Here is a 70,385-nt window from a genome sequence, read left to right on the forward strand (position 1 = left end):
AATGCTGTAAATAATTTCAATCAAACCCTTGTAATTGTCTAACTAGATTAGTAGCCAATAGAGTAATAAAGTCCCATTATCCTTGATATTTTCTTAGCCAAAAACTTAGTAGTACTGCCCAGAATCGAGATTGTTATCTAACTTATCTAATTTACAGAAATCTCATAATGTCATTGAAGAGGGAAAAAGAAGTAAAGAACAATGCAATAGGCATTATATTACTGATATAAAATAAATGAATTGAACCACCCCTGAATGTGTACAGAGAGAAAAGATGCAATCCACCATAATGCATTAATTCTCATAAACATATTACATATTAAAAAAGTTCAAACTTCAAACCCCAAAGTCCATAACTAAAAGTCCATAAACATATTAAAAAAGTTCATAACCAAAAATCCATAAACATATTAAAAAAGTTCAAACCCAAAAGTCCATAAACATATTAAAAAAGTTCATAACCAAAAGTTCTCAGCATGGTCCGGTTTCTGGCTTTTTGTAGCTTTGCCTTTGCTCTCAATCATCTACAACTACAATAGAAGGAAAAAAAAAAAAAAAAAAAAAAAAAAAAAAAAAAAAAAAAAAAAAAAAAAAGGAAGAAGAAGAAAGAAAAAAAGAAAAAAAAAAGAAGAAGAAGAAGAAGAAGAGAAGAGAATTAGTTAAATGAATTAATAATAATGAAAACTAAAATGAATTTATAAACATTTACCATGCTTATCAAACATTTCAATAAAATTCTCATACTCCAAGCCTTCATTGCTCTTTAACCAATCTTGTGTGCAAACCAAGGCCTCAACTGTCAATGGAGATAAAGAACTCCTAAAGGGATCCAATATGCGTCCTCCATTGCTGAATGCAGACTCAGATGCAACTGTAGAAATAGGAATGGCCAATATATCACGGGCTATCTCTGCGAGGATAGGATATTTAGGTGCATTAACCTTCCACAAAAATAAGATGTCAAATTCATTTGTTGATGCTTCACACCCATCCAAAAAATAACGATCCACCTTCAACATACACTCCGAGTTGCTCTCTTCCTCAAGGTGTTTCATGAAAAACTTCATATATTTCGTCTCTGTAAATGCATCATCATCATCATCATCATCATCAACAACACTAACATCTATAGAAGCAACACTTGAACTTTCCACACCCGCATCGAGGTTAGACAAATGCCTCCCATATAACTTATCATATTGCTCCCACAAACGGTTCAAGAGGTCTTTCACATTTATCTCGATTTGTTTCACCCAATCAGAGCCACTACATTTTTCCAAATACTATTTTAACGCCTTCAACTTGGTACACGGGTCAAGAACATGAGCAATATACAACAATAAGTTAATCATTTCCATAGTCCCCCAATACTTTTCATATTTTTTTTTCATATTCCAACTCACTACACTAATGATAGGATTACAACTCATACACCCATCGGCCAATGTCTTTATAATAATACAAAGTTGAATGAAATATGAGTTGGAGGTGACATGAGTTGAACTAGAAAACTTCAATGTGGCTTCATAAAAAGGTTTCAAAAACTTCACAAATTCCCTAGCATTTTTCCACTCATCATAGCTAGGAACAACAAAAGGATTACCATCTTCCTCCCCAAGTCGAGTAAAAGCTTTTTCGTACTTCTCAGCCGCACTTAACATTAAGTACGTAGAATTCCATCTTGTTTGAACATCTAGACACACTGTCTTCGTACTTTGAATTTTTTCACACTTTATGCATTCTTTAAACCTTGTCATTCTCTGCGGTGAAGACCTCACAAATTTCACTACGTTCCTAATATTAGAAACACAATCACCCAATCCTTTCAAGCCTTCATTTACAATAAAATTTAATATATGAGCGGCACACCTCATGTGAATGAATTCACCTCCCAAAATAGAACCTTTCTTGTCCTTCAACTTCCTTTTCATATAATCAATCGCCACATCATTGACTGTCGCATTATCAGCTGTAACAGTGAACACGGATTCAATCTCCCATTCTATCAATGTATTTTCCAACATTCTTCCAATATTTTCACCCCTATGACTTGAAATCAAGTTAAACTTGATTATTTTTTTATGCATTCTCCAACTAGAATCTATGTAGCTAGCGGTGACAACCATGTAGTTCAAATTTTGAAGAGATGTCCATGTATCAGTAGTGATGCAAATTCTTTTACCCCTCAAAGAAGCCTTCAATTTAAGTTTTTCTTCCTCATAAAGTTTCATGCAATCTTTTTGTAGAGTAATGCGACATGGTAAATTGAACCTTGGGCACATGCCTAAAAGGTAATTCCTCCATCATGAAATATTGAACAACCAACTTCCTTATTTTAATCGGATCGTACTTCACAAATCCTATGGCAACTACCGCTCTCTGACATTTTTTTAAATGACTGTTGCAAGAGAGTTTGACCTTTGGGTACACTGGATTTTTCCAAATCTCTAAGTGGAGAGGTTGGACAGTTATAGGTAAGGTGGTTCTTCAAAGCAGTAGTGCCATGTCTCCAGTGACACCCTAACATCTTATGGCAATGATTGCATGCTGCCTTAGGCTTTTCCTTGTCAATTGGTGTCACTTTTGTAAAGTGCAACCATACTTTTAACCGATTCATAGCTTGTGATTTGTTTTTGGAGGGATCCAATTCAGTTTGCAAGGAAGGCGAAGGGGTTTCATCATGTGTAGTTGGAGGCTTGTCATGTGACTCATTGTTGACATTTTCCATAATAGGCCTAGTTGGAGCATAAAAACAATATTACACTTAATAGTACTGACCATCCAATGAAGATCCATAATAATATAAAACAACATTAACAACATAATAATACAAAGTTTATTGCAGTCATATACATTGATAATATGAAAAACACCTATTTCATTTTAGCACCAATATTATCAAAGTATGTCTCATTCATTGTACACAATCTTTGTTGCTATTAAGTGAGTAGTGACATGGATTATGTGAGCACTGGCATGAAATTGTAGTTGTTGCTATTAAGGTTAAGGGAGAAATAAAAAAAAGCGTGACAAAGGAAAAGAGGAAAGAGACCGAGTAAAGTTTAAATTCAATAGCACTTACTTGAGAGTGCAATCAGTGCATAGATGAGAAAACAAATGAAGTGCGCATGATCTTATCATATCAGTGTTGAGCTTTTGATGGATATCAGTTTACTAATAAAGCTCTTGCGTAAGTATCTTGAATAAGAGTTGATGGATAGAGCTACATAGAGTTGTCTATGAATAAGAATTGAATTCTGATTTCAAAAAAAAAATCCAACTATTTACTATTTAGAAGAAAACAGTGGACAGTATGATGATTTGACATAATCACCAAAGAAGGATATTATTAAATTGTTAATCTTGTGGAGGCAAAATAAATATATCTAACAACAATTAGAAACTGCAAACCCAAAATTTTCTTTCAACTTCATTTAGTTGATTCCAGAAAAATATCATATAGAATGTCCCTAACACTGAGTTGATAAATTGTTTCCTGTCTTTAGTGCACGTTTTAATCTTATGGTGGTTTTTAGACAGTATCATCAATGGAAAAGAGACAAAGAGAAGGATTTCCATGGAAAATATCCAAAATGCATATAAAGCATTTTGGTTGTATCAGCTACTTGCTCTGTCTAAAATCTCATTGTAACTGCATTTTTTTTTTTTTTTTTCTTTCCGGGTCACAACATTTTCATTAAGTACGTAGCAAATTTTTTCAATTCCCGTAAAAGGTGGGTGAAATCCCTGATATTACTCCTAGTAATTTTCATTAATTCACTTTTAATTTTCCAACCTATGGAAAAAGAACCTCAAACAACAAGATCATGACTATAATTAAATGGATATCTCCAACGACCATGCTTTGGCCCCATCTATTTTTTTTTTTTTTTTGATGAATAAGCTTTTCATTGCAACTAAACCAATTACACACAAATCAGCATAACAACTGAACTACAAAAAAAACCACAAACAGAATCAGAACACCAAACAACTACTCAAACAAAACCCACCCAAACAAGCAATAAAGCCCTTGTTCTAAAACTGCAGAAAAACCCAGCCAAACTGATTCTATATCAATAAAGCCAAGCTTTGGCCCCATCTATCAACTATATCAATGCACAAAAGAAACTAAGCAAAGACGTCTGGTTACCTGGTAGGCGGTGAGTCGGCGAGGAGTTGGCGACTGTCGGCGAGCAGTCGGCGAGGAGTGGCGAGCGGCTCTGCGGCTGAACAATGTGATGCCGTGAATCAGTGATGCCGTGAGAATCAGTGATGCCGTGATGGAGAATGAAATGGAGAAAGAGATGAGATGAGATGATTTGAAATTTCTGTCTGAAGGTGAAGAGAAATGGAGCGGCGGCAGTGAACAAGAGATGGGTTTTGAATCTTTTGATACTTGATTCACTTGAATTGGATGATAGCCTAGGGCAACAGTGAGTCAACAGAGTAATGACGAAATGCTCCTCCAGTCCTCCCCCTCTTCCTATGCATGTAGTTTTAGGATAAAAGGGCAAGGGGGTAATTTTTTTTTTTTAATTAATTAACCTACCCGGAGCCGGGTACCCGGGTATAACCGGGATTTTTTGAAATAAATACCCGGATCCCAACCGGATTTCCCGGTTTTCCGGAGCCGGTTAATGCCCAGATCCGGTTTCCCGGCCGGTTATATCCGGTCCGGATTTACACCCCTACACTGTACTAGATTCCGATAACTGTCACTGGAATCTGGCCACGAGCCATAATCTGGCCTGGTGTCGCCAGAATCCGATCTGCCAAATTTTGGCAAAACTATTTTTTTTGAAAAATGATTTCATTTAAAATTATTTTGTGACGAAAAATATTTTATGTCGAATCAAACAGAACAAAAGTGTCAAAATTAAAAGCCTAAAAATTAAATTGAAATGGAAAATAAAAAAACTTAGGAACGAAATTTGATTTTTTTTTTTTTTTCCTATTATTTACTAATGAATCTAGTACTGTTTCATTTAAAGAGATTTTTTTAAAAAATTTATGGAAGACAATAATAATAGGGATTATTCTAGATTTATTATTTCAATTTAAAATATAAAATCCATTTTTAGGCAACGTGGAATTGTCCACTCATATACTGGCTTACGCAATGGATCCGAGAGCCACAAGTAAGAATATTCTTATGGGCCCCCTAGGAATCCCAACAACATATACAACGGTTGTTTCTGCAACTTCCAAAACGGACGACATTTTTCATCCGGAAATGGAACCTCTGTGCCGCAACCTGGATCTCAAACCAACCCATTGCTCACCAATCTCAACCAAATTTATGAAACCCACTTCACTACCCCGCCATTCTCATCGGCTTTCGGGCTTAAATCGCCCGAGAAGTAAGAACCGGAGTGTGTTAATGGTGCCATGTGCTTGGTACAAACCAGAGGCAGAGTCCGAGACGCAACGTCTCAGTAGCCAAGAACTGATGAGGTCATTGGGAAAAGGGCTTTTTGGGTTTGCCGCCGCAACCGCTGCTTTTGCTTCTGTCTGCTGTGATTCCCCGGCTCTCGCCGAGTCTCTCACCGTTGCTTTTCCTGCTTCACGAGCTCAAGAGGTGATCTTTTTTTTTTTTTTTTCGTTTTGTTACTATTTTCTTCAATCTGAAGCTGTAATTGGATTTGAACAGTAGTGTAACTAGCGACTTGCGAGTAAATAAGGTTTCTTTGCAGGTGAATACAGTTCAAAGAACACTTGTGGAGACTTGGGGTTTGATTCGGGAAACATTCGTAGACCCAACATATAATCATCAAGGTATATGGGGTGTTCGATTCTCAATTAGTCCAATTGATTTTCGTCTCTCTCTTTTTTTCTTTTTCTTTTTTTTCGTTGTGTTTTTGTTGCCTTTGGTGTTGAAGCAAGTAGATTTTATAATATAAATTAAATGATTAAATTTATTGCTTTCTATTAGTTTAAGTTTTTAGAACAAGTGGTGATTTAATATGGCATAGTGAAGGTTCTGAATCCGAATCTTCTTTTTTTCATTCACCTCTCATTTCAAAATATAATTTTACGTAGTAAAAAAGGTTTGAGCACACACTTGAGGAGAGAGTTAGAATATAAATTAAATGATTAAATTTCTCTCTTCCTATCGGCTTAAGTATTTTGGATAAGTGGTGAATTAACGGTAGATGGGGCAAGGAGCTGATTTTTATAACTATTTCGTTTTGTAGATTGGGATTCAAAGCTGCAGCAAACCATGGTGGAAATGTTTCCCCTTAGATCAGCTGATGCGGCATATAAGAAAATAAGTGGAATGCTTTCTACTCTTGGAGATCCATTTACTCGGATTATCAGTCCAAAGGTCTTATTCTTTTTGTGCTTATATCACTATGCTTTCCTTTTTGTTAGTTGTAGCTCTTAGACCTTAATTAACCATTCAGATACACCAGCATCTTTTAGTTTGAAAAATATGTGTCAAAGATAAGCTTATTGGGATCTATTTAAGATGGATTTTACTGGCAGGAATATGAAAGTTTCAGAATTGGAAGTGATGGAAATTTGCAAGGAGTCGGCCTTTTCATAACTGCCGAACCAAAAACGGGCCATTTGGTTAGTGACGTACAAAAGAATCTTTTCTTTCCTCTCTCTCTCTCTCTCTCTCTCTCTCTCTCTAAAAAATCCCTGGAAAGATCATGTTCATACCAAGTGACCGTTTCTGAAAAAAAATTAATTTAATGGGTCTTCCAAGGATATCGAAAACTTTCTGCTTTAAATATTTCTCTTTCTTTGTCCATTTGATATGAATTTGTAAGTTAACTAATGATAAAAGGTGTTCTTTTACCGTCCCAGACAGAAAATTCATGTTGGTTTCATAGAATTTACTCAAAATTATCTAAAAATATTCTTTGTTAGAATATGGATTTATCCATAAAATAAAGTTAGGAGGGAAAATTAAAAAAAGAAATGACGTGGGGTGTGACTCTAGATGTTTTGCTGATACCACTACTCGTCAGATGTTTCACACACCAAAAATCATTTCATTCTTGTTGACCTTGCAGGTTGTTTTGTCTTGTGTGCAAGGTAGCCCAGCTGCTCGTGCTGGCATACATGAAGGAGATGAGTTGATTGAGATTAATGGTATTCTACCTTCTGAGATTTCCTTTTCAAAGCTAAATATGGAGTCTTTAATTATCCATGTATAGCACTTACTTCCAGGTCTTATCCTTTAAGCTTGCTCAAGGGAAAAACCTCTTTTTAAGTTTATAAAATTGGCATTCCATTAGTCTTTAGATGCCTGAATTTGTTGTTTAAAACACTTGGATTTCTATTTTATTACTGACAATAGAATGGTCCTTGCCCCTTATTGGTGAACAATCAGACTTGAGCTTCTGAAATTGTTGGAGGATTGAAAATCCTAGATATCCAATGCCAAATGTTGATGGCATCAGAGTTCTTGTAGTTTGATGTGAACTAGCGTAGGATGGTTCAGGCAATTCATCTTTCACTTTTGATCATGTTTTCTAAATTTTGTCCTTTTAAGGTGAAATCGACCATATAACTGGTTCCAGGCATTAGATTAGCCCAAAATTGATTCAATTAAAAATCTCTCCATTTGGTAAAATCTGGGACCCATGTGAGTGTATATTTTGTATTCTATAAGTGAAACTTTTGTGTTGTTTTCAGATGGTTTACTTCTCCACAACACATTTGTCTTATGTTTCATGAATGGACACTGATGTGGATAAGCCATCCTGTCCCTAATGAATGATAGCCCTTACAAACCTCATGTACAAGGAAGGCACTGCCAAACTAGTGTCGTTATCCTCGAACAAGTTTTGGGCTCTTCACCTTTCTGAATTAAAGATTGAAGTCTCCCAGCACCTACATCATTCCATGATAAAGATCACTGATGGTGAAATAAAGTCAAAGTTGTACACATTAATTATAATTATTAATGATGTTTTGTCTGTGGAATCTAGTAAAATAAGGCTGGAATGCTTTAGAATAGAATGGAAATCCATGGCATAGTCTCAGATACTGGAATGCATAAGGCTAGAAATAATTGTTCTATAATATACGTTAAATATCATGCATACAACCATTTTTTGCTATATGAAGAAGTTGGAATGGTTTCCTAAGCTTACTAGCACTTTGACACCTTCTGTATGTCTGGAATTTAAACAGTGATCTCTAAAAGAAGTCCACGTGATGAAGCTGTTACTAAATTTTTCGAACTGCAACTAGGATTATTGAATGGCTATTAGTAATTTATATTTCTCTTTGCAGGCCGGTTTATGTCATAGGCTGCTATATCCTTTGCTTGGCAAAAGTACATTTCATTAGTTGTTACGTGGGCATAATTTTTCCACAGTCTAATATTGTTCAATTTGTGTTACCTTAGTTTTAAACTGAGTCTTTGGGCCTTCAGGGGAGAGGGTTGATGGCATTGATGGCGAAGCAGCTGCACAGAAGCTTAGAGGCCGTGCTGGAACAGCTGTTACAGTAAAAGTCCAAAGTGTAATAATCATCCTCTTCCTCTTTTTAGCATAAGTTGACAATTTTGTTTCATTATAATGCATATTGAGTATGACCCTTTCAAAGTGCTCAGGGAAGTCTTCAGTACTTATTTTGCTTGCGTTATTTGCATAATACTGAATTCAAATACACCAAGATTCTAGTTTATAGTGTTTCTCTAGAATAATGAGACCAAGCCCTTTAATTGAAGAGCTGCACAAAAATTTTTCTCTCGATTCTTCATTCCAGAACATTGAAAGAAAATTGCTTCAAAAATTTCCATTCATAGTATGTTACAGATTCTCAACTCCCAGCATCCCAGGATCTGGAGCTTGGACGAGTTTGACTCTTATATACATGCCAGTGCCACACAAGACTTGATGCAACACAGCATCCTCTAAGTGCAGCACACAATTTTTTTCCCTCCATTCTTCACTCCAACTTCAAGGTTTCATATCTGTTAGTGGGTGCCTGTAAGCTGAATATTTTGCAAGGATGATTTACCTCAAGTGGTGGAACAATGAAGACTGGAATTTTATTGGATTGAATCATTTATCAGTACTTGTAGACAAGCATGTAATACTAAAACGTCAGATACAGAATATCTTGCAATGGGTCTCCTTATGTTTCAAAAGAGGAAAGTTGATCTTTATTCAATTGGAAACACTGAAAGAAAATAACATCCATAATGATTCATTTGGGTAGTGCTTGTGGACTGATACGATTTTTTTTTTTTTTGAGGGATACGAATATTTCCTTAGCAAGAATTATTGTTGTCAATTGAGCCATCTTCTGATTTTCGTAACAATATCAAATCCCTCAACTAATTTAGTGCTTTGTTTTCCAGAGCGAAGCTTCAGGAAGTGATTATAGTATCAGAGAGGTAATGAAACATTCACTGTGTGGTATTGTGTTGGTGTTCATTCATTATGAAGTGCAATTGGTTTCTTTCTGACAGTATAGAAAGCAAGCATCGAATTATAGGTTGATGCAAGAGCATGCATCTGCACTGGCTTGTTGTTACATTCTACCTTCATAATTGTATTCTTTGCTGAACTGATATAGAAACTTGCCTCATCTGCTTGAAGGTCAAAGTACCTCGGGAGTACATTAAGCTTTCTCCCTTATCGAGTGCCATCATCCCTCATAGAACTGCAGATGGCCATCTGACAAAAACTGGTTACGTTAAGCTGTCAGCTTTCTCTCAGGTTGTTGTAACTTCTGTTATCTCTAGGGCATTCAAAGATGCCACTTTCTATGATTTGGCATATTATCAAATGGATCCGCTGTGAACTGGAATTTATAAGCATGAAATATGTTTTTCATATGAATCATTACAAGCCTCCCTATTTCATGACAGACTGCTGCTGCTGATATGGAACATGCAATTCATGAAATGGAAAGTCAGGATGTGCAGGCATATATACTTGATCTGCGGAATAATCCAGTACTTTTCTTTACTTATTTTGAAAATGGAAAATCTTACAAGGTTCATTTTCTGACCTCGAATATTTTGTTCCATAATGTTTATCTATCTTCTTTTAATTCATTTTATAGGGGGGGCTGGTAAAAGCAGGACTTGATGTTGCCCAAATATGGCTAGATGGGGATGAGACTCTTGTGAACACAATTGATCGGGATGGAAATATGTCACCCATAAACATGATCAATGGGCATGCCATAACTCGCGATCCACTTGTTGTGCTTGTACGTATCTAACTTTTCACATATGTAAACTTCTGATCAACATGAAGCCATGTAAATCGTCCTTAATTTCTTTTCAATGTTCTAATGCTTTGGGAGAGAATTCCATGATTTCTATGGCTTCCTCTGTCTTCTACGTTTTTATACACTTTCTGCCTATGTCTTTTATACATTTTGGTCTTGCTCAAATAGTATGTTCTACATGGATTTTGTTACCTGTAGAACAATGTGCACTATGTAAATGCCACTTTCTTCTTTTTGCATAGAAATGGGGAATCATATCAACATTATATATTTATATGTGCAGATCAATATATGCTTAAGGGAAAATTACTAAATTGGTCCCTATGGTTTGACCTTTGTGATAAATAAATCTATGTGGTTTCAAAACTAACTTCTAAATCTCTGTGATATGCTTCTGTAAAATGGTCCTTTCGTACAAATTCTAACCATTTTTTTGACACAGTCCTTATAAAATTACAGTTTTATCATCGAATAAAAAATTATAAAAAAGCAAAAGAAAAAAAAAATGGTTCGAGGGTAGCTAAACCACCCGCCCTTGGGGTGGTTGGCCACCCCCACTAGCCCCCCTTAATCAACCAAAGGAGGTGGTCAAATTACTCCCAAGGGTGATGGGGTTGCGGAATCACCCCAAAAACCCAAGGAGAGGGGTCGGCCACTTTTGGAGGCTGATTTTAAAGGTGGTCAACCACCCTTAGAATGGGCCAAATGGGATGGCTGAACCGCCCCCAACCCCAAAGGGCCTATGAGGATGTTTCGGCCACCTTGAACCAATTTTTTTCTCTTAATTTTTAATAATTTTTTATTTGAGGATAAAATTGTAATTTTATGAGGGCTCTGTCAGCAAAATGACTGGAATTTATATGAAGAGACGATTTTGTTGCAGCCTACAACAACTGGTTGAATAAATTAAGGTATATGAAAGTCCCCAAGTATTGTGTTCTTGCAAATAAAATTGCTTTCCTACTCAAAGTTTAATCTGATCAGTAGACAAATAAGCTAGATCCAGTTTAGGCTTCAAGTCTGATTGATTTAAACGTATACACTTAGCATTTCAACAATTTGTTGTGATTGAAACTTTATTCTGTTCTTGGGTTTGTTCTATAATAGATCAGAACTAGGTTGAAATTGGGTACCATTCAAACCAAATGAACTTGGCCAACCGACATGAATTGATGTAAACCCAATTGATTGCATGCTTTAGGTGTGAGCTCTCTATAACTGTCTTTGTGAATCTTAAGTTTGTATTAACGTCGTATCATTTTTAGCTGACTTGTTTTATTGTTTCGTTCTGAAAAATATATGGATTGTTCTAGTGATCCTTCCACAATTGAATTGCTATCCTATGCCCATTGGCTCTTTGTATTACTCTGAAATCATGAAGCTCCTGATGCAATTATTGTTTTTTATACTTCACCAAGCCCTCAATAATCATGATGGCCAAATTTATCACCGCTTGAAACAGGTCAATGAGGGAAGTGCAAGCGCAAGTGAGATTTTGGCAGGAGCACTACACGACAATGGCAGGGCTATACTTGTTGGGAACAAAACCTTTGGGAAAGGAAAAATTCAGGTATTTTTGGTTCTTATAAAGCAACACGGTTTCTATAGCCTATAATAGCATTTCCCAAAGATTTAATCCATTGAAGCAATGTATCCTTATCTCAAATTGATATAATTCCCAATTCAAAAGGGTGAACACTTTTAAGTGCTTCTGGTGATTTCATTCAATTCCAAGGGCTTAGCTCTTTCTAACATGTCATTCATGTTGATGTTTAACCTGTTTCCAACTTTGCCAAACCCCTATAATTGTTTGAGCTTATGTTGCATTGATTCTGACCCAGTCTTACTATACAGAGTGTCACAGAGCTCCATGACGGGTCGGCTCTCTTTGTAACGGTTGCAAAGTATCTATCGCCGGCACTCCATGACATAGACCAGGTTGGTATAATACCTGATGTGCAGTGCACAGCCACAGCAGACATGCTGAATTCTCCTAAAGATTGGTTGTTAAAGGAGAAGAGCTCAGTTTCATCTCTGGAAGCGGATTCCTGTATCATGGTAGCAGAGCATGAATTGGACGTTCAACAGTCCAAAGGGACTGCCTCCTGAAAGATGGATAGCTTTGTGCCCTAGAAAAATGGATGTATATATGCTTAGCAAGAATATATATGTACACACACACAAGAATATTGTAATTTAATTATATTGCAAGTAAATGAATATAATTATACAACTGGTTTGCCAAGTCCCTTCTCTCCCCTTGAACTCTTTGTTCAGTCAACCTTGCCTGAACCTCTCTCATCCTCTTTTCCCTTCAACTCCTTAACCTACTCAACCATGCAGTAATTCCTGAAGGACACTGAAGATCTCACCCTCCCTTATATTGGTCGGCAGAATCATTTCTCCCAAAACTATTCCCACGTCCACTGCCAGTGTCAAAGCAATACTATTGCAAAACAGAGATGAAAAACAGAGAATGCAGAAAAATGGATATTCAACTCTGATTGATTGAATGGATAAATGATACAAAGTGTTCTGCCCTTATACAAATAGATTAACCAAGTACATTAAACTGAAAGTCTAACTTTCTATAATCAACTCTTCATCACATGCTTATTCCAACTCACTTCCAGCACATGAACCTCCAGCTTTGAAACCCCCCTCAAGATGAACAATCCTTACCTGATGAAGCATAGATGTTCAGAATGTTCATCAGCCAACTGATGTTTGGAGCTAACATGTAAAGTATGAATCAAACCATGTTGACTCTTTTCGCCTACAAGGTGAAAATATTTTTCAATGTTTGGCTCATACGAAAAATTAGTGAGGTGAATTCCGGCGGCCAGAGGAGGAATTCGGTGACCTCCGGCAACCTCTTTGTGGCAAAGGATTTCGGTGGTGGATGACAACCTCTGGGGATAAGTTCAAATTTTAAAAATAGTTTATAATTTTATAAAAAATAAACCATTTTACAGAAATTAAAGTTTTTGTAAAAGAAAAATATTTTTTATTTGATCACGATTTTCGGTTTGGCCAAACATACAAAAGTAAAGAAAATATTTTCTCATAAACATTTTACCTCGTAACAAATCGAGCTTAAGATTGAAAAAGATAGATATGTCATCCTTATATAATTTTTTCACATTATTTCAAATTAACAAGGTGGAGCTTTTTTTGTCTTTTCTTTTCTTTTTCTTTTTTATTTATTTATTCCTTCTTCTAGTCAATTTGTAGTTTGGTATTTCACTTCTCTTTAAGAAATGCTAGAGGTACCAAATTTTTTATCAAAATGATGTTGAGCTTATTCATTAGTACTCGTAACATTTTTTTTTATTAATTATTTTAATCATTTACATGAATAAGCTCAACATCGTGTTGTTATCTATTTCTTGGTAAAGAATTTGGTACTTCTAACATTTCTCATTTTCTTTAAAAAATAAAGAAAACTTTCAAGGCCAATTTACCGACCAATGTTTTTTTCCCGCACAAACAATAATAATAATAATAATAATAATAACTAATTAGAGCAAGGAAACACATTATACACAGTAATTAAAAAACAGAAAGGAAGAAAAAATGTTTTATTAAAATGCAGTACGTCATAAAAGAAGAAAGAATCAAGTGAATACAATCAAATCTCACTCCATTCACTGAACCCATAAATACAATAAAAGTTCCCCATCAAATATCGCATTCAATTCCGTGCAGCCAAAAGCTTCTGTAAAAAAAAAAAGCTTATAGCTTGAGCAGAGCAAGAAGAGAGAGCACGAGAGAGGATCCCAAAATGACACCGGAGACCGGCGAACAGGCATCCGCTCCAGAGGTCATTGTGGGCGCGGGCGCGGGCGCCGGCTCGCTCTCCTGAGCCGAGACCATCGCAGCTGCCGAGCTGACCACTATCACCAACACCAGCATCAAAGCCTTCGAAATGCCCACTTGTGCCATGACTGAAGATTGCCAAGGAAATGGAATGGTAAACAAAATATATATTTAGCGGAAGAGAGAGATTAATTATAGAGACTGTCAGACTGAGAATGGATGATGAGAGGGCGAGAATATATAAGGTGAAATGTACGGCGCGTGGACCCGGCGACGGAGCTGTGACAGCGAAGAAAGTGGGTGGTAACGGCCACTAACAGCTGTTCTGTACTGTGTAACGGGTGTGGTTATCATAGTGCAGAATTTTGGTCGGTAGACGCCGGCGAATGGATTTTGGACACGTAGAAGGCGTTGTCGGACTGGCGAATCTATGTCGGTAGGCCCATGGCACTAAAAGGCCTAAAGGAGGAAGAGTTCGTATTAGATGGATCTCAGCCCAGAAACCTTCCAGTAAACTGAGCCTCCTAATCGTTGATGCATCGTAGTAGCCTTGTTATTCGATTGGGTTTGTAATTTTAAAAAGTGATATTTAAAAATACAGTTAAGTGTTTGACCAAATCGCAGTTTGGCCTTTAAAATTATAAGTTAGGCTTTAAAATTCTGCGTTTTCAAAAAAACACTGTATTGCTTGCGATTTAAAAAAGCAGTTTTCTGCGTTTTCATATCGTCATTTTTTAAAAACGCAATTCTCAAATAGTTCATTTTCTACAATTTGGTTTAAAATCGCACTTTTTGTCTACGAAATTGCAATCTCAAACGCACCATTAGTTCACGCCGGTAAACTACCTCATGAGTTTGTTACACATCACGGTCATCACCCAATCCAAAGGCGACATATGACACAACAGAACGAGAAATTAACCTTCGGTTCGGAATAGCATGATATAAAAGGGAAGGTAAGCACCTCACTCATTCATTCGAAGTACATACTAGACTACCTCTTCTTCTCTTTAAGGAATAAGAGTTTTTTCTTAAGTCTGTTAGGCGTCAAGGTATTTTCTGCCAATTCACCTGGCAGCTCTTTAAGCCTCTCTTCTTAATATTTGCAAGTACCCTTACCCAAAGAAATAGTAATGCACATTTCAGCTTCATCATAAAATTAATATTGAAAAATTTGGTGGCTACAGTTCATTCATAAAATTCTTGCAATTGTCGCTTGTTAAATATCATATCATAATGAAAAGCACAAGATCTACAACTTCTTGATACATGTCATCATGTGATTAGAGAGCGTTATTGTTATTGTTATTATTATTATTATTATTATTTTGTAACTTCAATCGCTGACAAGTGCAAGCAAATTGTATAAGAATTGTAGTTGTACCATAATTAGTTGATGTATGCTTTAACATACCCTTAAACATTCTGAATATCAGGTTCATGGACCAAATTTCCTCAATTCTTTTACACACTAGCATACTCGCATTTCATCTGAGCAATGTGATAATATTAGGTGTAAAATAAACTTTCCATTTAAAGAAAGAACAAATTATTGATAGGCTGATAGGCAATTACACCAATTGGATTCAAATTCTAACAATAGTATTGTATTAAGGTCCATTTGAGTTTGCGATTTTAAAAAGTGCGATTTAAAATCATGATTTTAAAATGTGCTATTTGAAAAAAGTGATTTTTAAAAACGCAGTTAAGCGTTTGGCAAAATCGCAGTTTAGCCTTTAAAATTCTACGTTTTCAAATCGCAATTTTTAAAAACGCAGTTTCCAAAATATTTATGTTCTGCAAATTGGTTTAAAATCGCACTAACTGTCTACGAAATCACAATCACAAACGCACCCTTACAATAACATCTCAAAACATATGTTCATTATCTCCAACCTTATAGTAAATATGTCAAACCATACACAAAGACAAGGTAGTTTGTAAGAAATTTCATATAACTCACATATAAGATTGACATATGTCCATCGGCATGTGAGAAGCACATGTTTTAATAACATGTGCTCCTCACATGCTTTTTTAATAGTATTTATAAAAAAACATGTAATTTTCACATGTTTAAAAGACACATGTCAATCTTATATGTGGGTTGTATGAAAATGAAATTTTTGACCATATCCAACTGCTCATATATCACCATCACCAACTAAAATCCAAATTCACTGCACAAGAAGTAATTAAAAAGGCAATAAGAGAGGCCAACATAGAATAACATATCACTTCTCTTGAATTTGTGCCGGCAAAGGTGCAATGCCTAAACGCTGCGCCATAATTTGTGTCAAAAAAACAGAGTGACACAAAACAGAGCATAAGAGCATGAGCGGCAGATGATGCACCCCTAAATTCGGTCTCCTTCTAATTGTTGTCCCTTTAAGTACTAGATCTACGGCCCACGCGACGTGTCACGCTGATCTGGGGGCTCTGGTGGTTCCAGCTGTCTTTTCGCTTTCCAATTGGACCAATTCTATTGTGGGGTTTCTTCCAGCTCTCAGGTGACCCAATTTGCCCCTGGGTATTATACTTTATTACTGATGGGTCCTCCCACGCCGTGGTGTGATTTTGGTTTGTTTATCGGCCATGATCTTTTTCTTGAGAGCTGCTACGTACACTCACACCTAACTCTTCACTAGGGTTGTCAAAATGGGTATCCGACATGACCCGTTTATGTTAACGGGTCGGGTCTCTAAACATGACACAACAATTTTACAGGTCACTTGACATGACCTGTAAAACCCGTTTAGCATAATGAATCGTATCGAGTCTATTAAATTGATATATATTCATCCTTAGAATATGTGATTTTTACACGCAATTTTAATTAGATTAATAAATATTAATTTAATGAACCGAATTTATCATTATCTTAAAAATGCATATAAGAATGATATTCCAAATCTATAATTGCATTTATTGCTCATGACTTGTTAGCACTCTAGAATCTTCAAGGGCGATATCATACATTTTCTAAGGAAAGAAACTTCAAATAGTTCAAACCCAAATTTTCTTTTTTATTCAAATAGTTTAAACCCAATTTTTCTTTTTTATTTACTATTATCTTAATTAACCATATGATGCAGGACAGTTTACAAGAAGATTAATCCAAGTAAAAAAAAGGTCATATTTTGTGATTCTAATATGAGATGAGAGCAAATTTGGTGGCATTAGAAAACCGATTAATTCAAAGGGCTATAATTTTTAATTTCCCGGACATTGAAAAATCATGAGAGCCATTATATCTGACATTTCAATAAACTTGCTAACGTTTAGCGCTAGAGTCTTTTATGATGACAATCTGCCGCAGAAATGCAGGCAAACATGAAGAAAATTAAGTAAAACAAATTAGAGAAAAAGAAAAAAAGAAAAAAAAGAGAGAAGAAGATATCCAACAACCCCCCTAAGAAAAACTAGTCATCGTACTGTTCTTGTCTTCCCGCTGTTTTGAACCATGCTATATATATATATATATATATATATATATATATATATATATATATATTCTTTCTCATATCCTTTTGTGATGATCATGAGCTTGATTAGTGCAAGTAATAGGTGAAGAAAGACAAAACAGAGGCACCGACCAAAGACCCAACAAGAGGCAAGGTGGCGGCGGCCCCGCTGGATGGGCCAGGGGCTGGAGCTGGCGAGACCTCAGTGTAAGCCAATGCTGCACTCATGGAGGCAGCGGCGGCGATGAGAACAGCGCAGGAGATCTTCTTCATATCCATGATGACTATTTACTGCTCACTTTGTGGGAATTAATGTATACTACTTTACGAGACCCGCCTTGGAGAATGAAGAAAAACAATCCTTGTTTTCTTTATTCTCTGGTATTTGCAGGCCTAAGGAATAAAGAAGCTGATGGGAGGAATATATATGGATGTTTGAGCCAAAAATAGCTGAGCAAGAGTTTTACGTGTATGGCTTTGCGTGGTGCGCGCGCGAGGATTGGCTATTTTGTAGGATGCACGTAATGGTCCATATGAATATATATTCTGTGGGAGAAAATTTTAGTCAACGATTTGAGCTTTTCTGATCGATATGTAGGAATAATTAAATCGGTACAAGTGTAATATATTTCTAACATTACTGAACATACAAAGAATTAATTCCTTAGTGTGTTATCATTACACTTATTGTCTTAGATATATGCACCAAGTTATGAATATTATGATGCAACAATTAGGTCGATTATTTTTGGTAAGATGTTGGATTTTTGGAATTAAACGTACCACAGCGCGCAGCCTAGCAAAAGGGCAGCTAAAAATATTAATTGGTGAAGAGTCTCCACCAGACTTTGGCAAATTAAAAGGGACAGCAAAGCATATCTTGATTCATGATCCGCGTGAGGGACATACATGGATCTAGGCTCTGTGCGGCTAGAGGTGACGACTATCGATCAAGCCGGAGTTGGTGCTGAGCAACTGGCCGTGAGTAGTGGCGGCGTAGAAGCCGAAGAATAGCAACGGGGTGGAAGGCATGCTGTCGTGAACTGGTTAGCCTGGATTGGATGGATCTGAGTACAGAACATCACAACTGTAGCGGTAGGGACGGCTCCCATAGTGGCTGGCTGACGGTGGCTGAGAAGCATGGTCATGGAAGCCAGAGAACGGCAACAGGCGAAAGACGTTACTCTGGCCGTTGACTGATCCGCTTGGATTGGACGACTTGGGCTAATTAAATTAGTTAGCCCCGTGTATGGGCTGTTTTTTTATAATTAAACATGAGTCTTGCCCTAGATTAGAGTTAGGGTTTAGTCATTAAGTCTATTTAAGTGTGATTTGTACTCCAATTGAGAGAAATTTGATGAATAAACACATGTCGCCAAATTATTTTGAAGTGAGACTTCTCTTCTTGGTTGTGAGATTCCGCCTCACTCATTCTTTAATTTCCTACCTATTCTTTATTTGTTATAACATCCGGTCTACATTGGCAAACTTGTAAGTTAATTGAAGCTTAATTAATTAATGTCCATTTTTAGATAGGATTTGCTACAGCACTATGTTGTAAGTTTTTTAACGGTCTAAATTTAATTTAAAAACTTGAAATTAAATTTGAACCATTAAAAAATTTATGTAATTTTATTTTACGGCACCCAAATCAAATCCCGAAATACCTTGATCTCTTGGGGTCGTGCTTGGTTGTCCTCGTGCTTAATTAAAGCCTACGAATGCCCGACAAATAATCTAAATGAAAATTTTTTATTGAGTTGCATATATGAACCAAATTAATTATTCCTACAGATCGATTAGAAAAGCTCAAATCGTTGACAAAAATTGTGAACCACAGAATATTCATACAAGGAATGCTACGTATCATCTATTTGTCCTCTTTTTGTCCACCCAAAATTGATGTAGCTCTTAAAATCACCATTGGGTCAAAATCTAATAATGATCTATCATAAATTAATTCAATAATGATTTTAAGAGCTACATCAATTTTGAGAGGATAAAAGAATGACAATGTGATGATATATTGTATTACTCTATTCATACATATGGACCATGCATATGGATATCCCACAAAATATGGACCATGCATATGGATATCCCACAAAATATGGACCATACATATGGATATCCCACAAAATAGGCAATCCTCGCGCGCACCACGCAAAGCCATACTGTCATACACGTAAAAATCTTGCTCAACTATTTTTGGCTCAAACATCCATATATATATATATTCCTCCCATCAGCTTCTTTATTCCTTAGGCCTGCAAATACCAGAGAATAAAGAAAACAATCAAGGATTGTTTTTCTTCATTCTCCAAGGCGGGTCTCGGAAAGTAGTATACATTAATTCCCACAAAGTAAATAGTAAATAGTCATCATGGATATGAAGAAGATCTCCTGCGCTGTTCTCATCGCCGCCGCTGCCTCCATGAGTGCAGCATTGGCTTACACCGAGGTCTCGCCAGCTCCAGCCCCCGGCCCATCCAGCGGGGCCGCCGCCACCTTGCCTCTTGTTGGGTCTTTGGTCGGTGCCTCTGTTTTGTCTTTCTTCACCTATTACTTGCACTAATCAAGCTCATGATCATCACAAAAGGATATGAGAAAGAATATATATATATATAGCATGGTTCAAGACAGCGGGAAGACAAGAACAGTACGATGACTAGTTTTTCTTAGGGGGGTTGTTGGATATCTTCTTCTCTCTTTTCTTTTTTTTCTTTTCGAATTTTCCCTAATTTGTTTTACTTAATTCTTCATGTACGTTTGCCTGCATTTCTGCGGCAGATTGTCATCATAAAAGATTCTGAATATATAGCATATATGGTTCAAAAACTCCTTTAATTTCCGAGTGTTTCTTATGTTGGTAAACTGAAAAAACAAAATAAAAATAAAAATTAATTAATTAAATTACAACTAATGGTCAGCTAGGTCATCCGATCCTAATAGAGATTAAATAGAAGTAGGGTCGTGGCCCTAAAAAGAAAAATTACAAGATTTTCCTCTATTAAAAGATTTCTAGTTCGATCAATCACACTCTGAACTTTTTTTCTGTGGCATCAATCACAAGTTTGATCTTGAAATAGATTTTCAAATTTCTATTGAATGTCCGTTTAGACCCGGTAAACATTGAAATTTAAAACTTTTCATGAAATTTTTTTTTAAAAAAAAAAAAAAAAAAAAAAACTGTAGCCCTTTGAATTATAATTAACCATTTTCTAACGCCACCAAATTTACCTTCATATGATGATATTGAAATCACAGTATATGACCATTTTACTCGAATTAATCTTCTTGTAAACCGGCCCTGCATCAATCATTAGGTTAATTAATTAAGATAATAGTAAATAAAAAAGAAAAATTGGGTTTGAACTATTCGAAGTTTCTTTAATTTCCTTAGAAAATGTATGATATCGCCCTTGATTCCAGAGTGCTAACAAGTCATGAGCAATAAATGCAATTATGACATATTATCTTGCATCATCGGAGTGGAACTCCACATGCACCTGCAGGAATCTTTGACAACACCAAAGCATTTTAGTCCTCATATTATCTCTCTGAATATCGTTGTGAGGACCAAATGAATTATTATACATTCGATTATGACAAATGGAGCTCGATGATGATGTCGATCGCTTGAATTATGCCAATTGCCAAGCATATATGAATTGAATTGAACTATCATTTATGTCATATGTTGTCACAATAAATGAATCATAATACCAATTTGTTACAACAATATAAGAAGAAAATGAAATAAATTAATCACTTAATCATTAAAAAAAAAAAAATTATATATATATTTACGTGATTTGGTACAAAGGAGTATTTATATATACGAGAAATTTTTTTCACCAAATATAATGAAATACAATGGTGATGAAAGATACCCAAACATTTATACCCTCAATATGCCCAAAGCCTCACTCACACAAGTTCAAACGCATAACAAGAAGAATTTTCTTTTGGCCTTGATCTCTTGCCGGGGTGTCAAAAGTCAGAGAGAGGGAGTACACTACTCAATCAAAAAGATAGAGCATTTATAAGTCGGTTAAGGGGAATGCTGTGGTGTGAGCGTGGAGCATGGTGCCTTATATGTGTACCCCTCCCAACCAATTGAAGCCACCTATATCCAACAAGGTTCATTTCCCATGATCAAAGCCAATTGGTAAGTTAAAAATCTGTGCTATATGTTATTTCCAAATCCCAAGCCTCTAATCTTCATATACATTATTATTTTAACACATTCAATGGCATATTCTCATAATGAAGAATAAGTTAATGCCAAACATCTCTCAAAAATTAGGTTCCTCCATTAAATTTCTGTGCAGACATGAGACTCTTTGTCAACCAAATTGCTGTTTCTCTAGATGAGACAGCATCTTCTCCAAATGGTCTTAGCACACCAGAAAGCTCTTCAAGTTTGTCCTGCTTAAGCAGCTGAGCACATAGCTCAAGCAGAGACTCCAGAGCATCGGCTCTTTGCTGGCTTTGGTTGTCCCACTCACTTTTTGTTTCATCACCATTGATTGTGGTAAGTGTACTCAGTAAAGAGATGTCACTAGGTGCCTGATTATTTGCATGAGCATCTTTCTCTGTCTGCATAGAGCAGCTAAAGTCATCTGTTTTTGCTCTGACTTCATCTTTACATGGCAGCGTATCATTACCTTCAGCCAATGCATAATCCATGCGAGACCCTTCTGTGAATGCATCAGGACTTCCCTCTTTTTGTATAGCTCTGGATTCTACATCAGCTTTATTTTCAACGGTTTGCTCGGCTGATGATGAACTTTCATCATCAAGGGACCCATCCTTATTGGTGCATCCTGCACTGGACATTGTCAATGTCCCACTATCCACTGGTTTAGCCCCCTCACCCTCTGCTTTATCTTCATCAAGAACTTGGTTCCCTGATTTAGCAAGCTTGCTCTCCGCTTCCGCTTCTTCTTGAAGTTGGTTGCAAACTCTCCCAGGTTTAGCACGCTTGCCATCTACTTCAGCTTCGTTGTGAACTTGATTGCAAAATGCTTCTTCATCTTTTGTGGTCACAGTCCTGACACCAACTTGCAATTGGTTAAAATGTTCAGCGGTGTGTTCCCGTTCCTCATTCTGAGAATTCAGTGTACTCTCCAAAGTAATCTCGATGTTGGTGCTTTCCTTTTCAGGTGAATTTGTAAAATCTGCTTGCTTGTCTCCATTGCAAACAGTTGCTTCAGAATCAGTTGGCCCATCTCTTGAACCATTGATGGCATTAGACATTTCAACCGTATAGCTAGTAGGATCAACCTTCTTGGTCTCAAGGTTGTCTTCTGCACTAGCTGTCAGCGTTGGCTCGTCGCTGTTAGGCAATTTGATCAACTGTAAATCAGCATTTCTCTCAGATGGATGAATACCTTCAAGCTGGTCTAGTACTCCATGCTCTTTGTCTTTGTTGTCTTTCCCATTGCTAGGTCTGTTAGATAATGATTTTCTTGTTCCCTTCTCCTTGGAATTGTTTATGGGATAGATTGGTAAAAAAACAGAAGACGGATTTCGGCAGCGGAGGAGATATGGTTGTAAATGTGGATGCCTCAAAAGTTCTGCTGCCTACAGTTACAAAGATGCAGCGATTAAAATGGCTCATAGCATTCAGATATAATAAAAAACAAGGATAGGTTGACCTGAACTCACAGTTGGTCTGTTTTCTGGGTTCTTCCGCAGCATGCTCTTGATAATTTGTTTCCTGTGAGGAGTAAGCCTCTTGTTTCAATTGATACATGTAAATTGATAATGAACTCAAGAAATTATAAGAAATAAAAGCATGTTATATGCAACTGTAAATGCAAAATTCCTAGAGATACCACTGTGGGTGGTGAATTTGGAAAAGTCACTTACAGTGTGGAGGAATATACAATTGGCAGTGGAGAAATGGAGGATCTGTTTATTTTATTGATGAGTGCAGCCATGTCCTGTTAAATTGAGTGATTAATGAATTTACTTAAATTTCAGAAATTTCCACAGAAATAGGAAGGCATTGTTGATAGCTGATGATTTGTTGCAGTATAAATGGATGAAGCTTGAACTTACAGGCGCTCTAAATGCTGGTTGATGGGCAGCAATTTCAAACATACAGCAGCCTGAAAAATAAACAAGATGTTATTCCTAGACTAGCTAGTCAACACAATCTGTACCATTTTGTTAAAATAAAACCATGCTTCCACTATTCTTACCAAGCGACCATATATCAGATTTGTAACCATAAGGAATGTCTGCAAGGAGCTCAGGACACATGTAGTTGGGAGTTCCAACGACCTATATTAAATATAAAGGGGCATTGAAGACTTACAAATGAGGAAAAGCAGATTTAGCTAAGCAGTTTTAACCTTAACTAAAATCTCAAAGCCACTTAAAGTGTTTCCACGTCTAGTTAAGCATTCTAGACATGACAAACATTTAAAAAAAAAATAAAAAAATTTGGCAAAGGCAGTGTACTACAGTAATATGGTTTTAAGACAGTTTATTTCATTGAGGTGTTGAATTAGCACACCTAATATATATACAAGTCCATACCGAGGAAGCAAGGTCTTCTGAGTTGAGCAGTTTTGCAAGTCCAAAGTCACCTGTACAGTTCATGTAAGATATACATTGCTTTAGAAGACATGAAAACATGGAAGCCAAACCTGATGTGGGAAATAAAAGTCTGCTCCCTTAATAATCATTATCTTCATACCAAGCCGGATGTCATTCTCCTTCGTAAGGAATATGTTGGAACACTGGAATTCAATGAAGTTGTATTACCATAAGCACCTTAACATAGGAGCTTTAAATTTGCAAGGATGGATACCTTATAATACCTTAAGATCTCTGTGAAGTACACGATTGGAGTGGAGATAGTCCACAGCTAGCAACAATTGAGCCAGCCATTTGCAGAGCTTCTGAAAAGTGAAACAGAATAAAAACACAGTAGGTGCACATTACCTTGTCTAAGTACATATAAAGGAGGTAAGACATTGAAATCTTGATGATTACCTCCTCTGGAAAATGTGTTCCTCTAGCTTTTTTTATAATTTCAGCCCTGCAACCAAAGGAAAAAAAATGTTGTTCCTTGATTCAGTCATTCATAGGAAGCTTTCTGATTGCTTTTCTACTTTTTCATATAATTATTTACATAAATGCTTTTTTACGTTACAATTGGGTAAGATTTTTTCTTTGTTTTTAATTGTTGTCCGGACAGGGGCCATCAATCTGTTTTGAGCTTTACTTGGAAAGGAACTTTCTCAAATTACTCTGAATTTGTGTATAATCTTCTCAATTTCCTTATTTGATGTGAAAAACACATTCTATTATACCACCCAAAACATATATAAATATCAAAGACACAAGTACACGTTACTTACATGTCTCCTCCTTCACAATAGCCAGTTACAATGCATATGCAGTCTCCCTACAAAAATTAACAACTCATGAACATGCACGGACAGAGTAAAAAATAATCACAATAGCTACAGATTTCTACAACATTATATGTCATTTTAGGTATATGCAGATTTAGGAACAAACAAATTACATAATTACCTTGTCTACCCAAGCATCTTTGTAATCCACAATATATGGGTTATTTAGTTTTGCAATTAAATTCATCTGCAACGGAAACAGAGCAACTGTCATTGATGTGAGTTAGAAACTTAGAAGCATTGTCTGGCAAGTTATTTCACACAAATTTCAATTTGAGAAAACCTGTTTGGCATCATGCATGGGAAGTTGACTATAGAGGTGAGGTTATCTTCTTGGACAGTTGATGGAAAAGATGGACACGAAATCAAGAACTTCAAATCGCTATTGGCTCAGTATAGCATTTTACTATGATATCTTTAGTATTATAAATTGCAGGATATCATCAGTTTGTCATTTAGCATGTTTTGAACGGGGGTGAATCTTAAAATAAACAGACGACAGAATTTTCTATGAGGGTATTTAGTATTAAAAAAAAAAAAAAAAAAACTGTCTATGCTGAGTCAAGTTTGTCCATAAATGATTGTGTCTCCATAAATTACTAAGGACCTATTTACTTGTAATGAGAAGAAAAGGTGCACATGTTGGTGTGAGAATGATTTTGATTTGCATGTGGCATATCGCCTCTGTAGGTATAGCTCCTTACGATTGTTACAACGAACAGAATCAAGACATTTTCATCAAATCAATGGAGTGGAATTGAGGATAAATATTATGATAGAAAAAGAGAACTAAAAAAATGAAGTTTCCTATGTCTATCATATGATTGACTGCCAAAAATAGAGAAACAAATTAAAACCCAACCCTTTAGTACAGCAGACAATGAATTTCTACATTTAAAATGTAACTCTTTTGTATAGTGACCTCCTGGTGTGCTGTACGTTTGAACTTCTCTGTTTGCTTAGCCAAGCGAATCTTCTTCAGCACATACCTAAAAAGAAAAGGAAGTACATAATCAACAAAATGGAAGTAAAAAACACAGCTTTAAGCAAGTTACTGAGTCTGGATAGGATATCGCTCATACAATCAATTAATCAAACACAGAAACCTCCAATACTTAGTTTTCCTTTCCTGGTAAATCAATTCCCTTGATGGAAATTATGATAACACGTCATTCAATCAACACCAAAACAGTTATTATTCAAACAAATTTGTTTCCGGAACTGGGTTACCGAAAACCATCTTGTGGGTTGATTCAAACAGTGAGCTTTTAATGATCTAGCTGATTAGAACCACAGAATTGAAGAAATTAAGTTAAAGAAACAAACAGGGTCAGAAAATTCTCTCACTTCTTTTTCTCAAGCTTATGGAGAACAAGAAAAGCAGCTCCGAATGCTCCTCTTCCTATCTGCTCTATCACTTCGTAGTCATCCATCTTTGGCTTTGCATCACCACTGTCTATCTCCATGACCACTTTCTTCAGTAGCTGAAAGGTAAATACTGCAGCAAGTCTACCTTGGAGGCAGATCCAAATAGTTAATGTCAACTAAATTTGTAGCCATCCCAGAAATCAAAGACATATAATTGAACGAAACAGTAGTTGAATAGCCCCCAAAACAAAAACAAAACAAAAAAAAATTGTACCTTGGTTACCGAGTAAAATTCTTGTGAGGACGACGACTCCTTAGAGACTCCTGAAGTTACAGAAACTACGAGGGGTCTTATAGCTTAGAGACATAAACAAATGAGTAAAGCCACATTCCACAATGATGATATAACACTACCTTCTGTGAGAGAGAGAGAGAGAGAGAGAGAGAGAGAGAGTTGGAAGGACAAACTCAAGTAAAGTAGTCTACTTACCAGAAAAGTAGATAGTGAGAGAGAGAGAGATTGAAGCAACATTTCAACACATTATATGTATATGGACATCAATTTCTTCTGCGCTGGGTGGGTTTGGAAATTTTTTTTCCAACCAACCCCATTTATAAAACTGGTGTCAATTAACAAGTAAAAATGCATATAATTTTTTTAATTAGTATGTAAAAAGTGCATGATTTCTTAGTAAAATTATTAAAAAGCATGTGAAAAAAAGGTATGTAACAATTTTATAGCCTGAATTGAAGAGAATTTTGAGAAAATTTCCATTTTTATTATGTATAATTATATAGGAAAATGTATAGCTATTGCGATTTTAAAATGTGCGATTTGAAAAAATAATTTTTAAAAATGTAATTAAGCGTTTGGCAAAATCGTAGTTTGGCCTTTAAAATCACAGGTGAGCCTTTAAAATTCTGCGTTTTCAAATCGCAATTTTTTAAAAAGCAATTTTCGAAAGGTTTATTTTTTTGTGTTTCGGTTTAAAATCGTATTTTTGGCTACGAAATCGCAATCTCAAATAACTCTTATAAACTGAAATGATTGTTTATAATTACAAATTTTTTGACTTAATTATTTTATCAATAATAAATATAAAATTCATAATTGAATAGTTGATTACCTACCAAAAATAAAAGGTGGGGGAGGGAGGGAGGGAGGGAGAGAGCATGAAAGCCAAAAGATAAAGTGACAGGCAAGGAAAGATGGAAAAAGCAAAGGTTTGCTTGCATTTGCAGATTCATGGGAGAGCACTCACACTAGGGAATGTTTCCGGCCAACACGCAGGTGTGATGTCACGTCCATGTAACTTCAACATGTTGTTACACTTTGGTCCTTTTTTCTTTTTATTTTATTTATTTATTTTTTTTTTTTTTTGGTGTAAAAGTACATGCAGCAGCTTGGAATCTTCCACAAAGTTTCTCAAGGTTCTTGTGTATTAATTAGAGGTTGTTTTATGATTGGTTTTATTTAGGACGGTTAATTTCTGACATGATGTGTAAATTTGATAATCATTTTACATAAAATTAATGAGTTAAAATTGAAAAGTTCGATCCATTTAATTAAATGGGTCGGGACAAAGTTGACCATTTTATATAATTTTATACTCATATTTCAACGGGACCTATACTCGACACGTGAACATAAGTGCTGATAACTTTTTACACGACACAAAAAATCGATACGAATCCAACATGAAATTAACAGATTATGATTGAAAAATCTGACTCATTTCATTAAATTAGTTAGATTATGATCGAGTCATCCATTAAAGACGAACCGGCACTCCTAATTTTAGGAACACAATGAATGGGATAAATTTGGACCTAAAATATTATGTTATGTGCATCTTTGGGTGCAATCATTGTTTTGATTACCCAAAAAAGAATTGGGTCCCAACCAAACCAAATAATGAGGTGGGAGGTATCAATATCTAATCAATTCCAAGTTGGTGGAGACATCCTCATTGCAGCGGATAGGCTTGTGGAACAATTATCTTCTAATTAATAGCTGTTCTCTTGCTTAATCAATTAATTAAAGAAATAATAGATTCCAAGATTAATTTTTAATAACCCCATTTTCCGCTTTAGTAAGGTGTAACGTCACTAATATGATGATTTTGTACAAGACGTGAAAAATGAGTATATATATATATATATATATATATATATATATATATATATATATAAATATATATTATTATTATTATTATTATTATTCCTTGTGCAAAGGACAGACAAGAATGGACATCTTCTCTTAGACTCTTCCCTCGGGGCTCTGGGTTTTCTTCAGCTACATGACAAGGTAAATATATCACATTTTAGCAAGAGACAGCAGAGGAAAAGCCATGCTTGAAAGTTGGAAGAATGTTTATACAATTAGTCCACTATCTTAAGTTATACCAAAAGGAACCATAGCAATCCTCCTAACATCAATTTTCAGCAAGATAACGATTACATTGCATTGCAACCGACAATGAGTCAAATAAATGGCTCTGATCCAATAATTTCTTGACACTCAATTTAATTAAAAGGCCGTTGAATACTGTAATTTTTGTAGCACTCTGGTCAAAATCAAATGTATACTAAGAGATGCTCTAACATTCCTCTAACTCAAAAGACTATTACAACTACAAGAGATTAAAAGTCACAACAAATAAGATAACACTGAAAATGATTGAACCAGAGCCGCTTAAAGGAGCCGACAAAGGAGGTGCCGGCAGAAGCCACTTAGTAGATATTCCAGCTGGATCTGCATTTGAATATGAAAGTCTCTATTGACAAAAAGTGGCACCGGCTAAAAGAATTAAGAAGAAAAGGGAAAGGGTAACTAAAGATCCAAAAAAAAAAAAAAAAAAAGGTCGGTGCGTGTTACGTGTAGATGACAAAACCTTCTTGTACGGACATACTTTTAGAATCCAAAGTAGGCTGTAGCTGCAGGAAACATTAGCAAGTGAATTTAGTAAGCCCCCCATCTGAATATTCAATAACACCCTTTTTCGTTTTTCAGCTGTAAACTTTCTACTAGCATCTTCAAAACCAGACATATTTACCTACAGCTGGAGACCAAAAGTTACTCTTATTAGGAACCTGTTTCTTGTCGGCGTGAAGTTGGGAAAAAAAAAACCCATCAAAAAGATTTTTTTTTTTTTTTTTTAAGAAAAAAAAGAGGTAGAATTTGAACCCCCATTCGCTTTTTCTCGAGTTGACTGCAATTTTTTCTGTTGATTCCGACACAAGTTAACAAAGGATGAACAGCATAGAAGGAAAGTTAACCGTCAAGCTTTGTCCACGTAAAACCGCGTTTAGAGAGAGGGCCATGTTTGAAAATAGAATTTGATGCCCTCTCGAGTCTCAACTACCACGCAATAGGCTAATAGCGCTTCACAAACCAATTCTCAGCAATTTGCTCTATCAAAAGGCCGGCCAGGTTGGTGGAAGCTATACCTATACCTTTTCTTTAGTTAAACCTCTGCCATCCTCAATCATTCATCATAGATGGTGCAATCATTTGTGTTTGGTCGCACAAAATGCTCTCATTTCTGCCTCACTGTTTCTCTCACTAGTTCTTCCTTTCTTGTCTCGTGCTATAATCATCAGACATTATACACCAAGTAAAAGCCTAGAAATCACGTAACTAGTAATAACTGTCACACCACAAAATAAAACTTCTTTATACGTCAATGGCTGGGTTGGGAGTAGCAAAACCACCTATGTGGTCAAAAGTGGCTCGACCATCCTAACAGCCACCTTGTGACTTGCATATGGTGAAAACGACTCCCTTTCTCTCCTATGTACAATCACATTCTACGCCGTTCAGCCCATATTAAAGCTATTATCCAGGATCTCAATCCTCTCTTAATCGGTCCTGCCTATTGAGTTAACAATCTTTATTACCTTTCTTCTATTTGGAGAGCAACCTCAAAGCATAAGGAAAACGAATCCAGAATCATATCATTAGAAAGAAGATGGCTCACATCACATACAGATCTTAGTCACATTTAAATATTTATAACTACTGCAGTGTGGTAGCAGAAACAAAATTTGTACACAATCATTTCATAGAGCCAAATTCTATAGAGGTCAAATTACTTCCGCTTTGATGTTTTGGAGCTCCGACGACTTTCCAGCTTTTTCTGTGCAGCCTCAAATTCTTCTTCAGAGGGTTCTGAAGCAGCATTACCCCCACCATATTTAGACACCAAAGATGAAAACATTGAATCAAACTGATCTTTCCTCTCATTTCGGCGCTGAGATACGATTGCATATAAATCTGCTTCTGAATTTTTACTTGACCTGTAAAAAGTTTATGCGTAGAAAAATCTTAATGTCAACCAAAGTGGGTTCAAAATATTTTGCGAATGTACACAAAAATCGAAACAGTAAAGTGCTTACTTCCCCCTCCTTCTCAAAGGACTGGTAGGTGGTTTCGTCTTACATATTTGCTTTGCCCATTTCTCGTAGGCTTTGGTTGCTTTCAGTTCTCCTGCACGAGGAAGATGTTAGCCTCATTGAAGATCATAAAGCATGCCTTGCAATGCATCTAAGGTGTCATAATTACCAGTACATTCCATTTTAGCCTCGACACCAATCAATACTTGTCAAGCAATGTATCTATATGTGGCAACAATCTGATGACTAAATGGGGCCCACTTAGGAGTTAACTGTTCAAATAATTTGCAAAATCATCCCAGACATCAACTATAACTTGCAAAGCAGGACTGAGCTCAGATCCTAATTCTTTGCCCGCTATGAAGTGAGAACAGCTAATTTCCTAGCAAACTTACCTCAGCAAAAGCCACTAAAAATTCTTACCTGCAGCTATAGACTCATCAAGAATGTCCTTGAAACGGTGTGAATCAAGCTTAGGATCCGAACAAAGCATTGAACAGAAGAGTCTGTAAAGGAAATAATTTTATCAGTCAAACTGGCAAGGCTTCATGAAAGAGGCTAAAACATTGCTCGTACCTGTTCATGTTACCCTTGTACTTCTTGTACAGATCAATTAAATCTTTCTTCTCTGAATCAGATCCTCTATAGTTTGCTTCAAATTCTTCAATATCAGCCTCAGTTACCTGCAATTGTACATTTAATGTCTTATAAAACTACAAAGTTATCAAACAACAGTAAAGACGCTGACCAGATAAAGTTGATGTAACCTTTTTGTACATAGCTCTGAAATACTCATGCAGATTCTGAACAACTTCCCCAGCAAGGTCCTGATGATCAAAAGGACGAATGAGCTATGCACTTGCTGATGAAAAAAGAACTGTCGGATTGCCTAGAAAAATAAAATTATTCATTTTGTTTTATAAACTAATTCAAAGGAAACATTTTATTTCTCACGTAAATTTGAACAAGACTTTCTTTGTATGGCATTATCTTCATTTTAAGGAATGCCATCATTTACCCCCAGTTTACTTCAGGCACAGTTTCTTGCAATGAACTAGTAATTGGTGAATTATACAGGAATAAGCTGTTGCCTTTTAAATTGTAAAACTAGCAGAATAATCTTATCCCATAGGGTTTCCAAGAGCACTTGAATTGATAAAATTAAACAAAAATGAAATATAAAACATTTCAATGGTGACTCACAGCATCATCAACACAACCAGTCTGATCATAGACTGCTCGTTTCTCCTCATCCCCAAGAATGGATATAACTTTTTGCAGTTGCTGAAACTTCTCTTTAGCCTCCTATTAATAGCAAAATAAGAGGTTACAAATACAGAAACCTGTTTGCTGGTAAAATACAGCATCAAGTAGCATCCATTGTTACCTCATCACCAGGATTTTTATCAGGATGGAGCCGCAACGCCAACTTATGGTATGCTTTCTTTATTTCCTGTTGAGATGCTGTCCTCTCCACTCCAAGAACCTACAAGCAGCATATCATTAAACATAACTCACTCCACCTCACACTATGATGTAAATGTAACAGAAAAATTAAACAAGATGGGGGAGTTGGGGAACAAGAAATCAAACACAGCTACAGAGAACACAAACAATGGGGCTACCCATGAGCCTAACAGTGCCAGAGGTTGCAAAATATGAGAATGTTTGGAGCAATTCTAAGTTACTTTGATCAAAGCAGGAACACAAGGCAAAGGTTCACCCCCAGGACCCCAAGGATATGAAGCCAGAAAAGTCTCTAGTATCAAGTAGGAAATGTAATTTAAGCAGTATCTTCACCAAACATGAAACAAATTAAACATGGCAATCCTAGATGATTTGATAAATTACCAGAGCATTGGAACCTTAGATAAAGGAAACAACCCTAAGCAGGGAAAAAGCACTCTGCTAAAAATGCATTTATGTTTCATTAATAGGTAAACAAAGCCATACCATATATGGGGGCAGAACATCAACTGATTGCTTTAACAGCTTATCGCAACAAAGTCACTAATAAGCCTTTAGTAACAACTTAAATAACCACTAAAATCATGCATTACTATGACATCCAAAAAGAAAATGACAATGCTGGATTTAAAGTTCATGAAGGCAACCAAAGAAGATCCTCATAGTAACATCTATTCAAGATGTAGTTTAAGAGGAAAGGAAAAAAAAAAAAAATAGAAGGCAAAGTATTGGGACTAGCATCTACAATAAAAATTAATAACATTATAACCAATCTAAAACAATCTTCTAACCAACAAGATCAGTTACACAAATACATTCACTCTGCAATATGTATTTTTATATGCATAATATATCAATATGTGATTTTCTTTTCTTTTCTTTTTTCCTTTTGCAATAAAAAGAGACCCGTGGAATGGACCCAAACCAATTCAAAAATATTTGGATTGGTAAATTTAGTTTTTATTAAAAGTGTAAGGCGCCCCTACGTACATTGGAAGTATACAACAGGAAACACCTAACTAGAAAGGGAAAAGGAAACAAGAAAATCAGCGAAGCTGATGGATAAAGGGTACAAAAAAGCCATCGACCAGAGATACAGCGTATGGAGAAACAACTCTAACACCTCCTCTAGGGAGCTCTCTAGGTTCTCAAAACACCTAAGGTTTTTTTCTTTCCAAATACACCAAAAAATGCAGATAGGCACCATCTTCCATGTTGTAGCGGTCCTTGATCTTCCAGACTTCCACCAACAAGCAACTAGGTCTAGCACTCTCCTAGGCATGACCCAAGAAATACCAAAGCGAGAGAAGATGTTGTTCCACAGAGCGGAAGCCACATCACAATGCGGAAGAATATGGTCCACTGATTCCTCATCTCGCTTGCATAGGCAGCATCTATCTACAATAATTATGTGCCTATTCCTAAGATTGTCCAAAGTAAGAATTCTACCTAGAACTGCAGACCATGTGAAGAAAGCTGCCCTCGGGGGTGCCTGAGTTCTAAATCTAGTTTTTTTTAGAACTGAATTAGGACAATTTAGTTCTTTCCGTATAACCAAACCAACCCGAACCAAGTTGCACCTCTACCCAAAACCATTCACTCACTAAGGCCCTATCCCATAAAGCCAATGAATATCAACCTGCCATGAGGTTTAAAGTATCAAAAGATTCCATTGGCTGATCTCCTAACCCAACCCCTTTTAAATTTTTATGAAGTTTCACAATTTTAAATGGATACAAAAGGATGAGAGCACGGGCATAATTTGCAGTTATCCCCCCACCAAAAGAAATGCAGTTCATGAGAAAAGGTGAGACTCATGAACAACCAGGTATATATTCAAGCAAGTCTAGGATTACCTGCAATAAGAATTTAAAGTTTTTGGGGGCCCTGTCACCAGTCATGTCCTTTATGATTTCGTTACAAGATGTAAGAATATTTTGGCAGTGAATAAGTTTTCACTAACAGAACTTATTACATGCTACTATAATACATTTTTGGTCGAAGATTGTTCTCCGATGCTAACTGGTGTTTTAGGGGGTAAGAAATCTAATTTCATTTTAACCGAGCTCCCCTGAGGGAATGGTTATAGCACTATGCTATAGAGAGGGATGCTTTGTGGAGAGTGGTGGTAGAAACCAAATATGCTAGCAAGAGTAGAGGTTGGTATTCAAAGGAGGCAGCAGAACCCTTCGAAGTGGGAGTGTGGAAATTTATGATGGGGTGGGGAGTCTTTTTGAGATTTAGATATGAAATGGGAGATGGGACCAAGATCAGGTTGGCATAATTTATAGTGTTGGGACCAGCCTCTAAAGATAACTTTTCCGGAATTGTTTAGTATTGCATGTTGTAAGGAGGCGTGGGTGGTAGATCATATGCAATTTTCTAATGGAAATCTTCAGTAGAATTTATCTTTTATCAGAACTATGCAAGATTTGGAGGTAGACTTGGTGCTTTGATTTATTGTACTTTTTCAAATTCAGACAAAGTGGTAAGGACACAATTTGTTAAATCCCATCCAAGAGGTGGAAGTTTGAAGTAAGGTCACTTTATCATGTTGTTGGTTCCCTGTTTCTTTGGAGGAGTATCTAGAAAGTTAAAACTCCTTCGATAATGGCAATCTTTGGACGGCGGCATTAGGAAAGATATTGACTTTGTATAACCTAAGGAAGAGGAAATCCATAGTGGTGGATTGATGTTGCATGTGGAAAAAAAGGAAGTCCATAGATCATCTTATTCTTCACTATGAAGGGGCAAGAGAATTATGGGCTTCGATTTTCCGCTTCTTTGGAGTAGAATGAGTCATTCGTAGAAGAGTAATAGAGTTATTTTCATGTTGGAGAGGTCAGTTGGGAAGTCAAAATATTTTAAAAACTAGGAGGATGACATCTTTATGCTTAATGCAGTGCATATGGAGAGCGGAAATCAAGGTGCTTTGAAGATCACGAGATTTCAATGGAAGAGCTAAATAATGTCATGTTCAAATAATTTTATACATGGATAGCAGGATATAATAGTTTGCATTTTTCTAGTTTTTTTCTGCATTTTTGGATTTTTTTTATCTTAATACGAGGGTTTCTCTTGTATACTTCCTTTTAATGAGATTGATTTACTTATTAAAAAAAAAAAGCTAATAAAAAAATGACTTTGAAATAGATTTGTGGTCAAAATGTAAGTATATATTGTTACTTTTTTATTTAAAAATGAACTCCACCACATTTTCAGTCTTAAAAAATAGGCTAATATAACAAAACTTATAGAATACTTTGGTCTTTAGAATGGAGGGAAAAGAGAGAGAAGTAATTCATGATGCAGGAGATACAGCCCACCCCCCCCCCCCCCCCCCCCCCCCCCCCCAATGCCTTCATTCACGAAAGCAGATCTTTCTTCTCAAGAACAAAGTTTGTAGAAACCCAATAAATATTATCATAGGCTGTATAAAAAGAAATTCAACCACCACCAATGGCAGAGCCAAATGGGGGCGAGAGGGGGTAAATGATCCCTCTCACCTGCCTAAAAAACTCTTAACCAAGCGTAAATCAAAGGCCTTGCCCACACTGCAACTGAGTGAAATGACATGCCAAAGTATATTCTGAGTTCACTTGCTTCATGGTAGCTGTTACTGATGTGGGTTTGGAACACTACCACTCTCTAGGAATTAATTTTTCCATCCTCGACAGCAATTGTAAAAAGCAAGAGATTGCATACTCTACCCCTCAGGTATAAGAAATTGAAAGTGATCTTGTTATTTAAGCTATTCAAATGGGGTCCCACGGATGATCATCTCTCACCAAAAAAACGTATGAGTTCACTTGCTTCATGGTAGCTGTTACTGATGTGGGTTTGGAACACTACCACTCTCTAGGAATTAATTTTGCCATCCTCGACAGCAATGGTAAAAAGCAAGAGATTGCATACTCCACCCCTCGGGTATAAGAAATTGAAAGTGATCTTGTTATTTAAGCTATTCAAATGGGGTCCCACGGATGATCATCTCTCACCAAAAAAACGTATGATGTAACGCCACGCATGAGGATAAAGCAAAAAAGATAGATTAACAACTTTGAATAAGCAAATAGGTATCAATCATTTAGTTTGATAACTCTGGAAATAAAATGGATAGAGTTCTAAAAATAGCTCAGATAAAATTCATTAACATAATAGTATAATCCATCCAACTATGAAAATAATGTCTTGTGCTCTAGATTGGTTCCAGAATTGAAACCTGAAACTCTAGAGATGTATAATAAACGCTATGTGTTTTTTCATGAAATAATTTGCTAAAATGGTATCCTTTTAGGGAATCAAAGACATTTTATAACATGCACTTTTTTGGAGACAATGATTTGTTCATATTAAAGAAGATTTAATATTTTCTAGTTTCCATAAAAAACAAATGACACGATCTAACTTCGAATATCATAATGTTTCTCTCCATAAAAAAAATAAAATAAAATAAAAGTAAGTTATGTGTGTGGATGATAATACAATTAATGAAATTTTAGAAATTATGGTGAATAACTCAAATTCAATAAAATAGAACCAAGGTGATTTTAGTTTTGAAGAAGGAAAAAAAAATAACTGAATTTTATTTTTGTTTTTTAAAAATTTAATAGTATCTAATTTATAGCTACTTAGTGCACTATAACTTAAATGCCAACTATCATTAGTTTTACTTGACACACTGAACGATTGCTGCAACTAAAGGTTTTTAGAGTGAAAATTGGATTCTGAAGAGAGAGATGGCAAGTATAAGAAAAGGTCTAAATTTCCTTAGTTATATTTTGTAATTCTATCTTTTAGTTTTACCCCGTGAGTTCAAATTCTAGCTCCACTACTAACCACAACGTCAAAACTTTTTAACTTTTCTAATCTCCTTTTACACGATGGAACACATTGATAATTTGGCTTAATTTTATTAAGAAGAGCATGAGAAAAAGGATAGATAGTTGTAAGAATCCATTAAAATCCCTGGGAGATGAATTAGAAGATAGCTTACAAACAGTTGGTCCGAATGATAATCTATTGCCTCTCAACCTTATGATTTCTCCTATCATAAAAGGACAAGCAATCATCGTGAAGTTGATGCTCTTACATAGGAGTGCATAATACATTTCCAAGACCCTTTTTTCACTTCTAGATAGTAATAGATTCCCATTTCCAGCAAATCCAAAAAATACTTCAAGCCATACAACCCTAAGAACAAACGCATTTTCAATCTTCTCCACCATTACAATAAACCCTCCATTGAATTGTTCTAAGGCATTAGAGCAACAAAATCATCTAAAGGAAACAGAGAACCCAATGAAACACTAATATACAATCTACGGAAAAAAAAAAAGTCGTAAAAGCAGTTCTTCAGTGAAAAATATTGAAAAATTTAGTAAAATTTCGGGTACCTCGTAGAGGCTCTTTTCGTGATCTGCCGATTGATTGAGATTTTCTCGGTGGTCTTGTCCATCTTCTTGGACTTCTTCTTCTTCTGCTACTTCCTCTGAAACCCTAGCTTTCTTTCTCTTCGCCATCGAAGCCCTGACGGAATAGGAAAAATGAAAACTTCTTTTGCAGGTGAAAAATGAAGCGAATGCGGAATGAAATCGTTTTTTGTATTCAAAATCGATTTCGTTGTGATATGGTGCGTATCGTAGAATTCAAAGCACTTCGATAATAAAATTGCACTCGAAACCTCAATTTGTAAAGAAATTTCCACAAAGTAAATAATACAATTCCAGCCATTAAATAGCAATATAAATTTTACAAGCAAATAAATAAACCAACATATTTTCCATAAATTGGTGATAAACAAACACAACGCAAAGCGAATAGGAATGAAAATATGAAAGGAAAAACGGAAAACATACCAGAAGAAACAAAAAGATGAGCTCGAAGGAGTGATTGATGTACGTATTGAGGAGATTGCTCAAATTGTGGTAAAATTTTGAGCGGGAGTGCTCTAGGTTTTCCCTCGTTTTGGGATTTACAAATAAATAAATAAATAAAAGGCCCGTTGTGCGGGCCTCCGCCTGGACCCGCTATGCCAAAAGCAAAAGAGAGAGAAGAAGCGTGGAAACCGAGAAACAAATAATGGATTTGGCCCATTTGGGTAGCAAGGGGGATCCAAAGGGTCCCTAATTTTTATTTTTATTTTTTCAAAACAAAAATATTAAAAAACAAATTAAAAGCACAAAATTACTTTTATTTTTATGTTATATTAGAATTATTTTTTTTAGAAAAAAATAAATAAATATTGAAGAAATATCACCTAAAAGTATTAACGAACAAAGCAAAGCGAGGGAGAAAGAAAGAGGTCGTATGAAAGTGCTTTTATTTTTTACTATAAATGATATGGGTACCAAATTTTTTTATTGGAAAATTTATTGATGCTCATAACATTTCTTTTTAATAATTATTTTAATTATTTTCAATAAATAAACTCCACAAAATTTTGATATTTCATCTCTTGATGAAAAATTTGATATCTAACGGTTCTCATTTTCTATTGACTAGCAAGTGAATGTGCTCCCAATGGCTTGTTCAATACTTGCACCGAGTGATAGTTCAAGCATTCGAGATTTATTCAAATCGAATCATAGCCGCCATCTACCCTTGGGATAAAGATTCTTTTTAATTTAAAAATTATTTTATAATTATAATTTAATATTATTGTTTCAGCTCTATTTATTTTGGTGTAAAATGATTTTGACATTTTTCAGTGTTTAGTAAGGGCGAAAATAATAGTCAAATAGAAAATTATTTTCGTTTGACTAAAAATACTTAGTAAGTTTTGAAAAATAATTTACGCTTTTTAAAACCGTAAATCATTTTTTTCAGACGGCAGACGCATTCAACCCTCTTTTAAACGATGCAGTTGACTTTCACGTTCAAACAGTCGACCACCACCAAAATCTAGCCAATGTCGGAATACAACAACGTCGAGGCACTGTCGTCGGAATCTGACGACCGTAATCTGACAACTTTTGCCGAAATCCAGTCAGCCCAGATTTCGACAATCAAAATGATTGGATTTCGGCCAACTGTCCAGGATCCGGCCGTTTTGTGCCGAATTCCAGCCAGAACAGTCAACTTCTGGCCACTTTCGCCAAAATCCCACCAACCCAAATTCCGACGAAACTGTCAAGATTCTTGTCTTTATTTTGAATTCTAGCAATATTAGCCGGAATCCAGTGAAAGTTGCCGAAATCCTGATGGTTAGTGACGAAATCTCGACACCGACGATTTTTATATTATTTTACATTAATATTTATATGTTACGAATAAAAATTGACCTTTATAAGTTAATATGATTGAATGAAAATATAAGAAAAAAAAAATTGTGATTTTTCATACTTGCCAAACACGTAAAAATGCTTTTGACCAAAAACAATTTATTGAAAAATGACTTTCCTAAAACCATTTTACGTTAAAACAAACGGAGTATAACAATAGGGACATGATTGGCTCATAACCCCATCACAACTCCCTCACAACCCCCACTCACAATTGTGTGGGTCCACGTTATGAGGGAGTTGTACAAAAGGGCTGTGGTTTTATCATTTTCCATAACAATATTACATCATTTTAAATAATATTTTAACATACTTATCACGTTCGATTATCTATACCGTTAAATTGCAATCGCGATTGCGAAATCATACCAGGTGAACACGTAAAAGGAAAGAACACGGTTTTGTTGATGGGTTGTGATGCAAGTCCCTGGTTTTGCTTTTCTAGACCCAATCGTCGGTTTCGGCTGATTCCTTTTCTTTGTGCCTTCCAAAAAATTCCAAGGCCAATTTGATACAAGCCTACAAGGTGCTGACAAAATGGTTGGGATTCGTCCTCTCCCTTTCAATCTAAGCGATCAACAAAACTGTGGGCCAGGCCCATCTCAGTTTTAACAAAGCTAAGTTTAAGGTGTTTGTAAGAATTAATAATCTAGAAAATAGATAAAAACAATAAAAAGAGACAAATTAAGGTGGTTCGACTTATAACTTACATTTATAAGTTAAAGCATTTTGTTGGCTACATTTTTTATTGATTCATTTGATTATATATAAGACTCTATTTATAAAGAAATACTCTTACAAGTCTTTTATATTTTTATATTAACAATAATAAATTTAATTTATTATCTTGTAACTCTTGTCTCTTTAATGCTGGTAACTCTTATATCTTAAATGCTTGTAACTCTTATTTCAATACGCCAATGCAAATTCAACGGTAGATCATTCACGTTGATGTTTGATCTTGAACAACAAAATACTGAAAAATTAATATTATGACCTGAATTGGAAGCTATGACTGGAACTTGGACTTCAGGGACTATGGCCGGGACTTAGACATCGGTAACTTTGGCCAGCATCAGCTATTATGGCCGAAATTTGGACATTGACAACTTTAGCCTGAAGCGGCTATTATGGTCGAAATTGGGCTAACTATAAGCATGAAACCTCTTTGGGGTTTTTTCTTCTTTTTTTTTTTCTTTTTTTTATTTTTTTTCAACAAGAGAGAGTTGTGTATGTGGTATTTGTTAGTAGGAGAAATAATGGCAGTGCAGTATATCATCTTGACAAAGAGAGAGACTCGCGTGGGTGTGGGAAGAGAAAATGTGAAAGAACGAGAAAACTCAAGAAAAAGAAAAAGGAAAAAAAGTAGAAGATGGCACACCATGGATATTTGTGGGCATTAGCATATAGCTCTGATATCATGTAAGATCACATAATTTAGGAAATAGATGAGAACAAGAAAGAGAGACACAAAGAAAAAGGTAGTTCGGCCTATAACCTACATCCACACGTCAAAGCCTTTTATTGGTTACATTTTTTATTGATTCATTTAATTGTATACAAGACTCTATTTATAGAGAAAGAGTATGAACGTTACAAATATCGTTTACTTCTACATTAACAACAATAAATTTAATTTATAATATTGTAACTATTGTCTATTGAGTACTTGTAACTCTTGTCTCTTGAGTTTTTGTAACTCTTGTCTTAATAACGTTTAGCATTACGATTTTATAGACAGAAAATGTGATTTTAAACCAAATCGCAAAAAATAGATCATTTGGGATTGCGTTAAAAAATGCAATTTGAAAACTTAAAAAATTTATGTTTTCAAATTGCAGGTAATGAGATGTTTTTTTTTTTTAAAAAAAAATGTACGATTTTAAAAGCTAAACTGCAATTTTATCAAATGCTTAACCGCATTTTTAAAAATCATGCTTTCAAATCGTACATTTTGAAATCATAAACTCAAACAGACTCTTATAATTACAAATAAAGTAATGCTAACATAATCTTAAATAAGTTTTTAATTAATTATTGTTAAAAAAAAATTAACAATTAATTGAGAGTATCACATTAATGTTGTGAAATATTTATAATGCCGTATATAACATTACTTTTATAAATAACCTCAAAAACAAAAGCTTGATGATCAAGAAAAATAACTTATCAGTTATCCCACTTACTTATCAGTTATCACTCTATTTTTTTTTTTTTTTTTGAATTCACTTATCACTCTATTAATGGCGAGCGGCCGTGTGTTTGAGGAGGTTTTTATTTTCATAAAAGCCGCTGATAAATGGGTAATGGTGAAAGGGTAAATAATAGGGGTGTCCAAGGGCAATGAATCCCACACCACCGACTCAGTGGAAAGCTGTCGTTGGCAGAGAAAAAGCGAGTTTTAAATGGACGAAGAGAGAGAGAGAGAGAGAGAGAGCGAGACAGCCTATTAACATTCTTGAACCCAACCTCTCTCTCTCTCTCCGTCTCTCGTGGTCTTGATTTTTCCGATTATCGTTGGATTATCTCACCGATTTCAGGTGAGATTTTCTGTTTCCTTCTTTCTGTGAAATATATTTCGTCTTAATTAGGATTGTATATTTAGTTGATTTTTTAAAAAAATATTTTTTATTATTTTTTTTTTCCAAGAAATCACCTGGTTCGATTTTGTGTACCAAGATCGGCCAGACCAAACGGATGAGGCGTTTCTTGGTATATTCATTTCCCTTGATTAGGGTTTCTCTTTATGTATCTACACACAAATATTGAGGTTTTTTTTTTTTTTTTTTTTAATTTTTTTTAATTTTTAATCTTGTAAGGTGATTAGTTGTGACATGGGTTATACTATTTTCAAATTTGATTTTAGAAGATGTGTTCAATTACTATTTATGCGGTTGGGCTGATTGTGTGAAATATTCTGGGAGCAGTTCTTATGTAATGGGTAATGGTTGGGAGTTGGGACAAGGTGGAAAAGTTAGGATTTTTAGTGAATATTTTAAATCCGTCTTGAATTTTTTGTTGGTATTTCTTCAAATCCTTACATTATTAAGGAAATTCCTTATTTTTTTAAGCGTTTTTAATTGTTCGGTGAAGTCTTGTAGGATTCGTGGTGTCAGACTGGGTTTTTTGTATGCTGATTGTTTGCGGATTTTTCTTTTGTTTATCTCAGTCAAGAGCGTTTGACTTGGTTTGGTTTATCTAGGAATTAGACAGAAAGTGAAAAAAATCTTTATCCATGTAGAGTCTGCGAGAGTGTTGGCAGAATTGCAAGAATAAGAACCCATCCTCCCCAAAAAAATTAAAAATTGTGTCGTTATGCATTGTTTGGACTTTGGATCTTCACTTTGATTAAAGAAAATCCGATGTTTTCTTAACTTTCTCATGCTCTTATTTTCACGAGATGCAGCCTTGATACATATGTTGTCTTGTTGTATGTAACTAAAATTGACAGTATTGTTGAAATTGATTCAACTGTATCTGCTTTTTATCTCTTTGTTGGCTTCCTTAATTACTTTTTGTCTAGGTACCTGAACTTTCATGCATGTCCTTATGGGTCTCTGAAGTTTGTATTTCCTTGTTGGGTTATATGGATTGCTAGATGGTCGGATAGTGGTTATCTTATCTTGCTTCTAGTTTATAGTTGTGGATCATAAGGTGGTGTATTTTTTTGTTTTTTTATTTTTTATTTTAGGAAATTAGAAAAGATGGAGTCTCACGATGAGACAGGATGCCAAGCTCCAGAACGCCCCATTCTTTGTATTAATAACTGTGGGTTCTTTGGAAGGGCAGCCACCATGAATATGTGTTCCAAATGTTTCAAGGACGTGGTCTTGAAGCAGGAGCACGCTGAACTTGCAGCATCATCCATAGGGAGCATAGTGAATGGCAGCACTAGCAGTAATGAAAAAAACCCTGTCATTTTGGGGAAGATGGAAGAACAAGCCGGACCAATGGAGAGAAAGTTCTTTTCAAAAGAACTGTCCAGTGATTCATCCTCAAGCAACTCTTTTCAGATGCCGGTGAAAGAGGGCCCTAGTAGATGCACCACTTGTCAAAAGCGCGTTGGTTTAACTGGCTTCAATTGCAAGTGTGGAAACCTCTTCTGTGCAAGTCATCGTTATTCTGATAAGCATGATTGCCCCTTTGATTATAGGAAAACTGCACGGGATGCTATTGCAAAAGCCAACCCTGTTGTCAAGGCAGAAAAGCTTGACAAAATTTAGGATTCATAGCTTGAAGTGAAAGGTTATGTACTTCAGTATGAATGATGCTCATTTCTCTATCTGTGTCTTTGTATAAGTTGGCTGCTTGTCTTGTTAGGTGTCCTTCGCTGATAGAAATGGTTCAGTTCACGATAGTGAGGACATCTTTAGGAGAAGTGTTATTCCTTGTTGATTGGTGAGGATTCCTTTATTGGCTCAAAAGTGTGTAAGTCTTAATTTCTGCTGGTTTGATGGACGTCTTCAGGGTTACTTGTAATGAATTCTCGGTTGGCATGCATTTCTTTCTAGTAGTACGTGGAAAAAGGCCACTTTCTGTCTTCAGTGCATGTATGGAATGTTGTGTGCATTTCTTTTAGTGATCTGTCATTCTCTAGGTATATGCTCTTCATTGGATTTAGGATCATGCCACTAAAACTGGATTTTTTATAATTATTCTTATTTTCCTGCTTTCAATATATCATGCTTTTATATTTCCTCTCATGGTTAGGGGCTTAGTGGGTGGATAAGACATTTTACTTGGAACCCTTGGAGTGTGTTTTTTGTTCTTGTTTTCTTTGTGGTAAGGATGTGTCTCAATGGCATGCTCAGAACTCCATATTAGTTGTGTGGTTACCCATATTCCATATATATCTTTTCAGGAACTACGTTGATTTAGTTTATGGCTCAGCCGAGACGTGTTTGTAGGTAACTTGTGGGCTGTTTTGATTTGTAACCAAGAGGGCTACAAAACACTTGTATGCTTATGTAATATAGTAGGTCTAGAGGTACACAAGTAAAATCACTAGTTTTTTAGGGGATTTTTGAATTTTGAAGCATCTGCTGGCCTGCATCAGCAGGGTAAATTTGAAGAGGCATGAGTCTAGTTGCAAGTGGTAGTTGGAATGTGGTCTTGTGCTTTTTTTATGTAGTCATGCTCTGCTCTTGACTGTCTGGAAAATCAAGGATTATTTGTCATGTTTTTGGAATCGAATGTTGGTATCTCAAGGATTGAGGAAGCCTTGAAACTTGAGAAGTGGTGTAGAGTGGGTCATGTCTAAAAGGGTGGTGGAGTCGGTGGTTAGTTGGAGAGACCAATTGGAAGATCGTTGCAGGTTAGAAGCTTGGAGGATAGCTTCTCTGTGTTTATTGTGATGAATTTTGAGAGAGCGGAACGTGAGAAGCTTTGAAGATTGTGAGAGATTGGTGTAGAGTTAAAAGCTAAAGATTGTGACAGATTGGTGTTATAGTTAAAAGCTATTGTGTTCAAATTTCTTTATGCTTGGATGGCGGTGTACAATAGCTCTTGCTTTTTTAGCTTTGCAGAATTTTAGACTAGTGTTCTTTCTTTTCTTCATATATATATATATATATATATAATTTGATTTACTAATGAACAAAAAAACAAAAGATAAGTGGAAAACTTGGCACTTCTTTCTTCATGTCCCTTGGCTAGTGGACTACTTTGCATTGGCGATGGAATGGTTGGTGCAATTAGAAGGATTTCCAGAGGAGTAATGCTCTTGAACTTGAAGAATGCTCTTCAGGTGCTTTAACCTATATGTATAGCATTTCTCGGTATATGTAATATTAGTTTGGAATTGGAATTGCTTCTTAGTGATTTTGAAATGGGGTCACAGGATTTATTTATGTTTTATTATGCTTTTCATTCTGAATTGATGGATTTATTTGTAGAGTTTCTATCATGATGGCAACGGTAATTGAAGAAGGTTCTTATACAATAGCCACTGCAAATAACGCATCAAAAGGGGATAGCATTGAGCCTAGTACGTAGCATAACAGCTTAGGTGTTGTAAAAAAATAAAAATTAATGGTTTAAATTTAATTTCAAAATTTTCATAAAATAATAAAATTAGAACTGTACCATTCAAAAAAAAAAAAAAAAAAAAAAATTACAAAGAAAAGTACCATCCCTCTTCTTCTCTAATGATTATGTTTAGAGAAGAATTGTTTGGTCACACCATAATTTTTTTTACAGCACTTAAAATCGAATTCACAATATAACGATTTTGATTTGCATTCTGTTGTAATTTAATTATTGGACATCTCTGGGTATTTAATATGGACGATCAAATTAAAATTTATTCTTTTTAGCTTAATGCTTGGAGATTTTTTTACTGTACAAGAGATGTCATGTCATTAAGAGGCAAACCAAACTCCAAAATAACATAATAATCTATCTAAAAGTCTCCTAATTAATTTGGCAAGACTAGCAATACGTAGCATAAATTGATTCTAAGCACCCAGCAATTGTGATAGTACTGAATCCTCTTACAGTCTATGGTTTTTGAGAACGACAATCATAGTAGCCAGCAATTGGTTTTTTGCTAATAACAACATTATAATGTGATAAATACAAGTTTTCTTCATTTTATTTATTTTTTTCTCGGCGACCAAACAGACCATAAAGGTGTAGTATATTTTTCTCTTTTTATTTTTATTTTTTAAAAAAAGGTGTGCTATATTTATGTGGCCTTCGATTTGTTTCGTTTAAGGAAGGGATGACGGCAGAATATTGTCTTGTATATATTTGTTTGGGATTGCGTTAGGAAATTGAGTTTGCCTTTAAAAAAAAAAAAAAAAAGAAAAAGAAAACACTTCATTTTCAAATTTCAAGCTTCCCCAACAACGTAGTTTTAAGTTTTTCTAAAACCAAAAAAATATTTCTTAAGTTTTTTATCAAACCAAGTTTTTGTTTGCCTGGAAGAGTTTTTAAAGTATTAAAAACACTTTTTAAGCTCCTTAATACAATCTCAAACGGGCTCTAAAAAACAAGTGGACAAAATTTGGGATGGGATCCCAATAAACACCTAAAAAATAGTCATTATAATGCAAGAAACTAAGATTGAAAATAAAACTAAACAAATTCGCTTGAAGAAGAAAGATTTAGAACAGAACACCACCGATAAGAGGGGACAATGTGAGTGCCTCATGTGTCGGTAGAAAGGCTAGAGGGCAGTGGCTCAGGGACGAAACCATAATTACTTATTCGAATAGGCTAAAATATAAATGATGGGTCAAATTTAATTTTGATAGGGACCAAACTTAATTTTTAACCTTATATATATATAAGAGAAAAAAAAAGGGGGTGGGGTGGGGAGAACTATCACTCAATTAAGAATATCCCCCAAACTTTAAATTGCAACAATATCCCCACCCCCAAAACAAAGTTACAAAAAAACTTCAATGTCCCAATGAAAAAAAAAGTACATTTAATAAAAATAATTAAAAATAAATAAATAAAATATAAGGGGTGGTTGAGCCACCCCTAGCCATTTGGGGGTGGTTTGGCAAGCCCTAACCATTTGGCAGTGCTTTGGCCACCCCTAAATGACAAAATAAAATAAAATAAAATAAAATTGTGGGGGTGGTTAGATCACCCCCCATATTTTTTTTTTTTTTTTTTTTTTTTTTTTTTTTTTTCGTTTTTAAGTTTTTTTTTTCCTTTGAATTTATAGGGGTATTTTTGTCTTATTAAAAAAATTATGTTTGGGTCAAATTTTTTTTTTACTTGTGTGAGAAAATTTAGACTTATAGGATGATGTAAATTTAATCATTTAATGAATGCTATAACACTCCTCCTCGCGTGTGGGCTCAAACTTCTTTTTAATAAGTGAGACCCAATACGTGTAATATTTAATTGAAGTGGGGGCAAATTATGGAGTCAAGGTTTGAACTCAGGACCTTTGGCTCTTATATCATGTTATTATCACTTATTCCAAAAGCTTAAATTGATAAGATGATGTAAATCGATCTAGTCATTTAATGAATATTTTAACACTGTTTCCGCCACCTTTGTGTTGCAAATTGCAAATAAGTTATCAATAAGTTATTTTGTTTTCGTCCCAATTAATGCACCATAAAATGAGGAGATCGATCGAGCATGAAATGGCATATATCTTCTGTTAGTAATCTCAACAAAGAAAACAAAATAACTTGCTTTCAAAAAACAACAAGAAAACATTAAAAAACAAAACAAAAAAGAAAAAGAGAAAGGATCTTTGTTGCTAGCTTTTCTTTCCTTGTTTTGTTTGCAAGCGATTGTGCAGTTTCTTTTTTGATAGGAGATTGTCGTGGGAATCATTTGACAGGGTTGAGGGGTGGAAAAAGAATGCAATATGCCCTCTAGAAGGCTCCCGGCCCTTTGATAAAAGGTATCTATATATTAATGATAAGGTTGGCGAACTACTGAGTAGACTTTAATTTTTCTATGTTTTACTTACTTCAATTAATATTCAACATTTTACTACTGTAGAATTTTTCATGTTTTACTTCTGCAGTACGTAATTATATTAGTCAATACCTTATTATACTTAACTAGTCATGCTTTGTTAATTTGTTGCGCTCAACAACCCATCTTTAATTAGGTCAATAAAGAAGAATCTAATTACAACTAATTACAAGTGGTCTACAGATGTTCATCAATAGTGTAGCTATGGCTTCCATTTCTCATTAGCCTTGTACTAGTTGTTCCAGCATTCTTTTCAGCAGCTAGGGTTTGGTGATCGATCATCTGGGTCGTCTGATGATATATATATATAGTAATAAGTACTTCTTTATACATAGTTCAGCGTGGATATATAACAAACTTGATTCTTTTATGTTTGCATGGCTTGCAAGCTAAGGTTTCGATGCAGTCACTATGTGAGGGCATAATCTTATGGATCACAAATGTCATGTTTCTGAATTCTACGTACTCTAAGTCGGTGGCTTACTCTATCTGCACTTACCCGATGATAGCAATTTCTCTTTTGATCGCTTAATTAAACTATCAGTATTCAATGACTTAACGATGCTCATATATAATATTAAGATGTTTTAATCCATCTTATGCGTTGCGTTTGCCGTGATGTGGTGCCTGAATCTAATACAAATTATTACGGATCTAATTGTTGATCCAAAAGCTCTATGATTGTTGGATATATATTGCTTTGATTAAATTTTTAACCCTAATTAGGATCGTAACATTCCACAACGCTTCTATATTAGATTGCTAGGTACTTAGCCACTACACCAAAGCTCCAGAGCAATGCGTGGAAAGTCGGGTTCTTAAACCAATCATATATTCATATTAGACTACCCCAATCTAGCACCCATACTCCAAACAGGGTCCATTAGGATCATAACAATCCACATCGCTTCCTTGTCGACATCCATAAGGACCCACTTTGTGGCAGCTTTCACTCCTGATCTAGTAGCCATTTTCCACTTTCGTGATAGCTTCACTCAAGCACAAGTAGCTCTTTCATAGGTCGGCTCATCCGAAATTTGAATACATGACATGGTGTTTGTTCTGATACCAATGTTAGGTACGTAACCAATACACCAAAAGTACCATAGCTAATGGAACATGAAGAGTTAGGTCATTAAACTTTTCTCATACTAGTTCCCATACCCCAAATGGGAGATATCATGTTTATTACAGCAAATGATTCAATCTTGGTCAAATATGAACTAGGTTTCATTATACATGTTTTCATAGTGTCAATTACTACAGTTGGCGAAATCAATGTTATAGCTAATAATTTCATCCTATATCTTCATTCCATTTCCAGATTATTTTGTACGTATTAGTTGGCCTTGTGTCTCAGGTGGGGCAGCCTGAAAAGCATGCATCAAATTGACACTTTTTCTAGCCTTTTCGGTTGTGGGCCAATCACAATTATTCGGATCAAATTTTGGTATATATTAAGTTTACTTTTTTTTTTTTCTGAGTTTAGAGTGAAATCGTGAAGGCTTTCTCTGTCCTTGTCCAGCTCAAAAAACAGAAAGAAAAAGAAAGAAAAAAGTTGATTGACATAAAGGATGATCGAGGGGGAACAGCAACATGGGAAGCAATATAAACAATGAAGAGAGATGCCCCCACTCTCCCACCGTCTGCTGAAAGCAATGTTGGGATATATATATACAGCATAGAGTTAGAGTGAGTGTGTGTGTGTGTAACTTTCTTCGAAGCAATGAGTGAAATTTGATAATGGCAGGTTTTTACTCAACCCCACCACTCCCATGTCTGGTTTCTTCATCAAAGACAAAAAGGGCAACCTCGAAATCCTTTGTTGGGACTTGGGGACTTGTTTTTCTAGGGAATATTACAAACAAATTAGCAGCGCAAACATCCACAGCCACCGCCACCGCCACCCTCCCTCCCATAGGCCATATATCCCTCGGCCTCGGATGCTTTGAGAGTTGACTCACTCATTCGCAGGGGAATTAACAATGTGCTTTTAACTTTTGGAAAGGAATATTAAAGACGAGCGAGCATGTATATAAATTACTATTATTCGTGGCTTAATTAGTAATTACAAGAAGAACAGACCAAACGAAAACTGCCAATTAGAATAAATAATACGAGTCTCAACTCTCAAGGGTTTAACGCATTTTTATTAATCCATTGACATTCTTAAATATATATTCGAGATTTAGTATATAGGACACCGAAAGAAGTGGAATGATTATTCCGAGGCACTCATAATCTGATCAGTTTTAATCGCGTGATCGATGCATGAAAAGGGTTGACGGGTCAGTGAAGAATGAAGAACTCTCTCTCTCTCTCTCTCTCTCTCTCTCTCTCTATGTATATATATATACATAAATACGGTGGGATTCATGGTTACGGGTGGAGTTTCGATTGTGTAGAAGAAGAGATATAAGATTATGAGTAATGTTAGAGGTCAATTTTTTTTTTTTTTGGTTCATTTTTTATATTCTTTTAAAGTTAATGTGGCTTTTAAAATCATAATTGGATCAAGAGTGATACATCACAAATTCAATGGTGATTTGAAGAGTCACATTAATTTGGGAGGATAGAAAGATGGTCCTTAGCATTACTCATAGGAGTATATAGGTTAACTCTAATTCAATCCATTTAATTAAATGAGTCAGACCCTTCAATAATAATCTACTAATTTCGTGTTGGGCTTGTGGGGTCATGTCGAGACATGTGTATAAGACTATATAAGTCAACCATAACTTGACTCATTTAATTAAACGAGTTAGACCTTTTTATTAAATGATAGAAATCATTTGTGATCGATGAATGTGGATTTAGATGATTTGATTACCGCATATTAAAGGATTTATTAACTTTAATTTCGTATTTGAAAATATTCAAATCACTGTAAAGCTCTATAAATAAAGCTTTGTACACAAATCAAATATAAAAGAAAGATGTAGCAATGTAGCCTATAAGGCCTTAACATGTGGATGCATGGAATAGGCTAAATCACCTTAATTTATGTATTTTTTCCTTTTCTTTTCTTTCTCTTTATTTTATTATCAGTATTTATATCTTCAACCCTAATTTATTAATTTTATATTTAATTAGCAAGTTATGTCAAAAATTTCGGCCACGGTCGAACCAAACGTACAGTTTGTAATAGAAAATCTTTGGTTCGTGATTGCTCTTGATTATACATTATTGATCTAGTTTATGGGCATGATGGTAGGTCGGTCGAAGCTGCATGTGGCTTGACTCTTTTTGGATTTTCTTCAGGATTCTATCATGGCTTATTGACCAAATTTATAGCTAATTATTATAAAACATGGCTTTTTTACCAGCAAGGCAGCAACTATAAGCTTAGTTTTGTGTTATAAACCCTCTTTTGTCTAGAAACATAGCCAAAATCAAAGACTCGAGGGATCCAAATCATATATATAGAGACACATCAATGCAGAAAAAGAAGACAAATACGATAATGGGTTAATTAAATGAAACCTCAAGGGTTACTCTTTAATGATGTTGTTTTATAGGCTTATAAATGGGAATCTAATATATAATTAATAATACAATCTAGATCCTATAAGCTACAACTCATGATAGAAGGTATGACAATTTAGGTATAAATGATCAAGCGTCTTGACATCTTATTGGTGCTGACGTGGGAAATTAAATTGATTCTATTAATTTTGTTGACGAAAAACGACTTCAGTGAGTGATTCGTAATTTTAGTTTACCCACAAAGACCTTACAATAAATTTTTATACTACAGAGAATGATTTGTAATCTAGGCCAACCTCAACGACCAATACTGCATTTTTTTTCTTTTAAAAAAACGTATTATAAAAGAAAAAAGAACTCAATTCATAAACCTCAAGAACAAATTTTAATTTTTATAAATAAAAAATAAATAAATATATTTGAATATTTAATTAAATTGACAAAATTCAAATTTTTTATTCCTCATTTTTTAAAAAAATAAATAAAAATAATATAAAAATACAATTATGCCTTTTCCATTAAAATTTAAAAAATAAATTTTGAGCAGCTCGCATCAAAGCATGCTATAAAATAAATTTACTTGGAGGTAGCCGCAAGCAAACTAACTCATTTTATATTTTATGAAAAAAATAATTATTTTGTTTTTAATAAGAAGCAAAATTAGATGGAGATTTTAGAATATTAAATTTATATGGGATTTGGCCACAAGCCACCCCGTTTGATATATATATATATATATATATATATATATATATATATATATATATATATATATATATATATATATATATATATATATATTAAAAAAAATAATGATACTAACATAGTAGTATTTTTAAGTCATTTTATTAGAAGATTCATTGCTAGAGGTTTTAGATTTAAAATCTACATAAACTTATGCATTAAATTGGCTAAATTAAAAATATAGGGGCTAAATCGTAAAGTTTAAAAAACATATGGAGTTTTGGAGTATTTTCTCCTAATTCAATTTTTAAAAATAATGAAATTGAAAGGTCGCTAAAATTAAAATAAACTTTTAAGTGTCTACTAGATTGAATAAAGAAAATGGGTAAAAATCTTTACCACCAAAAAAACAAAACAAAGTACTAGATTTTTGTTTGTTTGGAGAGAAAGGAGAGGGAAAATAGCTAGTTAATAGAAAATCCGACGACGACGACGACGACGGAATAAAAGAAAAGAACAGAAGGTACAGAGTACAGTCGAACCATTTCCGTTGTTTCACCGGCGAAGAAAGATGACACGACAACAAAATTTTTCTGTATAGATTTTGCCAGAGAAGTGCAATAATGGGTTGTCCTTTTCACAGAAAAAAGGTCAAATGGAGGCGTAATAAAAAAGGTCAACTTGAAGAAAAAGCTGCCCAGTAACCTTTCCCTTTATTTTTCAATTTTCACCGCAACGCTTGTGCTCTGCCCAAAAGTGTGTATGTAGTATGTACCATTCCTTCCTTCCATAGGGTATTAATTAGGTGGCCGACTGCAGTGGGCGACAGCCGATTCACCTACCCCACCATCCAACTTTTTTCATCAAACCTCACCCCCACTTTATAAAATAATCACTGCATTTCTAGCTAATTATATAGTAATTACATCTTTTATTTTGGAATTTTGGACAAGGATCTCACCATTTTTTTTCCTTTTTTTTTTTTTTTTTTTTTAATAATTTCGCTAATAATTCTGAGCTTTCACCTATTTTAAAAGAATGTACCTAAATTTTAAAATGTCTTAATTTAATATATCTATTTTTTTATAAAGTTTCAATCTTAGTCTTCTGTTAAATTTTTTTATTAAATCTAGTCAAAATTTTTAAAATACCCATCATTTTTTTTTAGGAAAAAAAAGAAAAACAACTGCTAGGATTTAGGTGTTTGTTATAATTTAACAGAATTTGCAAGAATATCCATGTATGTATCTTTGAAAATTTTTATAATTTTTTTTAAAAAAAAATAAATACATGAATATTTTGAAATTTTTTGGTAAAATTTAACGAAAAATTCTAACGGATGACTGAGATTGAAACTTTCTGAATAATAGATACCCTAAATTGAGACGTATTAAAATTTTACCTTTCAAAATGGGTAAAAGTTCAAAAGTTATAAGTAAAGTTTTTTATAATTTTTATAATTTTTTAATCTTTTTGTCTAAATTGATGTGAGTTAGCTTCCATGGAATTATCTCATCTGTTCGAGTAGGTGACTTGGCCGTTTGAAATTTATTTAAATATGTAAATTTTATATAAGATCTCTCAGATTCGAATCCATTCTATTTTCACTAACTTCTTTGAATTTAGCTGGTTACTATTGGTGATAGGAAGAAATTAAAGGTATTATCATATCATTGTAGTTTAATAAGTGAGCATTTATGTTCACAACCCATCACTAGATGCATCCCCCCTACTCACAATGTCGGTTGTAGTTCTAGGTTATTGAGATTAGGCACCATAATAATAAGTTTAAAAGTCTGAGCTATCTCAAGTAGGTTTGGCTAAGTTGCAGGGATCCATAATCATTATTGTTATGTTTTTTTTTAAATAATAATAATAATAATAATTTATTGGGGTTAAGGATGCTATATGTTTTTACTGTAATTTGTTTATAGTTTTTGGTATGGTGAAAATTACATGTTCTTTGATGTTTATAGGGAATAATTTTATTTCAAGTCGAATTGGGATAGTAGTCCAAATACGGGTCCAGTAAGGATTCATTGAAGAATCTCAAACCAAATCAAACTTTAAGCACTCCTAATTTAAGTGGAAGTAGTAAACCTAATTCATATTTGACTCCTCATCTTTGTCTATAAATAGGCCCATACCATGTATAAACGACTGGTTGATTATTTTATACTTTGAGCATACTTTTCTCTCATAAGCTAATTTAGGAATCAGAGCGAGATTCCCATAAAGGTCTATTAATTTTAGTTGTTTTGCAATATTCTTGCTTTCTTGGAGAGTGTAAAGAACATCAAATAATGTTTAGTTCACACCATACTGGAAACTATACCAACATGTTAAATCATAATTTATAAAAATTAGTCGAGTGGACTATCACGTGACAACAAATATTTTAATGGCTAATATGATAAGTGTTACGTGAATTATTACATTACGTTGTAGACATGATAAATGTCATATAAATTATACGTAACAATTCACATTTTAGTAGTTAACATTATAAGTATTATATATGAATTGTTACATCGGTTTATAACACTCTAAACTTTATAATAGAGATTGTTGAATTTGTCATACTTTGGTCGGCCAATATCAAACTTATTAGTCTTAATAACCCGTCCAAACCAATGTAAGATAAAATGTTGTGAGTTGTCATTTTATTGATTTATGGATGGTTTAACCTTACGGTTAGATCTGAAATTCACATGTAAGATTCACCATGAACACATGTAAAGTTACGTCAAAATCTACTAATGATCAATCTCAATTGTCATTATATTTTTATTCATTGCTAATTTTAAAAATTATATCAACTTTTAGAAATAAAATGAGAAAAAAAAATTGATATTTATAATTTTTATTTTTTTTTGTTTTGTTTGAAAAAGTATTCTGATGGAGTATAATGGTAAACTATTTTTAGTATTTTGGATCATTTGTTAATATTTTAATTTTTTTTTAAAAAAAATATATATAAAAGACCAAAAATAAAAGTATAAAGTTTAACGAACATAACCTGGTTTTAAGGGTATAAAAGATTCAAATTGGTATATAAGTAAAAGTTTATAAATTGTATTAAAGGATCTCTAAATCTAATTGACGACATTCTTTGATAGAATCTGGGAATTTAGTCATACTTCATGCCTATGTTTTCTTAATTAAATATATATATTAAATATTTTTTTTCCTTTTTTAGTGTTTTATTAGAAGATAATACCGACCTTGAGATTAGCGCAACTAATGTCGTTGAAAAGAGTTCCAATGCTGGCACGTGCGAAGTGGACTTTTGTCTGGTTCTCTCACTCTGTCTTGTCATCACCCTACACTCACGGGAAAGTTGTTTTGTTTTTCTTCTTTCGAGTCTGTGTCGTGTTCTTTTCCTCGTGTTTTATCGATCATTTCTTAATTCATTTGACTTTCTGAGCTTCGAGAGTTTCATATCCCTTTTGCGTTTTTAGTTGTTATTAATTAATAAAAAGTAAAACATTGTCCTAAAAAATGTTTCCATTGTTTAACCCAGATGAAGTTTTATCCCTCTCAAATGGCTTCTTCTTCTTCTTCTTCTTCTTCTTTTTTTTTTTTTTTTTTTTTTTTTTTTTTTTTTTTTTTTTTTCAAGCCTTTGTAAGAGATTTGACTTATTAGGTGCTTTAAAAAAAAAAAAAAAAAAAAAAACTTCAGACGCTGTGAAAAAGAGAGAGAAAGTAAAATTAAATATGGTGACACGTTTTTTTTACGACACCTTAAGCCAAATTTCTTGTGGGAGTCCTCACGGACTCTTTTCGTTTCACATGAGATCTTAGATAGAAAGACCTACCATCGCCATTTATATATATATATTTTATTATGTACTTGGAAATATTGTCCTAAGAATATGGTTTCTCAAAATATTTACAAATATGAATTTATAAAAAAAAACAAAATTGTATTTTGAGTTTTTATTTTTTTATTTTTATTAATTGAATAAGAAAAGGGTTACATTGGAGGATTTTTTTTCACTCTTGATCTAAAAGGAAGAATGAGTGAAATATCTTATAATTGAAAAAATGGGTGACCTCCTCAACAATAAACCTAAAGCAAACTAAAACAGTGTTGAAATAATTACATATAGTAGGAAATGAGTCAAACAAGTCATCTGGTCATCTCAAGGGCATGCACAAGGCGGTTACAGAAGCTAATGGGGCACAAATTAAAGCGAACATATCTAAACTCCCACTTTGAAACAACGAGAACCATCGAAAGAAAGTTGAAGTGATAAAAACACAGTTAGAATTATAATCCAAAACTGCAGAAGAGAGATGCACCAACACAAATTCAGTTACAAAAGTCTATCTTAAAAGATAAAACCACATAAGATTTGGGAGACAATAACCCACACAACACGGAAGCAGCAAACCACAAACATCGCTACAAAAATACACAAGAAATACCCTAAAAAACCAAACAAAAGAAAAAACAACTAAAAAATTTTTTTTTCCAAAAATCAGTAGTTGCAGCATTAGGTGGAGTGAAGGAAAGCTTCATGAGAGGTGGCATGTGGAGGTTGGAAGGAGAAAAGGCCGGGGACTATGGGGAGCTGGAGCGCCGGTGGAGATGGTGGAAAGGCGCGTTGGAAGCTGGGACCATCGGAGGAACGTAAATCTAACTTTTAAAAAACTAGATCTAAAAACTTGGACAAAACCGATTTCCAATGCAGAGGAGGAGACAAACAACGCGATTGTAGAGCCATGACACTGAACTTGTGATTTTGGGGGGATAAGTCGTACTGGACAACGGGTAGAACCTCATGAGAGGTGAAAAGTGCTAGAGAAACCTCTAGCCAAACAGCAAATAAAGAAAAGAGCTTCATAAGAAAAAAAAAAAAAAAAAAGACGAGGAAATGAGGGAAAAGATGAGACATTTCCCTCCTTTCATGTGATGGCTAAAAAAAGAAGGAATTAGGAGAAAAAATCACATGACAGTGAATAGAGGTTTTGTTTTTTAACCTAGGTGACTTAATTTTTATTGTATTTTGAGTTATTTGTTAATATATTTGTATTGGAAAAAGAAAAAAAAAAATTCATTATCAAGCATGAAAGCATGAAGAGTATTTTCAGGCAAGTGGAATGAATGAGGACGTTCATGATCACCGATTTACTCTAAACAGATAACTTTCTTCCCAGGTGGTTTCGCAATATGTGATATTCATCATTCTTATCATAACACACTTGACAAATCTGTATTTAATTTTGATGACAGCCACAGGGGTTAAAGCAAGACGGTAACAATGATTTGTTAACAGAACTTTGCAACATGACAATGATTCTTCCTGAATATTAATAATTCTTACAGTTTGGTAATTACTAATTACTGCAGAAATCTTCTATATATATATATATATATATATATATATATATATATTTGAAATGAAATACATCCCTCGTCTGAGTAAGTTTCTGGTATGGTTGGTGAAAGGTCAAATCCTATGTACTATTTCTTAGGATTCTTTTTCTGCCTTAGAATAATGAGAAAGTTGAAACAAGAAACACAAAAGGATATTATAGAAAAGTTACGTTGAAAGTTGAAGCCAAAATGCAGACAATTATCGAATGGTAAGACTATAGCTTATTTTCACTTTTTCAATATTCATGCTTTGTTTCTGCTTTTTTGCATGGCCTGGGCCCTGGGGCCCCCGGCCCCGTGCACCATTTCACATGCTAAAGCCTATAAAGGTTCAGCATTACCGAGTAATTTTCTCTTCTCGGGGGAGATGAAGGGAGGAAAGTGTCAAAAAGGAGGTTGATCTTCACATACTTCTGTTAACATGCTGTTGATAAAGAAGGTCCAAAACCGCTCATATCTGTCACTCTACTGTTTTAATGGATGAATAAATTAGGTCTTTTTGTGTAAAATAAGTCAAGCCTATGCAAGAGGAAAATAGGATTTTGACTTTTCCTACCTAAAGAGGAGAGAGGAGAAGGAAAAAGAGTAAAAATTTTATGAGAAAACTTATCTTCGAAGACGAAGCTTATTGTCCGAGCAGAGAGTCTGGATAGTGAGTCTAGCCAGACTCGCTCTAGCCATGTGTTTATCACATGTTCAAGCATATTTTTATAAGTTGGGTGAGAGGTAGTCCTTCCGAGGCTCAAATTCATTTTGAAGGAAAATTTAATAGAAAGAATACCGGTGTGAGCTGTAAAAGTAGGGCGTGTTAGATAAAATTTTGAGAAGTATTTTTTGTGTTTCGGATTTTGAAATAGATTAAAATTGAGAAATGATTTGGTGGGCTTCATTTGAGAAAATTTTAAAATTGATTTTTTAAAATTTTGGAAGATATATATATTAAAAAAGAAAGAAAGAAGAAAGTGTTGCACTACAGTGGTGATGATCTTCCAGGCTTGGCTGGCCACTACATCTGACTGTTTTAGGCTTTTAGCAGCCAGCGAGAGGCTGTGTGTTTTTATTTTTATTTTTAAAAAAATATTTTGTATTTTATTTTATTTTTTAGAAATGCTGTGTGTTTTGAGGAGAGTTTTATAGTTTGTTTTGAAAAGTGTGTTAATTATATTTGAAAAAATTCATTTAATAAACCAATTTTAAAAAGAGTTTTAGTGTTTGAAAAATAAAAATTTACCAAACGGTCTCCTAGTACTTCTCACATTAAACATTCTTTAACAAATGAGTTTTTGCAAAATTAAAAAAAATAAAAAATAAAAAAATCATTTGATAATTTACATGTGATCTTAAAATTGTGTTGTAATTTCTGGGGTCACTGACTATTTTCTCTGGAAGAATATTTTACTATTTTATTTTTCTTTTTCTTTTTGGGGCGGGGAGTTCTCTTGGAACTTATACAATTTTATACATGTAGTACTACCTTTATGAGAAATCCTGGAAAGTCATGGCGACTTTTTTGTAACTTTGTATAGATACCCTCGAAGGCCTCGATCCCATCAGCATTGGCCAGTAATCTATTTCTCTGAGTCACACTCACGGTCTCACTTCACAGATATATAGGAAAGATTGAAAAGAACACACAACCAAGCTCACTCACTCACCTCCAATGGCCTCAACCTTCACATTCCCATTTCTTCTCTCTCTAATCTTCTCATTCTTCATTCTCAACGCAGCTTCATCTGAGGCAGATATCCTTCTGACCTTCAAGGCCTCCATTGAAGACTCCAACAATTACCTCTCAAGCTGGTCTAATGCCTCAGCCACCGATTACTGTACCTGGGCTGGAATCACCTGCATCTCCACATCTTCACTCTTTGTTACTTCTATCGACCTTCAAAACTTAAACCTTTCTGGTGAAATCTCACCTTTGATATGTGAGCTTCCCCATCTGTCTAGCCTCAATCTTGCTGACAATCTTTTTAACCAAACCATTCCTCTTCAGCTCTCTCAATGTGCTACTTTGGAAACTCTGAATCTCAGTAACAATCTCATCTGGGGTACCATCCCAGATCAGATTTCTCAGATGGGTTCTTTGAAAGTGCTTGATTTAAGCGGAAACCGTGTTCAGGGAAAGATCCCAGAGAGCGTAGGCTCACTGAAGAACCTTCAAGTGCTCAACTTGGGAAGAAACTTGCTTTCAGGTAGTGTACCTTCTGTCTTTGGGAACTTGACTGAGCTTGTTGTTCTTGATTTGTCTCAAAATGCATTCTTGCCGAGTAAGCTTCCCAGTGACATCGGAAAGCTTGAGAAGCTGGAGAAGCTTCTTTTGCAAAGCTCGGGTTTTCATGGTGAAATCCCTGACTCTTTTCTGGGTTTGAGAAATTTGACCATTTTGGACCTTTCCCAAAACAATCTGAGTGGTGAGGTTCCTCAGACACTAGGGTCTTCTCTCAAGAACCTGGTGTCTTTTGATGTTTCGCAGAATATGCTTTTGGGGCCATTCCCAGATGGCATTTGTAATGGGAAAGGCCTTATAAACCTGATTCTCCATACAAATTTCTTCAGTGGTTTAATACCCAACTCCATTAATCAATGCATAAATCTTGAGAGGTTTCAGGTTCAGAACAATGGGTTGTCGGGTGATTTCCCAAATGCTTTATGGTCATTACCCAAAATTAAGCTCATTAGAGCTGAAAACAATCGATTTTCTGGAGAAATACCTGATTCGGTATCAATGGCTGCTCAGTTGGAGCAAGTTCAGCTGGACAACAACAGCTTCTCGAGTAGAATTCCTCAGGGTCTTGGGTTGGTTAAGAGCTTATACAGATTCTCTGCATCTCTTAATGGTTTATATGGTGAACTTCCTCCAAATTTTTGTGATTCACCTGTTATGAGTATAATAAATCTCTCTCACAATTCGCTTTCCGGCCAAATACCGGAATTGAAGAAGTGCAGGAAGTTAGTCTCATTGTCTTTAGCAGGCAACAGTCTTACTGGAGAAATTCCACCATCCCTTGCTGATTTACCAGTCCTAACTTACCTTGATCTTTCTGGTAACAATCTCACTGGTCCCATCCCGCAAGAGCTTCAAAACTTGAAGCTTGCTCTCTTCAATGTGTCTTTCAATCAACTATCTGGTAGGGTCCCAGACTCTTTGATTTCAGGTCTCCCGGCTTCATTTCTAGAAGGAAACCCTGGACTTTGTGGTCCAGGATTGCCCAATTCTTGTTCTGATGACCAGCCAACACACGACACGGATGGTCTTACAGCATTGACATGTGCACTGATATCTGTAGCTTTTGGTCTTGGGACTTTGATTTTAGCTGCTGGGTTTTTTGTGTATCATAGACGTTCCAAGCAGAAATCTCAAATGGGAAGTTGGCGCCTGGTATTCTTCTATCCTCTTAGAGTCACTGAGCATGATTTGGTTATGGGAATGAATGAAAAAAGTGCAGTTGGAAGTGGTGGAGCATTTGGTAGAGTTCACATTTTGGGTTTACCGAGTGGTGAACTCGTTGCAGTAAAGAAGTTCGTTAATTATGGGAGCCACTCGTCCAAAAGTTTGAAGGCTGAGATCAAGACCTTAGCAAAGATCAGGCATAGGAACATTGTTAAAATTCTTGGTTTTTGCCATTCTGATGACTCAATCTTTCTAATTTATGAGTTCTTACAGAAGGGAAGCTTAGGGGATTTGATTAACAGGCCAGATTTTGAGTTGCAGTGGGGTGTGAGATTGAGAATTGCCATCGGGGTTGCCCAAGGATTAGCATACCTTCACAAGGATTATGTCCCGCACTTACTTCACAGAAATGTTAAGTCAAATAACATTCTTCTGGATGACGATTTTGAACCAAAAATCACAGATTTTGCACTCGACCGAATTTTGGGAGAAGCTGCATTTCAGTCAACCATGGCTTCAGAATCTGCATCATCATGTTACAATGCACCAGGTATGTGGAATTCAAGTTTGACATAGATTTTCTTGCCACATAACTATACCATGAAAGTATTTCATAACAAATGAGAGCATGTCAGAGAAGCTATTTTGTATTTTAACTATATCATTTGCTTTTTGATTACCTAATATTGCATAAATGTAATATGTTGATGTTATAAAATGGATTCTTGTATTGCAGAATATGGATACTGCAAGAAGGCAACTGAACAAATAGATGTGTACAGCTTTGGTGTTGTATTGTTAGAGCTAGTGACTGGGAGACAGGCTGAGCAAGCAGAAGCAACAGAGTCCATTGATATTGTGAAATGGGTGAGGAGGAGAGTTAACATTACCAATGGGGCACACCAAGTTCTTGACCCTAAGATATCAGAATCTTTCCAAAAAGAGATGACAGGGGCTCTGGAAATCGCTCTCCAATGCACTTCCGTGATGCCAGAGAAACGGCCATCCATGTTTGAAGTTGTGAGAGCACTTCAGTCCCTTTCAAGTACAGAGTTCTCTGTTAGCATTCAGTTTCAGTCTGAACATTGAATCCAGGGATTGGCTTCTTTTTTCTCCAAAGTCTTAATGTAAAGCCAAACTTGATTTTACATTTCTCCATCTTGACTTCTGATTGGTAAAAGAATGTGCTTGGGCATGGTATTTTCTGTTCTGCACCAGAATTTGTTTGGGATTTGTTTAATAGTAATACCAAGAGTTTTACATTGTTTTAATACTCTAGCAGTCATGAGTGCCCCCTCTTGTATGTTTAAGAAAACTTGATCCAATGGTCAAGGCAGCAATCTACTTGATATTTTTACAATTTTAATTTTGTTCTTGAATTTTACTGAACCAAGTTCTGGGGTTAACTAAAGACATGGAAGTCTAGGGTTTGGTGCCTTGACTCTAGAAACGAATCTTGTCTAGAGATCTGGTGTACTACTTTTTTCAGTGGTTTCAACGCAGTGTCGTCATCATCTCTTTGGTCTTAGTGTAGGCCTAGATTTAGCCGCTTCTGGGCCTCTGTCATACTGACATTTTCACCGGTCCGTCAGCCTAGAAAATGAATTTTAGGTGCATCCTTCAAATGCAAATGTCACGAGCTACGAGATTTTTTCACTGTTTATATTTGGTTGATACAGTTGACCGCACACCGATATCTCAATCGAGGAAACCTTGGCTGTCAACGAATAGACCTTCGACGGATAGACCTTCGGGCAAGTTGAGCTTGGGCCATGGACCGGCTGGCCGTTCAGTAATAATTGGTCCACCATATTCCATGATATAAACATCAAATTTTAGTTGGGAAAAACTCAACCCCTTTAAACTCCCATCATTTTTGTAATGTTCTCTCATCCCAAAGTTAGTTTTTTTTTTTTTTTTTTAAAAAAAAAAAATTAAAAAAAAAAAACTCAATTTAGTGTATCAAAACTTTAAAATAATGTCAATCTTATCCGTTCGTTAAGATTTTCTATTAGATCCTAACGAAAACGGTTGAAATTCTTAAAATGCTCCAATTTAAAATAAAAATATAATTGTAAGCTAAAAGTAATTTTGTAATTTTATAAAGTTTACAAGGGTATAATGGTCATATCTGATTTCACCCCAAACCCTAACGGGAGAGTGAGATTGGGATTTTTTTTTAAAAAAAAAAATTTCGATACAAAAGTGATGGAAGTTCAAATGGGTAAAATAAAATTTCAAAAATGATAAAAGTTCAAAAGGGTGAAGTAAAATTTCTCCTTTTAATTATTTGCACCAACTCCAATGTCTTACAATTGGTGATACATTTTCTCAAAGATTTTGAAATTCTATCAAGTCATGAATGTAGGGTTTGTAGAATTAAAGATTATATTTTAACAAAAGTAAATAATAGGTACAAATCAACACTTTTTTACTAAGTCTTCAATTATGTTCAGTAAAAATACTTCAAGCTCCGCTATCAACAATATCATAGACATTCTACCTTTTAAATCTACTACAGCCACCGCTTCTTATCTGGGACTTCCATTTTTCATTGGAAAATCAAAAAAGGAAGCTTTTCAATCTATACTTGCAAGAGTTTTGGGGAGACTTGAAGGTTGGCGTGCTAAAACTTTGTCACAAGCAGGAAGAACAGTGCTCATCAAAGCCACCGCATCCTCTATACCATCCTATACAATGAGTACCTTTCTTCTACCAAAATCCCTTTGCACAGATCTGGATAAAAGATTTAAAGATTTCTGGTGGGGATTCCCAAAAGGAAAATCTCATCACCTCTCTCTTAAATCTTGGCGTTCTATTTGCATTTCGCTTCATCTTGGAGGTTTGGGTATCCGAATTATGTATGATGTTAATCTTGCATTGATTACTAAACTTGGGTGGAAACTTTTGTCTAATCATGACTGCTTCTGGGTGAATCAGCTACGTCAAAAATATATCAAATATGGTTCCTTTCTATCTTCCCCAGACTTGGTAAATGCTTCATGGCTCTGGAAAGGAATTCTCCGATGTAAATCTTTGCTTATATCTGGGACATGTCTGCAAGTATCCATCACTTCTCATTTCCCTGTTTGGACAACAACCTGGATTCCAACCCTGCCTAATTTCAAACCAGCCCCGAAAAATCTAGGTAACAGAGAACTTCCTTCCTTGCTCATTTCAGATCTATTTATCCCAGGCACATCTCAGTGGAACACTACCAAAATTCTTTCCGTGTTTGATATTTTTTTGCACAAGAAATTATCAAACTCCATATATCCTCTGATGTTAGCCCAAAATACTTATGGACTCCAGCTCAATCTGGAAAGTATTCAATTGGTTCAGCTTGCCTTTCTATCTTAACTAGAAATCATCCAGACTTGATTATCCCCTCCTCACAATCTTTTTGGAAGAAACTCTGGAAATTAAACTTAAATGATAGGCTGCGTCTGTTTTTATGGAAAATTGCATGGAATATACTTCCAACTACTTCCAAAATCAATTCCATCTTACCTTTTCCAAATAGACAACCAGAATGTCCTCTTTGCAAAATTGCAGATGACTCTCTTCACCATTTATTTTTCAACTGCATTTTTGCACGGTTTGTTTGGAGACACTCCTTTTGGCCTCTGGATTCCTCAGCTTTTGATTTCAACACTATGGCAGATTGGATACAACAGATTATCTCTCCAGGGATTTCTCTGAAGATACCTTCAATTGATCATCATAAATTTCAGATTTTTGCCGCGGTAACCTGTGATCTCTATGGTTTTATAGAAATAAATCTTATCATGAAGGAATCACTATTGACATCCGCCTTATCTCGAAGCATATCAATAATGTTACTATGGAGTACTATACTGCCTGGCACCCCTTTCATCCTATTGTAATTGAGACATGGATTCCTCCTACATCACCCTGGGTGACTATTAATTTCGATACAGCTATTAGGGATTCTTTCTCAGCTCAAGCTGCAGTATGCAGAAATTCAGAAGGTCGCATTCTCCATATGGCTTCTCAAATCTCTTCACCATGCAATCCAAATTATGGAGAAGCCCTTGCAGCGAAGTTAGCAGTCTCTTTGGCAACTTCTTTACACTTTGATCACTTTATTCTGGAAGGTGATTCATAAGTTGTCATCTCTACTCTCCGACATCCAAATGTTTCTCAAGATTGGAGGATTTCATCCCTCATTTTGAAAATGATTGGATCCATCTCAGCCTCTTCCTCTTGGAAAGCTGCAAAAATTTCAAGAAGTGCAAACTTCTGTGCCCATTATGTGGCACATTGGGTCGCAACCAGATCATTTTTTGGTAGCATTCCCACTTATCCTTCTCCTTTACCTTGAATTCATATTGTAAGTGGCAAAGACCCCCCCTCTTTCTTGAGAGGTGGTAGGCTTCTTTCCACATAGTTCTAGTTTTTTTCCCTGTTGCTTGTTTCTTTCAAAGTATCTATAAAAAAAATAAAAAAATAAAAAAACTTTTTTGCTTGTTAAATTATCGACTATCTCAAAAATGAAAATAATATAAAAATAATGAATTTAATTATTTAATTCATATTTTAATATTCTCCATCACATATAGGCCGAAACTCCCTTTAATAAATGAAATTCAACACATAAAATATTTAATTGAAATAAGAGATGAACTGTGGAATCATGGTTCGAATTCAGAATTGTTGTCTTAGTACCATTTTTAATCACTAGTTGTCCCAAACGCTTTCTCAATGTAAAATATTGGCAAAAGAAATTAGAGTGACGGTTACATCTTCCTATCCTTTTTAATAAGCATATAAACTATATAAACGACGAGTAATTCTAAAAATCTCTCTTGTATCCCTTCAAAAACTGATGTAACTTTTAAAATCACAATTTAATCAAAATTCAATAATAATCAATCACAAGCCTAATGGTGATTTTCAAATTCACATAATTATTGAAAGGACACGAGAAACTTCTAACATTATTCATAAAGAGCACCTTAGCTTTAGACCCATTTTCCTTTAGCAGTAGGGGCTCTTCCCCTTTGTTTTCTCTGTTTTTTTTATTTTCTTGATTTCCATGTATTCTGTTTTGTCTTTAATATAATTTACTCATTGCCTTGAAAGAAAAAAAGAATGTATGAATTTATACCTTAAAAAACATTATAAAAAGGTGGATGTGCTATGATTTCGGGCTCAATGATACCCGATGTGATATTGTAGCGATCTGGTTGGCTGATGTTAAAACTCAATCCTCTTTCTCTTGAAGTATAAATTTGGGTCTCCAATGCATTTTTCATTTCATAGAAGAGAACATCGTTTCATACGAAGTGTTGGGAACCTAAAAGAGTACACACATTTGCATTTTTCCCGTTCATATTTTACACCTTGTGTACTTGTATCGATTGCGGTTATTATATGTTTGATTAGGGAAAATTATGAAGGCAAAAGCTTAGGACTTCAAAACTCAATCGTAACGACGATTTATTTCTTTTTGGAGACAAATTTCATTCGAAATAAAATAACCTAAACTCTTTCAAACAAATCAGCTTGGATTCTTTTTTACGCAGTTAAAAAGCATTCAAAGACTTTAGCATACAAACGTACGCATGCATATCTCTTTTGTTATTCAAAAGCTTTCTATGAACAATTGGGATACCTTTGTTTCCTTCTGACAAACTGGTTCAGACACCAATTAAACAGTTTTCCAAATAGAATGGAATCTATCATTCAACTATATATGGTAACTGATCACTGTCCAATATACAAGAAAGCTAATGGATTGAGAATTCCCTAAGACACCAGAACAACTTGATTTTTTTTTCCTTTTATTTTTCACAATTTTTAGTCTCTACTTTTCTCCTTACTTTTCCTTTGTGGTACAAAAACAACAAATATTCATATAGACTTCGTGTCACATAGACCAGACCTCACGAAGGAGTTCATACCTTGCATTTGTGCCAGCATAACTGGTATGCTCCTGTTTACCATTTCCATTTGTTGTGATTGTTGGTGAAGATGGCAATTTGTCGATGATGGATGTGAGAGGAGAATCTAGTTCCTCGAGTTCTTCGTCACTGGTATACCCCTTCCTCTGTACAACAGACATGTTCCTCGCCAATGGAGATCTCTCTCCTGCCTCTGCAACTTTCTCTGCCACATCAGCAGAGGAAGGAGGGTAGTAGATAACAGGAGCAGCTGTATAAGGGAAGCTTCTAGTCGAGTCTCCTGACAATCTCCGCTGCACAATACTCTAATCGAAGGAAATAGACATACATCAAAGGTTAGTTACCAGCAATAATCTCTTTCTAATAGAGAACACAAAACTTTCTGGTGATGCTTCCATCTGTAAGAAACTGGATAACCAAATATATGGATTGGTTTCCAATAGTTTCTCCACTAATCATTGTGATACAGAAAGTACAAAATTTTTTAGACTTTGAATGTATGCCATCAGCAACACCAAAATGATAAGTGCTGTATGAAGTTAAATTGTTAAGAAACTTAAAACAGGAAACCTCTAATAAAACTGATCAGGCCTCTATGAGGACTTTGTTCTTTCAATGTAGATTGCAAGCAACATCTAGTACAAGTTAAATCATCACTTATTCCAAAAGCTTAAACTGATAAAAAATGGTAAATTAAATCATTTAATGAATACTTTAACACTCATCCTCACATGTGAGGTCAAACTCCCCTTTAATAAGTGAGGCCCAACACGTGGAATATTTAATTGAATTGGGAAATAAACTGTAGAGTCAGGGTTCGAATTCAAGATTTCTGGCTCTGATACCATGTTAAATTACCACTTATCTTAAAAGATTAAGCTGATGGGAAATAGTCAATTTAATTGTTTAATGAATACTTTAACAAGCATCTACCTTATGCTCCATAGCCTATCTACCATAATTGCACCATTCCGCTGGTAGTGGAGCTTGAGAGACCAAAAAGAGAATTTTAAGACTACCATGAGGCTGTAGGGGTGGTTGGTTGAAAGCAAAATCATACCTCAGCATTCAGAGCCTCCAATACCGCTCCTGGGACAGGGTCAGGACAGAACTCATCTGGAGTAAAGTTGCACAGCATCCGCTTAATCAATGGAAGACCTATTGATGGGCACACCTAGAAAACAAGAGACCATAAAGTTTTCAATCAAGTTAGAGACATGGAGCTCAAAATAGATGAGAACGTAAAATATTTTTGACATTAATGTGCTGAAATAAACCTCCTGTCTAATTGATCGGTCCATAAGCAAGTCTTTTGGAAGCATCAAAAGATCACTCAATTCATTGAGAAGAAGGAAAGATTTAGGTTCACCATCTCCACCCTGCCCGTCATCATCCTCATTTCTGTGCTGATGTTCCTTCAGAGGATCGTCATCATCCATGCCAAATACATCAGTAAGCCATCTAGACCAATTGCCAATCTGCACGAAGAGTAAGCCTCACATTAACACATGTAATGAAAATTCATCAAAATTTGTTTATTGAAAATGTGTCAATAAAATCTAATACATCACATCAATCAAGGATATATTTGGACACCCAGCTGTTCTTTCTTCTTGTTCTGCTTACCCCCCACCCCCTCAGATTTTCACCAATGCACATGCAGTTATGATTACATGAAAGTAAGATCTAGCACCGAATTCGAAGAGTCCACTATATACAGCGCAATTTCAAGATTTCATATCAAAGAGGGGAGATTGATTCTACGAAATGAATTTTCTTTGTGGTAAGTAATTCTATGAAATGATGCCACAAACACTTTTCATTACAAGTGTAGCTATGACTACATTAACTCGATTTCTTAATTTACCGATATTAATTTGTTTAAGTAACAATTCCATGCTAAAACACGAATTTATTTGTTCAAATTTAATGGGAAATGAATAGAGAATAATCTCCGTCTCCGCTGAACATAAAATGTGCTCCCTTAATGTATTTGCTGGCTGTGCTCTTCATTGTGAAGATAGACAATATTCAACCATGCAGTGCCTTCCATCAAAGGCCCATTAGTCACTTTGGGAATCACAATCAACAGAAAATATTTGGTGTACTTCATTAAAAAGGCAAATCTCTACATTTTTCAACGACCAAGATTATTCTCACTGATATTACTTCTTTCCCAAACCATGTTCATTTTCCACACTATTCTAGTGGATATACCTACTTCAGATATTTGAATTGTTGAAACCGTCTTTACAATGTAAACTACATTGATTTCATTTCAGTAACAATTAGTATTTGGAGTCGATATATCATAAGTCGAAAGTAAAATAATTTGTGCTGTTTTCTAACAAGCTGAAGGATCTCTTTGCAGGTAAAAAGGCTAGCTCTCCAACAGACGAGTCAGTCAATTTCTTTCAGGCAATGGTTAGATAAACTGTGTGCAAACCACATAAAAGTAAAGCGAAATGTGATACATACAGAATTTTTAAGTTGCGCCCCAGATCCAAAACTCAAATCTCCAGCTGGAATAGGCAGAACCTTGGAATCAACAATGGGATCTGATATAGGATCAGTTGGAATCTCATGGACTGACTCACGCAGAATAGCATTAAACATTGCAGTATCTAGTCTGGCAATACATTGTTCCATAACCTAATCAAAGAAATCATATCTAATTAACCCTCCAAATCAAGGGGAACTTAAGAAAGCTGATAGAGGTTAGAGTTTGCCCAAAAAAAGAAAAGAAAAAAGAAAAATGAGAAAATTTGATATCCTGAACTTTTATTTCAATGTCTGTGACAAAGGAATCGAAGTTGCAGAAAAAGGGAAAACAGATGTTAAAGACTTCATACCATTCTTGCCAACACAGGCAAGCAACCACATTCGTGCCCTCCTGCTCGAACAGGACAGAGCTGTTGCAATGCATCTTGAAAAGCATTTTTCCATAGGGTGATAGAAAAGCTGCCTTGCTGCTGGTCTCCCAGGGCTGGTCCCAACAACCTTCCAATGGTTTTGTTGGCTGACATATTCTCAGCTGGAGACTGCATATTTGGAGTTAAAGCCTGAAAAATAAAGGATGAAAGCACATAAAAGTCATTTATAGTAATAAAAGTCACTTATAAATTGGCTGATGGCTATACATTAGTTTATTATCATCATTAAATTTAATTGAAAAAAAGAAAATTGCTTCAGCCAGATGATCACCACGTTTTTGTTATAATAACCACATTAATTCATAATATTTCATTATACAGTCCCTTCCGTTTTTACCTGCCACCATACTGACTCAACTATCCGAGAGAAAATCCAGGATTCAACTTTTACTAAGGCACCTGTGAAGGTTCCTGTCTCCTGCCAATCATCAATAAACTGCATAAAACCATTAGCTTGCTTGCTACCAGAACTACCCTTCCACTTCAACGTTGTAGACCTCCCTTCATTGCCCTTGCTACTCCCGTTTGACTCAGCAAACCTTGTCACTGGACTGAATTGACGGGAACTGCCAAATGCCTGTGAGATTATCTCCCTCAACACAACAGTGTTCGTCAGCCAGAAGGTCAACCTTAAAACATGGGACAGAATATCTGTCAGTTTTACACTGCAAAAATTGACAAAAACG

At 35.1% G+C, this 70,385-nt stretch overlaps 8 protein-coding genes across 13 annotated transcripts in view; 4 read left to right on the forward strand and 4 right to left on the reverse strand.

Moving 5' to 3' along the window:
* The first annotated feature begins 5,182 nt into the window (after positions 1–5,182).
* Positions 5,183–12,454, forward strand: LOC133872199 (carboxyl-terminal-processing peptidase 3, chloroplastic). The gene is made up of 12 exons (XM_062309644.1): positions 5,183–5,581; positions 5,697–5,778; positions 6,198–6,328; positions 6,490–6,576; positions 7,026–7,104; positions 8,396–8,484; positions 9,329–9,364; positions 9,570–9,689; positions 9,842–9,928; positions 10,039–10,188; positions 11,672–11,779; positions 12,064–12,454. The coding sequence occupies exons 1-12, from the start codon at positions 5,237–5,239 to the stop codon at positions 12,316–12,318; spliced, it is 1,569 nt and encodes a 522-aa protein (XP_062165628.1). The 5' UTR covers positions 5,183–5,236; the 3' UTR covers positions 12,319–12,454.
* A 5,079-nt stretch (positions 12,455–17,533) lies between these two features.
* On the reverse strand, positions 17,534–17,869 carry LOC133872409 (arabinogalactan protein 23-like). Its single transcript, XM_062309915.1, has one exon. The coding sequence runs from the start codon at positions 17,769–17,771 to the stop codon at positions 17,580–17,582; it is 192 nt and encodes a 63-aa protein (XP_062165899.1). The 5' UTR covers positions 17,772–17,869; the 3' UTR covers positions 17,534–17,579.
* Positions 17,870–19,767: 1,898 nt separating this feature from the next.
* Positions 19,768–20,299, forward strand: LOC133872337 (arabinogalactan protein 23). Its single transcript, XM_062309827.1, has one exon. It carries the CDS (start codon positions 19,876–19,878, stop codon positions 20,065–20,067), a length of 192 nt encoding a protein of 63 aa, XP_062165811.1. The 5' UTR covers positions 19,768–19,875; the 3' UTR covers positions 20,068–20,299.
* A 1,365-nt stretch (positions 20,300–21,664) lies between these two features.
* On the reverse strand, positions 21,665–26,751 carry LOC133872730 (serine/threonine-protein kinase Nek6-like). 2 transcript variants are annotated; one of them, XM_062310314.1, is made up of 14 exons: positions 26,571–26,751; positions 26,276–26,437; positions 25,851–25,917; positions 25,050–25,115; positions 24,872–24,918; positions 24,504–24,549; positions 24,329–24,409; positions 24,205–24,247; positions 24,045–24,094; positions 23,705–23,786; positions 23,562–23,611; positions 23,370–23,443; positions 23,166–23,217; positions 21,665–23,081 (listed from the first exon to the last, which is right to left on the reverse strand). In XM_062310314.1, the coding sequence occupies exons 2-14, from the start codon at positions 26,392–26,394 to the stop codon at positions 21,798–21,800; spliced, it is 2,061 nt and encodes a 686-aa protein (XP_062166298.1). In that variant the 5' UTR covers positions 26,395–26,437; positions 26,571–26,751; the 3' UTR covers positions 21,665–21,797. The 2 variants fall into 2 exon arrangements, with proteins under 2 accessions (XP_062166298.1, XP_062166297.1); XM_062310313.1 differs by having other exon boundaries at positions 26,276–26,441.
* Positions 26,752–30,228: 3,477 nt separating this feature from the next.
* LOC133873525 (chaperone protein dnaJ 6-like) lies at positions 30,229–38,174 on the reverse strand. Its single transcript, XM_062311238.1, has 9 exons — positions 38,017–38,174; positions 37,555–37,687; positions 32,079–32,177; positions 31,895–31,996; positions 31,459–31,518; positions 31,268–31,374; positions 31,115–31,197; positions 30,695–30,785; positions 30,229–30,595 (listed from the first exon to the last, which is right to left on the reverse strand). The coding sequence occupies exons 2-9, from the start codon at positions 37,678–37,680 to the stop codon at positions 30,388–30,390; spliced, it is 876 nt and encodes a 291-aa protein (XP_062167222.1). The 5' UTR covers positions 37,681–37,687; positions 38,017–38,174; the 3' UTR covers positions 30,229–30,387.
* Positions 38,175–41,817: 3,643 nt separating this feature from the next.
* Positions 41,818–43,941, forward strand: LOC133872897 (zinc finger A20 and AN1 domain-containing stress-associated protein 8-like). Its single transcript, XM_062310540.1, has 2 exons — positions 41,818–41,981; positions 43,133–43,941. Exon 2 carries the CDS (start codon positions 43,146–43,148, stop codon positions 43,662–43,664), a length of 519 nt encoding a protein of 172 aa, XP_062166524.1. The 5' UTR covers positions 41,818–41,981; positions 43,133–43,145; the 3' UTR covers positions 43,665–43,941.
* A 15,054-nt stretch (positions 43,942–58,995) lies between these two features.
* LOC133873791 (probably inactive leucine-rich repeat receptor-like protein kinase At5g06940) lies at positions 58,996–62,110 on the forward strand. The gene is made up of 2 exons (XM_062311556.1): positions 58,996–61,389; positions 61,576–62,110. Exons 1-2 carry the CDS (start codon positions 59,106–59,108, stop codon positions 61,926–61,928), a joined length of 2,637 nt encoding a protein of 878 aa, XP_062167540.1. The 5' UTR covers positions 58,996–59,105; the 3' UTR covers positions 61,929–62,110.
* Positions 62,111–66,414: 4,304 nt separating this feature from the next.
* LOC133872823 (uncharacterized) overlaps positions 66,415–70,385 on the reverse strand; it is a 7,973-nt gene continuing 4,002 nt past the window's right edge. For all 5 annotated transcript variants that reach the window (XM_062310439.1, XM_062310440.1, XM_062310442.1 and 2 more), the window contains 6 exons: positions 70,037–70,328; positions 69,619–69,828; positions 69,245–69,418; positions 68,044–68,244; positions 67,827–67,940; positions 66,415–67,071 (listed from right to left, as the gene is read on the reverse strand). In XM_062310439.1, the coding sequence (XP_062166423.1) occupies positions 66,733–67,071; positions 67,827–67,940; positions 68,044–68,244; positions 69,245–69,418; positions 69,619–69,828; positions 70,037–70,328 (1,330 nt within the window). In that variant the 3' untranslated portion in view covers positions 66,415–66,732. The remainder of the gene's footprint in view (positions 67,072–67,826; positions 67,941–68,043; positions 68,245–69,244; positions 69,419–69,618; positions 69,829–70,036; positions 70,329–70,385) is intronic.

This window comes from Alnus glutinosa, chromosome 7 (assembly GCF_958979055.1).
Source record: "Alnus glutinosa chromosome 7, dhAlnGlut1.1, whole genome shotgun sequence".
NCBI lineage: Eukaryota > Viridiplantae > Streptophyta > Magnoliopsida > Fagales > Betulaceae > Alnus > Alnus glutinosa.

Bases quoted from the DNA above. Each gene is read 5' to 3' on its own strand.
- LOC133872199 (XM_062309644.1), top strand. From the start codon at position 5,237: ATGGAACCTCTGTGCCGCAACCTGGATCTCAAACCAACCCATTGCTCA. The intron at 9,690-9,841 runs GTTGTTGTAACT...ATTTCATGACAG, and splicing joins AGCTGTCAGCTTTCTCTCAG to ACTGCTGCTGCTGATATGGA. The intron at 11,780-12,063 runs GTATTTTTGGTT...CTTACTATACAG, and splicing joins TTGGGAAAGGAAAAATTCAG to AGTGTCACAGAGCTCCATGA.
- LOC133872409 (XM_062309915.1), bottom strand. From the start codon at position 17,771: ATGGATATGAAGAAGATCTCCTGCGCTGTTCTCATCGCCGCCGCTGCC.
- LOC133872337 (XM_062309827.1), top strand. From the start codon at position 19,876: ATGGATATGAAGAAGATCTCCTGCGCTGTTCTCATCGCCGCCGCTGCC.
- LOC133872730 (XM_062310314.1), bottom strand. From the start codon at position 26,394: ATGGAGATAGACAGTGGTGATGCAAAGCCAAAGATGGATGACTACGAA. The intron at 23,444-23,561 runs GTAAGTTCAAGC...TCAATTTAACAG, and splicing joins AACCAGCATTTAGAGCGCCT to GACATGGCTGCACTCATCAA. The intron at 23,082-23,165 runs GTGAGTTCAGGT...TTGTAACTGTAG, and splicing joins ACCCAGAAAACAGACCAACT to GCAGCAGAACTTTTGAGGCA.
- LOC133873525 (XM_062311238.1), bottom strand. From the start codon at position 37,680: ATGGCGAAGAGAAAGAAAGCTAGGGTTTCAGAGGAAGTAGCAGAAGAA. The intron at 31,375-31,458 runs GTTACATCAACT...GTACAATTGCAG, and splicing joins TCAGAGCTATGTACAAAAAG to GTAACTGAGGCTGATATTGA. The intron at 30,596-30,694 runs GTAAGCACTTTA...AACTTTTTACAG, and splicing joins CCTTTGAGAAGGAGGGGGAA to GTCAAGTAAAAATTCAGAAG.
- LOC133872897 (XM_062310540.1), top strand. From the start codon at position 43,146: ATGGAGTCTCACGATGAGACAGGATGCCAAGCTCCAGAACGCCCCATT.
- LOC133873791 (XM_062311556.1), top strand. From the start codon at position 59,106: ATGGCCTCAACCTTCACATTCCCATTTCTTCTCTCTCTAATCTTCTCA. The intron at 61,390-61,575 runs GTATGTGGAATT...CTTGTATTGCAG, and splicing joins ATCATGTTACAATGCACCAG to AATATGGATACTGCAAGAAG.